General features: G+C 37.5%; 1 long non-coding RNA gene across 2 annotated transcripts; it reads right to left on the bottom strand.

Moving 5' to 3' along the window:
- Positions 1-36307: 36307 nt before the first annotated feature.
- On the bottom strand, positions 36308-42906 carry LOC131494937 (uncharacterized). Of its 2 annotated transcripts, none has more exons than XR_009253661.1 (3): positions 42521-42906; positions 41632-41725; positions 36308-36443 (listed from the first exon to the last, which is right to left on the bottom strand). It is a non-coding gene; the product is annotated as an uncharacterized LOC131494937 (long non-coding RNA). The 2 variants fall into 2 exon arrangements; XR_009253662.1 differs by lacking the exon at positions 36308-36443 and adding an exon at positions 39271-39339.
- Positions 42907-72089: the final 29183 nt, after the last annotated feature.

The raw sequence follows: 72089 nt of genomic DNA, 5'->3' as shown, positions 1-72089 counted from the left end.
TGAAGGTTAGCATTTTATATTTTACCAATGTCAGTGGGAAAGTGATATCCCATAATTGTTTTAATTCTCATTTTACTATTATTATTGAATCTGAACTCTTTCCTAAACCGTGAATTTCCTTTTCAGCATTGTTGCCTATGTTTTCCTGTCTTTCATTCCTATACATCCTAAAGCTTCTTTGTAGATTATAGGTACAAGTCCATCTGTTACATAGATTTAAATGTTTTTTCCAGTGATCACTGTTTTAATTTTGTTTTTGTTAATCATGTGTTTTGCCATACAAAAAAATACCATTTACTTAATGCAGTCAAATATGGCTTATCTTTACCTTTACAGCCTCTAAGCTTCCTGTTTGGCTTCAAAGGTTTCCTTGATCCTAAACTGTTATATCTTATTTTTAAAGGGAGCTTATTCAGAGGTAAGATCTCTTTCTCTCTTCTCTATTTGAGAAGCTCTACAGTAAATGAACAAGTCAATAGTACTTTGATTTCTCTGTTACTATTTGAATATTTATAGATGTTCTCAATGTGCTAAGAACTGTGGTGGATAAAAGGGCAAATCAGATAAAACAACAAAGCTTCAGAGAACTTAGAGTTAAGGAGGTATACGGAAAATATAAAATAAGATGGGAAGTGACAAGTACCACAAGAGAGAAAGAAATAAATCACTGTCCTCCCAGAAAGAACCTCTCCCTCTCTCTCGTCTCAGCAACCTGGTTGGTTGTGACAGGAACAATCAATTGTAATTTGCTGTGAAATATTCCCTCAGCTGTGGGAAAAGTCACTTTATAATCTAAAGCTCTTATTACAAATCTATTGCATGATATGATTATATTTTTTATTCATTTGAATATTATTAAGCCTGTATATTCATAAGCTTTCTCTCTTATACACACACACCATGATCATTCCCAAGTTATTTATATACATCCTTATAGTTTTTACCACTGAATACCTTAAGGAGTTAAAAGGTGACTATTTTATGTGGAATGTATTTGTATTAAAAATATACACAGAGGGGGGCCCGGATGGCTCAGTCGGTTGAGCTTCCGACTTTGGCTCAGGTCACGATCTCAGGGTTCGTGGGTTCGAGCCCTGCGTCGGGCTCTCTGCTGACAGCTCAGAGCCTATAGCCTGTTTCAGATTCTGTGTGTCCCTCTCTCTCTCTGCCCCTCCTCCACTCGTGCTCTCTCTCTCTCTCTCTCTCAAAAATAAATAAACATAAAAAAATATATACACAGAGATTACAGCCACAAAAGTTTGCTAAAGTTTACTAAACAACACAAGCCTACATTTATAACATGAAGATCTGTTAGTTGTTTTACCGTTATCACATGCCACATTCTCTATATACATTATTTTATTCATTCCTCAGAGGAGACCTATGAGAGGTTTTGCTACCTCCATGTAGTGTTATAAAACTGAAGTCAAGAGGAACCTGTTCATGGACACTTAGCACGTAAGTGGGGCAGCTAGACCTGGGATTCTGACCCAAACCATTGACATTGTGTCCTGTGCTTTCAACTACATCCGTGTACAGTTGGTCGTGAGCTGCCCAAACCATGGTACGTGCGGGAGATCACTGCGGGCTTGTTCACCCTTCGCTCATCCTTTATTCTCTCTTTCGGAAAAGAACTGAACTAAATTTAAAACAGAGAACTATTAAATCACGCTTGCCTGTGTCTTGTAGTTACCTAGCACTTCTTGTTGTCCATTTGATCTTCAAAATAATGCCAGGGAAGATGTAACACTCATTTATCTTACCATCTTCTAGACAAATGAGCCCTATTATTTAGCCTTTGCAATAGTATGTTTCCTCTAGCTTAAAATCAGAACAATATCCACTTCACAGGGGTATAATGTAAAATACCGATCACAGATGAGTGCCAGTAAATTTTGAGTCTCTTCTTGTTTCTCCGTCTTATTTGTCTGCCACATAAGCATTATGCATGTCTTTCTCTTCTCAGAAATCCTTGTGTATTTTTCTGCGGTGTATTGTTCACAGTGACTACCAGCGCTGACCGCTCTTAGGTAGAAGATGAATGTCTAGGGTGAAATTAGGTCGAATCTAGAAAAATACATGGTACTGTTCGCAAGTCTTCATTTGCAAAATTTGGTTCAGTGGGTAAGCAATGAGAGGGATAATGTTTGCACTTACCCCTCCTGGAATATGCTCCGTTGAGGTAGAAGGAATGAACGGCTGCTTCGTGCCAGAAATCTCACTCTTAAAGTTCCTGTTCTCACTTAAAAGAAATCAAGTGTCCTTACTTCCCTGATGAAAGCAAATGCTGTCTCTGTGAAGCAAAACTATTATTTGAAATTTCAACGTGAATTTGATTATTTGGCTCCATAGTACGTACGAGAGAAGGACCTTGAGCAAACATACACAAGGTGGTTAGCTTTTAAGGATGACCAAGGCCAAACTCCAATGTTATGACAAGATTTTCTTCTCTGGGATAAAAGTGAAGATACCCTAAATTGGGAGAAAGGGGAGGATACGAAAATGGGGCGCCACCACACCTCAAACCTCTGCCAGCTGCCCGACTGTATGTGCAGCTCGATCTCGGTACTTTCACCGGGTAGAACTCTCTTATGCTGTTTTCTAGATTGTTTCATGTTTAATAGACAACCGACCAATGATTTGCCAGTCACTTTCATCACCCTCAGTAATGATAGGCTACTTATTTATTTAGGAAACACTTATTTAGCAGCTTTTATGTAGCAAAAACCGAGAGAATAGAAATGAGTCATTCTTTCCAGGTTGCTTAGAGCTTCTGGAAAAGAAACGCTGCATTTCTGCCTTTGGCAGGAGTGGTGGCAGTGGGATATTGGAGCACTCCAAAAACAATCCAGGAAGCAACACTGAACTATTTTGGAATAGCAGATAAAGTCTTACAATTCTTGACATCTATTCTTCAGGGTACTAAGCAGCTAGAATTCATAGGGGAAGCTCTCCAACTAAAACGGTAAACAATTAAGTGCGTGCCTTTTTCTGCATCTGCAAGGAAACGATTGTTGCAGGTAGATTATCACCAATTTCAAGACAGTTGCCCCAGAAAACATTTGTCTACTGTCGAAGGAGCTGCTGCTGTGGTCAGAAGCCATGTTAAAAACTACTCGTGTCCAAATATAGATAATTGAAAAAAATGCAGGTTTAATTTCATTTGAAAGTTGTGTTTATTTTGACACTGCGAGCATCCCTATCGCCATGGAATTGAGTGATTGAAGGAAACGGCTCCTAAATGACATTTTGCTGAAATTTTTCTAAAGGGATTTTTATCCCCAGTGAATTTTCCTGCCAGGTGTGATACACGTTTATTTGGAACAGATGTTCTGTGGCCTGCTCTTCTTAAATGTCACAGTTACTCTGGGCATCCTTGCCTAAAATCACTTTTTTCCCCCCCTCTGGCCTGGGCCTCCCTTATGGGAAGTGGTAGAGAATGGGGTTCAAACCTGTGTTTAGAAAGATCCCGAAGCCGTTTCACTTCTGTCTAGTAGATTTTCCAGATGATAACAATTGCCTCTTTCATTGCTCTTGGTAAGACCAGTTCTAGGTTCTTTCTGTTCTCTCTAATGTGGGGTAATGCATCATTTCCAAGGTCATTGTGAGCATCAGGTGATGGAAACACACACACACACACACACACACACACACACACACACACCAAATACACACATGTGCTAATTTGGAGCCTACCATATACTAACACCGAATACATGGGAAATTTTCAAATATCTCCTGGAATACAATTTGGGTTGTCTGGCAGGTTTTTTTTTTTTTTTTTTTAAGTGATGGCCCTTCTATTCTAAGGATATTGGAAGGCATCTGAGGAGCCAGTTAGCTGGTTCATTACCACTTCTCATTATACAGGGAGGAACATCTCCCCAAGACACATAGAGAGTTCTGTAGATAAGGAATATCTTAGTGTACCTGTTTCTGAGAGCTTGCTCAGTATTAACAGACTTTTGAGCTGTAATTTGGTGGGGGGAAGATTCCATATCTGTAACTGTATTGAGGAAAACATTTCTTAAAAAGGAAGAATGTCATGAATGATTTGTGTCACCCATAGTACATTCTTTCACCCTGGTGAGAGTTTGTAAAAGCTTTCTGAATCGCCTATACTTGTTCAAAAACTTGCATTACTAGCTTTGTGCTTACATACTCTCAAATAGCTTATAATCCTTGAGAATCAAGTTTTATTAAGTTTTTATGTAAATTCCAGTTAATGTACGGTGTAATGTTACTTTCAGGTCTGCAATATAGTGATTCAACACTTCCATACACCTCCCTGTGCTCATCACAACAAGCGCACTCCTTCATCCCCATCAACTATTTCCCGCATCCCCCCACCCGCTTCCTTCTGGTCACCATCAGTGTGTTCTCTAGTTAAGAGTCTATTTCTTCATTTGGCCCTCTTTTTGTGTGTGTGTGTGTGCCTTTGCTCATTTGTTTTGTTTCTTAAATTACGTATATCGGTGAAATCATAAGGTATTTGTCTTTCTCTGACTTATTTTGCTTAGCATAATATTCTCTAGCTCCAACCATGTTGTTGAAATGGCAAGATTTTATCTTTTTAAATTTTTTTTAATGTTTATTAATTTTTGAGAGAGAGAGAGACAGCATGAACGGGGGAGGGTCAGAGAGAGGGAGACACAGAATCTGAAACAGGCTCCAGGCTCTGAGCTGTCAGCACAGAGCCCGATGCGGGGCTCAAACTCACGGACCCTGAGATCACGACCTGAGCCGAAGTCGGATGCTTAACCGACTGAGCCACCCAGGTGCCCCAAGATTTTGTTATCTTTTTATAGCTGAGTAATATTCTGTTGCATGTATGTGCCACATCCTCTTTATCCTTCATCCGTTGATGGACATTTTGGCTGTTTCCAGGATTTTGTTATTACAGATAATGCTGCTGTGAACTTTGGGGTGCATGTGTCTCTTTGAATTAGTATTTTTGTAGAGAATCAAGTATAAAAAATGACCTTGAGTTAGTCTTTACACAGTTTTTGATAAATAGGTTTCTGAAGCTTTACCAAAACTGCTAATTAGTATGATATTGGTGAGATACCAGTTAAGAAAGAGAGATTTTCATTTGGGCTAACTTATGCATGTTAAAAAGAGTATAAATGACTATTTGTCATTATTAATATATTGCAAAATTATATTATTCTACTTAGATATGATTTTTTTGAAAAATGTTTGATGTTTATTTATTTTCGAGAGAGAGAGACAGAGTGAGTGAGGGAGAGGGACAGAGAGAGGGAGACACAGAATCCAAAGCAGGCTCCAGGCTCTGAGCCATCAGCACAGAGCCCGACACGGGGCTCAAATCCACGAGCCATGAGATCATGACATGAGCCAAAGTTGGACACTGAACCAATTGAGCCACCCAGGCACCCCTCGATAGGATTAAAATTTGATATTTATGGCAAATGAAATTATTTTGTAACCTTATCACAAGCCGTATTTCTATAATTCAAAGAACACCGAACTCAGTTTTGCCTGCCCAGGGTCAAAAGATAGAACAAAAATGTCAGTATTACTAAAATTTACATTACATTTTATTAAAATCAGTTCAGTAGTATTTTAATTCAGCCAGTGTGGGATGAAGATTGTTCCGTTGCTAGGAAACTCACTGTTTCATACTCCATCCTAAATGATGACTGAGGAAATAGTGCCAGTTGATTCTTCTCTGTCTCAGTCTCATGTAGAGGTAATTTAATTCCCAATAAACTGTCAGCTTGACTTGGGGACATGGCTTCATCTTCAAAGCAGAAAGGTTAATTCTTGGTGCCAAAAGTTCTTGTTGACCAGTCTGGATTGTGAAATCTCAAGAGATGATTAAAATATTCTCTGTATTGAGTATCTTCATATACTGAATAAAAGCCATCTACATGTTAGCTATGGATTAATTCTACAGGCACAGTTTGTTCAGATGCTACTTGTTGGGAGCAAGAACTTTGGAGTCAAATACTAACTCCTTAACCAGCTCTCTGACCTTCAGACAGTTCAGAGACCTCTGTCTCCTCATTCATAAAATGTGGATAACAATAAAGCCTACTACGGAGAATTGTGAAGAATATATGAGGTCATCCTTGTAAAGTACTTAGAATAGTACATAAAACTGAAATTTCAGATATGATGATTACCGTGGAGTTTATTTTAGAGCTCATTCATGTTTCTAGTTCCTACAAATCCAGACCGCTGGTAAATGGTACCTGAAAATAAGATGTGCATGTGCGGTGGTGACGGGGTAAGGAGCTCAATTCTGTGATCCCAGTTAACACAGAGCGTCCTAGAATATTCTAATTTTTGATAATAATTCTTTAGATTTTTATTTTAAATCTGGCCAGGTAGCTTGCTACATTAGGAAATCTAAATTATTTCTTAAACTTCAAATGAGTCAGTACCAGTGTATGAGATGTTTTTCTTGAAGACTCCCATGTCCAAGTCCATAGTTCTGAATAGTACTGAAATCTCTAGCAGTTGCCCTGATTTTCAGACGGACATAGGTACAAGTATTTGTGTCACTGTAGGTGTCTCTTTGCCCTTCAATTACCTTTAACTGTATAGAGTTCAGAACACAGATATCTCCCCCTTTCCTAATATTTCCCTACCAGTAGCTGAGTAGTTTTTCTGAAAGTTTATTGAATAATAAAGGTCAAGTTGAAACACTACTGGAAGCAGAGGAAATGAAACTGAAGAGAAACAGGGAGAACACTTAATTTATCGTATCGCAGTCGATAAATTCTGCAAGAGGTCGGGTGGTTAAATTAACGTTTTCTTCTCTCTCTTGCCTGTGCAATAAAATAGAATTACATACTGTATCTTTGTATAGGTTTTAGCACTTAATATATTAAACAGACTCACTAGCCTGTCTCTTTGGGCAAACAAAATGCATCTCCTCCAGGTTTGGATATCTCTAAGTACTGAAGAGCACGGGTGATCTGGTCTTGGAATCAGTTAAATAGCTCACTGATACCGTTGGTCTTTAGAGGAAACCATCCCTTCAAGTGAGACTGCCCCATCATTTTTTATCTAAAAGTTTCTCTCTGAAAAAAAAAAAGTTTTCATTCTTATATATATAGAAAGCTAATTGGATATTATCTGCAAACTGAATAATAAAAATGCTGAAAATAAATAATGACCAGACTTCTACGAATTTTTAAAATTCCTCTTTGCATCAAAAGCATCTAGTATTTTGCCACTAAACTGTCAGATCTAAAAGGGAAACTCTTTACCATTACAAACAGGAATCTTTATATTTTACTAATGGGTAACAAAAATAGTTTATGTTGAAAAGATTCTGTTTTTTGATCTTTTGGAGGCTCAAACCCACAACACTCAATAAAGAGTGTCATTTGGGCACTTCTGAAAGATGAAGGAAGTAAAAGATATTTGCTTCCTTTATGCAGGAGAGCAATGGCTGCCCTTAGGTCTCCTTTCTGCTACCCTTGCATTTTCAGAACATCATCTGGACTAGTTAGGCAGAATGATTTTTATTTTCTTTGAGTAGACAGATCTTTTTCCATTCTTGAGTAGTTTTGGTGGCACACATGTACACAGTTCTTCCTTGGAAACAGCTGTGTTAAGTATTGACAGAAAGGCAAGAGAATTACACTGAACGTTATGCAAATGTTAGAATTGAGCAAATGTGTTAAAAATAAGACCTGAAAGTAGACATGGGGGTAAGCTTCTTGACATTGGTCTTGGAAACAATTTTTTAATTTGACACCAAAAGCAAAAAAAAAAAAAAATATATATAGAAAAGAAAAAGAAAAAGAAAAAAAGTCCAAAACAAACAAATAGGATTACATCACACTCTAACTTTTGTATAGCAAAGAAATCTATCAGCAAAATGAAAAGGCAACCTATGGAATGAGATAAAATATTTGCAAATATCAATATTCAGGGACTAATACAAATCAATAACAAGAAACCCACAGATAATTCAATTAAAAATGGACAAAAGACCTGAGTAGAATTTTTTTTTCCAAAGAAGACATACATTGGCTAATAGATCCATAAAAAGGGGCTCAGCGTCACTAATAATTAGGGAAATGCAAATCAAAACCACAATACCACCTCATACCTGTTAAGCTGCTGATTATCAGATAAAGATGAGAGAGCAAATGCTTGTTGGTTAACCAGCATTTACTGGAAGAGGGAACCATTTTACACTGTGGGAATGTAAAATGGCATAATATATTACATGATACATTACACTGTGGAAAAACACTATGGAAATTTCTCAAAAACTTAAAAATACAACTACCGTATAATCCAGCAGTCCTACTTGTGGATTTATATCTGAAGGAAAGGATTTCACTATTTTGAATACATATCTGTATTTCCATTTTCATTGCAGTACTATTCACAATAGCCAAGGTATAGAAACAACTTAAGTATCCACTGATGGATGAATGGATAGAGAAAATGTGATACACACACACACACACACACACACACACACACACACACACACACAGAGTGGGATATTATCCAGCCTTAAAAGAAGAAAATGATGCCATTTGGGACAACATGGATTAACTCAGAGGACATTATGCTGAGTGAAATAAATCAGAGAAAGTTAAATACTGTCTGATCTCATCTACACGGAAAATCTAAAAAAGCTGAACTCATAAAAACAGAGGCTAGAATGTTGGTTACCAGGAGCTGGAGAGTGGGGGAAATGAAGAGGTGTCAGTCAAAGTACAAAAGCTTCCAGTTACCAGAGAAAGTGGTTCTGTAGTTTTTTTTGTTTTTTTTTTTTTTAATTTTCTTTAACGTTAATTTATTTTTGAGACAGAGAGAGACAGAGCGTGAACGGGGCAGGGTCAGAGAGAAGGAGACACAGAATCTGAAACAGGCTCCAGGCTCTGAGCTGTCAGCACAGAGCCCGACGCGGGGCTCGAACTCAAGGACCCTGAAATCATGACCTGAGCTGAAGTCGGATGCTTAACCGACTGAGCCACCCAGGCGCCCCAGTAGTTCTATGGTTCTAATGTGCAACATGGCGACTGTTGCCGGTAAAACTATTGTTTAATTGAAATTTGTGAAGAGTGTGAAGCTTAAGTGTTCTCACCCTTAAAAAAGTTAAATATGTGATGAAATAGATGGTATCTATTCAGTGGTATCAATTCAGTGGTATCTTTTCACAGTGTATATGTAAATCAAATAATCATGTCTTACACTGTAAATATATAAAAATCTCGTTTGTCGTAATACCTCAGTAAGGCTGAAAAAAAATCCTGCAGCAATCTGTTTAAATAAAAATTTATGCTGAGAACTTTATGTTCAGATTTTTTTCTGTAGTTTTATATTATTTTAGGTTTGTCTCTTAAGCCAGGGGGAAATGATGGCTAATTGTAATTCTGACTAAAGGTTCATTCAGGGCAAAGCTGTTAATAGTAAAAAAGCATATTTACACTGAAGAGCATATTACACTTAAAAGCATATTTACACTTCATGTTTCTTTTTCTTAATGTTTATTTATTATTTATTTTTAAGAGAGAGACAGAGACAGAGACAAAGACAGTGAGCAAGTCTTCCCAAGTAGCAGAGGGATAGAGGGAGAGAAAGAACCCCGACTCACAGCACAGAACCCGACATGGGGCTCGATATCCTGACCCACAAGATCATGATCTGACCTGCAATCAAGTCGGATGCCTAACTGACTGAGCTACCCAGGTGCCCCAAATAGAGATTATTTCAATCTGGTATGAGTATAGGGTGCTGTGGAGCTGTTGATGGTGGCAGGACATAAGGTTGGAAAAGAAGTAAGACCAAGGTAAAGGGCCTTGAATTTCTAGGGAGGCAACGTATATGTTTCGTTAGAAGCAATACGTAGCCAAAAACATTTTCTGAGTAGGATAGACATCAAGTTTAATTTTAGGTCTCCTACTCAAGTGGTGCCAAGGAAAGTGGAGTGGAATGGGAAAAAAGAAGTTGCAACTGTCCAGGACACAGACGCCAAGAGTTTTTGTTTCTGTTTTTATCTAACCTTTTATGTTTTTTTCTTTTTTTTTCCCCTGAAGAACTCTACACTAATAGAAAACTTGGCCTTCTTTTTGTTTTGTTTTGCTTTTTGTCTTTCTGAGATCTTATAAACTTTGAGAGTAAATTAAGTTTACCTGTCCTACATATCTCTGTGATGAATTACCAAAATCCAAAGTCCTAATGTTGGATGAAGAAAATAAGGGAGAAAAACAGAAAAAAAGAAAAAGGAGAGAAAGAAAAATAGAGAGGCAGGGGGGCAGAATGAAAAGGAAAGAGGAAAAGCAGAAGAAAGGGAAAAGAAGATGGATGGCTTAAAAGGAAGATTGTAGAGGGGTGCCTGGGTGGCTCAGTCAGTTAAGCATGTGACTCTTGATGTGGGCTCAAGTCATGATCTCACAGTTCATGAGACTGAGCCCTGCATCAGATTCTGCACGGACAGTGTGGAATCTGCTTGGAATTCTCTCTCTCCTCCCCTTCCCCCTCCCCCCTCCCCCCACTCTCTCTCTCTTTTTCAAAATAAATATTAAAAAAAAGGAAGATGAGAGAGAAATGAAGTGAAAGTAAAAAGAGATTTGAAAATGATGAATCCTGATCCCTAGCATCTCCATAATGTCCATATTTCATCATCAAAAATAATTCCTGGGGTGCCTGAGTGGCCCAGACAATTGAGTGTTAGACTTTAGCTCAGGTCATGATCTCTTGGTCCTGAGTTCAAGCCTCACATCAGACTCCCTGCTGTCAATGCAGAGCCTGCTTTGCATCCTCTGTTTCCCCCTCTCTCTCTGCCCCTCCTCGGCTTGTTCGCTCTCTCTCTCTCTCAAAAATAAACAGAAAAAAACTAATTCCTTTCGATGAAAACATTTTCCGCTCTTAAGATAGGATTGTTCCATATAAGATAAATGCCACAGCCCATGGACTTATCTTTAGGTATAGTGGGTTCAGCTTTTTTTCCTTAACAACAGCAACAGTAGTAAAACTACCCCCTTCCCTGTCCCCCCCCCCAATAATATTTTAAGTGGGGGCCTCTCTATGTACAGTAGGTGAAAGTTCAAACTCTGTTTGAAGCAAGGATGAAAAGCGTAGAATTCCTTCCTATTGATTTCCATCTCATTTTTCACAGTAGCCCTTGAAATAATTTTAGAAACCTGGGCTCTGAAAAGTATTATTACAAACCTCTTGCTTAACATGGATGATTCGATTATCTAGTTTTAGGAGTGTGACTTTAGGCACAGATGAGGCAGAATGTGAAGACTGACCAACTGATAGAACTTCACTGGCAGAGCGGAAAGGTGAATGGTTCAGAAAGGTGGCTTCAAGAAAATAAGGGCTTTCTGTTTACTTATATTTGTTTTATCACTTTGCACTTTTGCAGAGGTTGGCTCTGGGTTTGTACTCAGGAAAGGAGCAAACAGCTATTGAATGTCTTAGCCTCAGACCTGGAACAATGATCTAGCCTTAGCTTTTATTTTTATCACCTGAAAACGAGATATCTTGCACTTTTAGTCACCCTTGTCAAAAAATTTCCCCCTTAAAATATCTGAAGATAAATATCGGCAAGACCGGTGAAGACCAGCACAAATAAAATGATTATATTTAAATTTCATTGTTTTAAGTTTATTTTAACAGAGGAAGAGAGTAAAAGTGGGGTAGGGGCAGAGAGAGAGAGAGAGGAAGAGAGAGAATCCCAACAGACTCCATGCTCTCAATGAGGAGTCCCATGCAGGGTTCGAACTCACAAACCATGAGATTGTGACCTGAACAGAAGTTGAGAGTCAGACACATAACCGACTGAGACACCCAGGTGCCCCTAAAATGATTATATTTAAAGTGGTAAACAATCTTTTATACCTCTGTTCAGTTACTAAATGATACCTATCTAGATGCATATTTTTTGTAATTTAGTCAGTTTTTTTTTATCATGCAGCAGATTTTCTCTTAAAGCAAATAAACACCTTTGATGGTGAGCCAGAGCAACAAACTACTGAGACAGCACAGCAGAGTTTTGATTTCTATCTTTGTTGTTCTTGATCTTTTATTTAACAAAATCACATGCTGACATTCGATGTAAAATTAATTTTTAACTGGTTTGTTCTTCCAGGAGTTTTCTTTTCTCTTTCCCCCCCTCACTCTGTAAAATTTTGTTTCCTGAAATGTAAAGTGTCATGGTGCCATGGTTTATTTTAATTTCCATATTCCATGGTGTATTTTTGGGAAACTCAAATGTTCATTGTAGATTGTTAAATAACATCTGGCTTTGATGCACGGATCATAGTACATTTTCTCAGGAGTCTTAACTATATAGAAGGATAAAATATCTGTGAAGCCTAAGTCCCTTCCTGATATCAACTTAGGCACCTAGAAAAGAGACTTTTCATCTGCCTGGACCATTTGAGTTGGAGGTGATAGAAATTTAAATAAAAAATGGCTAGAGAGTGAGGAAGAGAGACAGGAAATGAAGGTGTTGACTGACCTGTGAAGCAAAAAGCCCGGAAGTAGATGTTGCTTCCCATCCTCAATAGATCCAAATGGTCCAAATGGTTGTGTTACAACACACTTTTTCCATCTTTCAGCTCGGTTTTTCTCATTAGGTTTGTTCTCCGTCAATCTCGTCCTTTGGCGAATGGAGAACCAGGAACAGGTTCATTTGTATACTACCAGTTCAGCAGATGTAACGGGATGACAGTGTGTCTTTTGTAAAAGATCCACAAATGGTCTTGGGATTTATCTTCTTCGTTCATATGCCAGTTCCTTAATTACTACAGTTAGCAGGACCTGCTTGTCCACTTTTAGAGTTGGGTGTCCAATGAGCTTTAGCATGAAACTCATGGAGTACTAGTTGGGTGGCTATTTTTTCCAAGAAATTTGGGGTGCTCTTGCTAGAGGTGGGGAGGTGTTGTTGGGCAGGCAAAAATAACATGTGCCTTTTGTGGCCACCTCAACAGTGTAATGCTCATGCTGTGTAATTCCCTTGTCATTGTCCAAGGAAATGGAATGGGTAGATACTAGGTATCTGTGCATGTCTCAATGGTGAATTACCTCTATTACAATTAGCCCATAGCAAACACTGGCCCAGAGCTACCAGTTGGATAGAAAAAAAGCCCATGTTCCCTTAAATTCCAACTTTAATCAAGCCACATGTGCCACCAAAAGTGACAAGATACGTGAGCTATCTGAAAGCCCTATATGGAAACAGACTTATGATCAAGACTTTAGGGGATCTGATTTTTTGGTGACCCTGAGATACCGTTCTCACCCTGATATCTGCAGATTGACATAGCTTTTGAAATATGGCATTTGAAAGCCTACTGGGTGACACTTTAGAAGTCTTTGAATCCATTCTGTGTTCTTGATATTTGTATGCTGTGTTGTTAATGACTGGTTGCCTGTATACGTTTGTTTCCTATTTTCTCTTCTGTAGATGGCGCAAGTGATAATATGTGTCGTCTCCAGTCTATTCCAAGACTGTGATTCTGATAGTTTTACTCTCTGGGAATGACTTAAGGGGGAACGAGGAGAAATGATCTCAATTTAATTACAAAAACTACTTTAACAGTTTGATTTATATCCAAGTGTGAAACTTACATACTTCAGTTGAAGCACAGAATATAAGAAATCATGCAGTAAAATGGATCTTTATATCAGGGAACAAAAGGAGGACAGAAGAGTAGAAAGATATAAAATTATGATTTAAATAAGATCTTGAAGACACATTTTTGCTCCCTTTCTTTGTCTTTGTGTCATTATTTTATTAATCAAATCTTAATATATTTATTCATAATGTTTGGTGTTCTTGAATTAGCTTGCATTAGTGATACTTGATTTATAAAATAAGAATAGTTATTTTAAAATAATATTTGAAAATTATATATATATAATTTTCCATATATTCCATATATATATATATGGAATATATATATATATATATATATATATATATATATATATATATATATATATGTATGTTATGGGCTGGGATTATGGTTTAAAAAATTGCAACTGCTAGAAATATAAATAATGACCAGTTAGCAATTGATTAAAAATCTACAGGAGCGCCTGGGTGGCTCAGTTGGTTGAGCATTCAACTCTTGATTTTGGCTGAGGTCATGGTCCCAGGGCCATGGGATCGAGCCCCACATCAGCTCATGCTGAGCATGGAGCCTGCTTAGGATTCTTTCTGTCTCTCTCTCTCAAATAATATATATATTTTAATGTACATAATTTTATCCTTAAAGTCTATGACATAATTAAATACATAAAATATATATTTATATATTAAACATACAAAATATTTATATATATGTTTATATATGTATAAAATATTTATATCCTTAAATAAGGATATAAATATTTTATCCTTAAAGTCTATGACATAATTAAATATATAAAATATATATTTATATATTAAACATATAAAATATTTATATATATGTTTATATATTTATAAAATATTCATATGTTTAATAGACAAAATATGTTATGTATTTAATATACTAAGTATAATATATTAAATATATAAACATATAAATATTTATATATTTAATATATAAAATGTATTTATGATTACCTCAAATAGGAGAAACAATTTTTTAAATGTTTATTTATTTTCAAGACAGAGAGAGACAAAGCATGAGCTGGGAAGGGACAGAGAGAAGAAGACACATAATCCAAAGCAGGCTCCAGGCTCTAGGCTCTGAGCTGTCAGCACAAAAAAGCCTGACGCGGGGCTCAAACTCACAAGCTATGAGATCATGACATGAGCTGAAGTCAGATGCTCACCTGACGGAACCACCAAGGCACCCCAGGAAAATTAGTATTCTTTTTGTATCTTACCTGAATTTTGACTCAGTATTGGAAAAAATACCCACCATAAGATTATATTATTACGAGATGGCTTATCTTTTCACTTCTGTCTTTGGCAAAAGAAGTAGGAGTGGTTAGTGAACTTTTCAGGTGATTTCATCAACCTTAGCAAAAGCAATTAGTAAATGCAAAGCTTGGCAGTTCAGAGGTTCAAATTCTGAGAACCCTTTAGAAAAATACTGTTGATTTTAGACTATTTCAAAGAGCACTCATATGTACTGAAAATGGACATTTCAAATGCCCCCCCCCATTGTATTATGTACAGTCTCCATGGCAGCTAAATCTTTTAACTTTCTAGAAGGTAGCTATTTGTCAAAATCAGTTTCTCATACTTAAATATCTAGTTTCCCTGGTGAAATCTTAAGAAGAAAGCATGACCTACCTTTCTCCTGAATTCTTTTCTATATGCTTGGTATATGGTATAGTGTTGTGGGTTCAATGGGCATTTAGCACATCTTGAATGACAGAAGGAAAGAATAAAGAATAAATAAAAGATTGTTCCAATTATTTTTTATACTCTTCTTGTTCCCAGTTATTTATTGGGATTCCATCTACTTAAGGCATTCCTTAGAGGGGCCCTTCTCTCATTACAGAACAACTGTGAATATGTTCCCAGAGCTATTTGAATTTCTCTACAGATGCTCTCTTCTGGCATCTGTAAATGCCAGCTCATAAGCCATTTTCATCCACTAGTATCAAAGTTGGCAACTTTCTTATATCCCCAAATTACTACTATTTATTCAGTCAACAAATGATTGTTTAACCTCCATATATGCAGGAGAACATGGGTGGCTATGGTACTGTGTATAGTGAATAACCAAAGTTGTGGACAAATAATTACTATTCTGAGAAATGGTTTTATAAGATAAATGCAGGAAAATGTGATGAACAGCAGGTTATGTCTGTTTAGCAAACTGCCATTTTGATTTGCCTTGTGACTTCTCATCTACATTGTTCTGATCTCTGTTGGACTCTAACTCACACATAGATGCTGTCCTATACAAGCTCCCTGTTCACCACCTACTCTTTTGCTGCCCCTCAGCTGATAACCCATTTTAGGGGACCGTGTTAACATGTTCTAGACTCAAGAGCTGCTTTAGTGAACTCTCGCACAAGTAGACACCACTACTTCTTTGAGGGTGGGACTAACCACCACTTGATAGCCAAGAAATACTTAAAATTGTTTGTTAAAAACATTTTTTCAGGTATTTTGGTAATACTCTAAAACAGATAATACAGATAGAGGATCAATAGAATGTATTCTTTTTTTTTTTTTAACGTTTATTTATTTTTGAGACAGAGAGAGACAGAGTATGAACGGGGGAGGGTCAGAGTGAGGGAGACACAGAATCTGAAACAGGCTCCAGGCTCTGAGCTGTCAGCACAGAGCCTGACGCGGGGCTCGAACTCACGGACCGTGAAATCATGACCTGAGCCAAAGTCGGCCGCTTAACCAACTGAGCCACCCAGGCACCCCAATAGAATGTATTCTATAGGAGTTACTTTCATTCTGGAAGCTACAGTCATTGCTGTGTCTTTGGACAAGATACTTGTTCTAGAATCTGATGATTTGTATTTACATTAAGCCAATTGTTTATTGTGCTTTAATTTGATAAATTTACCTGTGTTTAGATGTTTAGATGTTTGTACTCTCTTTAAACTATTAAATAATTCATGAGGAAATTGTTAGTCTTTAGGTGATACAGCTGCTAAGAATTTTAGTACAGATGACATTGTCCACTTTTTTTTTTTTTTAGAGCCCTTGGGTTTGTATGCCCTCTCTGCAGTAGCATAGTCTCCCATTAACTGACGAAACCTGTTTTATAAAATTAGCAATACTAGTCCACTGTCGTATTTTACACAGCACTTAAAACCTCAAGTGCTGGGGTGCCTGGGTGGCTTAGCTAGTTAACAATCTGACTCCTGATTTAGGCTCAGGTCATGATCTCACAGTTCCTGGGATTGAGCCCTGCATCAGGTTCTGTACTGACAGTGCAACGTGGATCCTGCTTGGGATTCTTTCTCTCACTTTCTGCCCCCACTCACGTGTGTGTGTGTGTGTGTGTGTGTGTGTGTGTGTGTGTGCATACTCTCTCTCTCTCAAAATACAAAAATTAAAAAAAAAAAACTGCTAACATTTCTGCCAGGTTATACTCAGCAATATGGTCTCATTGTGGATGGTGTGTTATTAAATATGCAAGTTTTCTACCTATCAAATTGTGAAGTAATCTCTGATGAAGAGAGAAGTATTAATAATTGGAAGGTGGTTTTGCACGTAAAATGGTATATGTAGTCTTTTTAGAAGGTGAAGAAGGGACAGTAAAATATCCTCCAGACTAAAAAGGCACTTTGAGACTGAAACCAAAGCAAGCCACTCCATACCATTTACACAGGATTTTATTCAGGGTAACTTACAAACAGGGGGATTGGGTAGAAAAATGATCCAGGTCCTATGCAGCTTTTCTCCATCAAGTCTGGACCTTAAGACACAACTCTTACAGAGCCACGGGCAGAGGTCAATAGTAGTTATCTAACGTGATACCTTCTGCGTGTCAGTTTAGGGGAGATGACCACACGCCCTCCGACATTCCGGTCGGGGCATACGTTAACTTCCAAATGGCTTGGAACACATAGCTCCAAGTGCAGCCATTGTGTGGGCATGAACAAAATGGAGGGCCAAAGATGGAGTCTTTGGAGACCCCAAAGCCTTGGGAGAATACCTACAAATCTCCAACCTTAATCCTGTCCACTGGAGGTGCTGTTATGCCATGTGATGAGCTCTTAGAATATGTCCTTGTGAAAGCAGATGTTTTAACAAATGAATCTTACTGTAATTTTAAATCTTTATATGAAGAGGATGGGTGGGTGCCAGAATGCTATAATCCATCTATACCAGCTACAAGATTTTGAGCTATTCCCAAGCTCTTATTCATGATTTTCTGAGAGCAGGTAATGGGTCTCCAGCATCGTATATTTGAGTACAGCATGTCTCAAATCCAGTCTGGTCTATGATAGAGAACAATTTTATTTACAAAAGCAACACATTCACATAAATCAGTGGTGGATTTATGTAAATATTTAATAGGGCCACTGACTCCTATTGTAGAGAAAAAGGACTTGCTGACTGTATATTTGGAGGGTAAATAAAGACGAATTCTATAAAGCATAAGAACTGTTTAGAATTTCTATCTGTTACTAATTTGCTGATTCGTGGGTAAGTCTTTCTATACATCTTACACTGAGTTTGCCTTTACGTCTCTAAATCATCTTTGCATAAACCACAGAATTTCATTTTAATTCAGTTTCTGTTAACGTGGCACATTGTGTGATGCCTAAGCACAGTGGAAATGATACACTGCAAACAGACCAGGAAATAATTTAAACGCTGCCTCTCTGAGATGCTGAGCTGAAGACAATCATTTTTATGTTTGTAACCTAGTTTTCATTTAATTTCCTATCAACTTTATTGAAAGTATAATTTGTGAGTATCCAATGAAAGGGCTCTTATTTATGTTTAATGTAGTCAAAGGATAATTACTGAGAACCTATTACGTGTAGATACCAAGTTAGACGACGTAGGAAAACAAAGATGAAATACTAAGTGTCCTGCCCCAGGAATATAAGATGAAAACAGGAACAATTACAGTATGTTATAACTCTAAAAATGTATTGGGAAATCTAGAAAGGGCCTTCTCTTAGGAGAAAAAAAAATGACTCATTGAATCCCTACCTTCGTGCCAGTCACTTTTCTCATTATTTTTTATATGCACATTTATTTAAGTTTCCCTTAAACCCCTCTGTTAAGCACGTAGCACACTCATATGGGGCCTATATTATTTATAAATCAAGAAAATTTTCCATTTTTTTCCTAAGTTCTAACATTCTGCATAGGTAAAATACTCTCATGTTACTCTTCCCATTACTAGCTTGAGTATTGTGTCAGGAAAAATTAACAATGGTGTCCCAGAGAGGACAGTGTTCCTTCCTGGGGACAAGTGTGTGGTTTCTTAAACATTCTAGGAAATAAGCTGGGATCGACTGCATACTTGTGATGATGCTGCATAACAGGGGAGATAGGGCCCTGCACAAAGGGAGCTTGGGCCCTTTTACTCAATATCAAACCACATGCAAAGAAGTTTTCATACTACTCGGTTGTTCAACTCATCTTCTATTTATCTCAGTGTTCAAAGAAATTCCCAGTTGGAAAATGGGAATGAAGTTAATTTGCCCAATCTTATTAAGTCATCAGTCTGTGCTAGAAACAAAACAAAACAGCAAAACAAAACAAGGGTGAGGAAAAGTTACTTTGTTTTCTTTTTCTGAGAACTTCCTCTTCTCCAAAAGTTCACAGGGCTGGTGATTGAGGCAAGAGAAACGTGCGGGAGCATAGATTGGTCTTAGAATCATTTCCAGAGCTTTGTCCCAATGACCTATTCTAATTTGTTCTTTTTCAACAAATGAGATTGGGAATAACAAAGTTTTTATGCTAAGAAAAAAAATCTTTCCATGCGTCAGTGGATAGAAGTCAAGCCCACAGTTTGAAGGACCAGTGTTCAACTGTTAGCTTCCTGAAAATGTTAAATTTTCAATCTTTTTTTTTTTTTTTTAAGTTACAGAGAGAGAAAGAGAGAGGGAGAGAGAGAGAGAGAGAGACAGACAGAGAGAGAGAGAGAGAGAGAGAGAGAGAGAGAGAGAGAGACAGGCCCAAGCAGGCTTCATGCTTGCAGCACAGAGCCTGACACGGGGCTCGAACCCATGAACTATGAGTTCATGGCCTGAGCCAAAGTCCAGTGTCAGAGGCTCAAATGACTGAGCCACCCAGATACCCCAGATTTTCAATTGTTTTAACTCATTTGAATATCAATGAAGATGATAAGACAATGTCCTTTGGAGCACAAATGAACCTTTTCTAGAAAACACTCCGAGGAAGATGGTGGGTAGGAGGACGCTGGGCTCACCGTGTGTCCTACTGATCACTTAGATTCCACCTACACCTGCCTGAAGAACCCAGAACACTTCCAGAAGACCAGCAGAACGGAGTCTCCGGAGCCAAGCGCAGACGACAGGCCCACGGAAGAGGGTAGGAAGGGCAGAGAGGCGGTGCGTGCTCCACGGACTGGCGGGAGGGAGCCAGGGCGGAGGGCTGGCCCGCCGGCCAAACAGAGCCCCTGAGTCTGGGTCGCAAAAGTGGAGGGGACGGATGGAGTGTGTTTGGACAGCGAGCGGGACTTAGCATCTGGGAGGTCATAAGTTAACAGCTCTGCTCGGAAAGCGGGAAGGCTGGAGGACAATGGGAGGGAGAGCTGCTGAGCCCCCGGATGACAGAGCTCAGTTTGGACGGGAAACAAAGGTGCTCGCCAGCGCCATCTCCCCCGCCCATTCCCCAGCCAAAATCCTAAAGGGAACCGGTTCCTGCCAGGGAACTTGTTTGCTCCTCGCAAACACCCAACGCTGTGCTTCTGCGGAGCCACCCCTCTGGCAGCGGGTCTGACTCCCTCCCGCTGCCACAGGGCCCCTCCTGAAGTGGATCACCTAAGGAGAAGGGAGCTAAGCCTGCCCCTCCTGCCCCCGTGCACCTTGCCTACCCACCCCAGCTAATACGCCGGATCCCCAGCACCACAAGCCTGGCAGTGTGCAAGTAGCCCAGACGGACCACGCCACCCCACAGTGAATCCCGCCCCTAGGAGAGGGGAAGAGAAGGCACACACCAGTCTGACTGTGGCCCCAGCAGTGGGCTGGGGGCAGACATCAGGTCTGACTGCGGCCCCGCCCACCAACTCCAGTTATACACCACAGCACGGGGGAAGTGCCCTGCAGGTCCTCACCACTCCAGGGACCATCCAAAATGACGAAACGGAAGATTTCCCCTCAAAAGACTCTCCAGGAAATAACAAAGCTAATGAACTGATCAAAAAGGATTTAAATAATGTAACAGAAAGTGAATTTAGAATAATATTCATAAAATTAATCGCTGGGCTTGAAAACAGTATAGAGGACAGCAGAGAATCTCTTGCTACAGAGATCAAGGGACTAAGGAACAGTCAGGAGGAGCTGAAAAACGCTTTAAATGAGATGCAAAATAAAATGGAAACGACCACGGCTCGGATTGAAGAGGCAGAGGAGAGAATAGGTGAACTAGAAGATAAAGTTATGGAAAAAGAGGAAGCTGAGAGAAAGAGAGATAAAAAAAATCCAGGAGTATGAGGGGAAAATTAGAGAACTAAGTGATACACTAAAAAGAAATAATCTACACATAATTGGTATCCCAGAGGAGGAAGAGAGAGGGAAAGGTGCTGAAGGGGTACTTGAAGAAATTATAGCTGAGAAGTTCCCTGAACTGGGGAAGGAAAAAGGCATTGAAATCCAAGAGGCACAGAGAACTCCCTTCAGACGTAACTTGAATCGATCTTCTGCACGACATATCATAGTGAAACTGGCAAAATACAAGGATAAAGAGAAAATTCTGAAAGCAGCAAGGGATAAACGTGCCCTCACATATAAAGGGAGACCTATAAGACTCGTGACTGATCTCTCTTTTGAAACTTGGCAGGCCAGAAAGGATTGGCACGAGATCTTCAATGTGTTGAACAGAAAAAATATGCAGCCGAGAATCCTTTATCCAGCAAGTCTGTCATTTAGAATAGAAGGAGAGATAAAGGTCTTCCCAAACAAACAAAAGCTGAAGGAATTTGTCACCACTAAACCAGCCCTACAAGAGATCCTAAGGGGGATCCTGTGAGACAAAGTACCAGAGACATCGCTACAAGCATAAAATATACAGGCATCACAATGACTCTAAACCCGTATCTTTCTATAATAACACTGAATGTAAATGGACTAAATGCGCCAACCAAAAGACATAGGGTATCAGAATGGATAAAAAAACAAGACCCATCTATTTGCTGTCTACAAGAGACTCATTTTAGATCTGAGGACACCTTTAGATTGAGAGTGAGGGGATGGAGAACTATTTATCATGCTACTGGAAGCCAAAAGAAAGCTGGAGTAGCCATACTTATATCAGACAAACTAGACTTTAAATTAAAGGCTGTAACAAGAGATGAAGAAGGGCATTATATAATAATTACAGGGTCTATCCATCAGGAAGAGCTAACAATTATAAATGTCTATGCGCTGAATACCGGAGCCCCCAAATATATAGAAAACACTCAAATTTTGTATGTTTTTTAGACCTTCCACAAATTATATCTCGCCACCATTTTGGTGGCTGTGGAGAATTTTACTGTTTTCACAAATGAAAAACTGAATGGATTTTACCTAGACTTAATGCCTTTTGTGAAAATGTATGATTTACTTTCTGAGAAGAGTTAAAACACTGAAATTTGGTTTTGATTCTACTCTGTTTATATGAGGAATGAGCATATGGTCAGAAATAGGTTTGAATCTCAGCTCTGTCACTTTGAATCTCAGCTCTCTGTGACTTTGGACAAATATTTACCATGTCTCCACCATACTTCCAATATCTGTCAAATGAGAATCAGCCTAACCCACAAGCTGGTTTTGAGAATAAAACTAATATAGAATGTATGTAGCATACTATTAGACATGCAAGAAAAGGCTCAATATTAGTTTTTCCCCCCTCTTTTTTGAGAGAGGAATGTGGTTGGGCATATAGGTCATTACGTGGGTTATAGTAGTAGGAATAAGAAAGAATATGGGAAAAGTTTTCTCCCTGACTTGAACTTGTAGGTAATAGTGAGCATGTGAATACTAAGTTAGTCTGAAAAGGTGAATTGAGTTTTGCTATTTTTAGGGGGAAATTTTGGTGAAAGTAGTTTACACCATGTAGCAATCACTAAGTACAAAGGATTCCCTAAGGGGCTCATCTTCCCAGATCTGCTTTCACCATTATTCTGGTCTTTTACCTGAATTTTTTTTTTTCTCCCAAATGGGGCTGAGTTTCCTAATACCTTCAATCTGTTTGGAAAAATTTCCCATGACTCCTATCCCTTACGTTTGTGATAAAATTTAGGTATTCGGGGTCATTAGGTTTGAATACTAAACCAGAAGATAAATAACAAACTAAGAGAAGGTTACTGCAAAAATTAGTAACAACTATCCCAAGTGTAGAAATAAGGTTACTTTGTATACATTTTCTTTTGAGCACTGCTTTATATCTTACTTGATTCTCCAGTGATTAGTAATTACAGCTCCAGTAAGTGCCATGTCAGCTGGAAACAGTTCTTAGGCTTATTGAGTTTGAAAGGTATACTCCAGCTGCATGTTAATATATGATCTCTTAGTAAAGTGTATAAAAAGAGAGATAAATACTGATCAAAAACATCTGGCAGTGCTTAAAAGGTCCTATCTACTCAGCATCATTTGATATTGGGCGAGAAAGTGCTAATCAAAATGAATTTATGTGTATTCATCAGTGTATATAGGTGCTGCATTTTAGTTCAGTCTAAATTAAAAGATATTTTTTTAAACTTAAACAGTAAATCTCCTCTGAGTAGACTTGCACTGTTTTTTGTCCACTGGTTTCCCAGGGTTTCAGTTCAGTTCCTTGTAACTATAGTATGCGAAATGCCAAAATGCCTAAAGATATTATATATATATGTATGCGTGTGTGTATATACACGTGTATATACACACACGCATACATATACACACATTATGATTTATATAAGCTTTTTTAGACTCTGAATATCAAGGAGAGTTACATGTCAAAGTTATTAAAACTTTTAAGTTCGCTAATACGCTTTTACATCATGTATTAATATCCTTCAGACTTTAACTGTAGCTGATGATGAAAAGTATAGATGTGGTCCTAACATTCATAGCTAGATAATGAATGCCTGAAACATGCCTTTTGTTTAGTTTCAATAGCTATTGCTATTTTACTTTTTTTTCTTTGCCTTTGGAGTTTCACATGATGACCACATAAGAACTGTATCTTTATGTTTTATAATACTGCTGTTAAAAGTCTCACTTATGTTCAATACTCCTTACATGAGTATTATGGAACAAATTTCTCTTAAAAGTGAGTACTAGGAAAAAGTTGTGTGTGGGGTTTTTTTTGGTATTATTATTATTTTGCCTAAAGAAGAAGTATACTTCCTGTAAATAGAAGTGCGAGAGGTATGTTTCCCTTTTTGCATTAGCTGCCAAATTAAATGTATGCTTCCATACATTTAGCCTAGGGTTTCTAGTACAACAGTTTCTTGTTTCTGAATTTTTATTCTCTTCTCAAATCTTCCCCAGCCCAGATATTACTAATGGTACTCCTATTCTTTTTTTCTTCTTACTTTAATGTTTTTACTGAATATGGGTCTTTATTATAAGTGGTCTCTAGAGATAGAAATGGTGTAAATAATAAATTAAGGGCGTGTGTTCTTTCTCCATTGCTGGTTCCCAGCACGGCATGCTACAGCTCCATTGCTTAAAGTCGTATTTCAGAGTATCTGTAAAATATCTATTCCATTCACATGCTCACTTTAATAATTTTGCTTAAATCCAATGGTACACGAGACTCTGTGGAGATGGTCATGATTCAGTTGTGTCAAGGCATTCTTTTCACCAGGACAAGATTTTTGATGTAAGCCTTTTAAAGTACACATGATGAGGAAATTCAAGCCTCCCATTCACCTGCCTTTTCTAGTTCATAATGACAGAAGGTCGCCCTATATTAAGGAGATTTTCGTGAAGCAGCATTTTTAACATCCATGTTATCTGAGGTAGGTCTAGACTTCGGCCCTCAGAGAACATGCAGAATTTAAAGGGTAAAATAAAGAGCATTTATAGAAGAGTAAAAATAAAAATAAAAAACAGAATTTGAGCTAATTTTGAGTGAGAATGATTGAGCTACTGACTGACCTGGGCTCTCCTGACTAAAAATGGAATAAATATGGGCAAGCAATTTCAGCTCTTAGTGCACAGGCACCTTATAAATCAACTGGGAAAATAGCACAGGCTTATATTTTAGGCCCTCAAGTAAAATGATTTTTAGCTGGCAAGGATCTGATAATAGGCCCAAAGAAAGGCCTTGCAAGTAAAGTCCTAAAATATATGAAAGTTGTACTGCTCTATTATTTTACTTCTCTTCTGAAAATGTACCTGGAATCTTGGCAAGGGAACTAAAGTCTCTGTTTAAATGAGGTCAAATGAACATTTTTGATGTGGATAAATTTTCAAAACTATTATTGAGAACTAATGTCTCAGTAGCTGAAATAGCAAGAAGTATTTCATTAAGCCCTGCATTGTTTTAATGCCCATATTTAAATAGCTAGATGTATGATTTTGGTTCTTGGCGCTGGAGCCAGTATTTTGGGACCCACTTGAAGGTCGCCATAAGAGCCAGTCCTTATGGTCAAGGTGCGCTGACTTGCAATTGTGGTGTAGTGTGAAACCAGAGATGTTTACTGCCTCATTGTAGATTAAAAGGCAAGACTTGAATATATTTATATGATGGGGCTGCAGGATCAAAGCAAATAAGGTTAAAAGAAGATGTGAGGCATACTTTACAACAATACTTACCTTTTTTTTTATTTTTTATTTTTTATTTTTTATTTTTTATTTTTGGGACAGAGAGAGACAGAGCATGAACGGGGGAGGGACAGAGAGAGAGGGAGACACAGAATTGGAAACAGGCTCCAGGCTCCGAGCCATCAGCCCAGAGCCTGACGCGGGGCTCGAACACACGGACCGCGAGATCGTGACCTGGCTGAAGTCTGACGCTTAACCGACTGCGCCACCCAGGCGCCCCGATACTTACCTTTTTATTAAAAAACTTTTTTTAACATTTATTCATTTTTCAGAGACAGAGTGTGAGTGGGGGAGGGGCAGAGAGAGGGAGACACAGAATCTGAAGCAGGCTTCAGGCTCTGAGCTGTCAGCACAGAGCCCAACGCAGGGCTTGAACTCACGGACCCTGAGATCATGACCTGAGCTGAAGTCGGACGCCTAACCAACCAAGCCACCCAGGCACCGCACAATAATACTTATTATTAATCTTACTATAATCACAAATAATATCACTCATATTTCCATTTCACTTTTATACACCAGTGACTTCCCATATTGTATAATCAACCCCAGTCTTTATCTTCCACACTCTCTCTCGCCTCTCCTGAGCAGAATTCAGTCTTTCACACAGCAGCTGCTAATTAGTGATTTCGAGCAATTCTAGGCTAGTATTGCGTGCTAACAGTGCTTGCTACGAATGTGAAGGTGTTCTCCTTACCTGCTAGGCTGCCATAGGCCACAAAATACAGAACCTGTGGAGGCCACAATTAGGATTTTGTGGTTTGTTTAGCAACCTGAAAATTCATTTTCTAAACATTAGATGTATGACTTGGTTTTCACAGATTAAGGGTATTTGGGGGGGGGCGTATTTTGACATAAATTTTGTAGGAAATAGTACCTTGATATTTGAATGTTTTTAATTTTCACTTGGGATTAATTATAGGAGAATAAAATGAAAAGTAGAAGGGTCAATCAATATTTGAGAAGAGCTGGGAGATACGTGAAGAATGTAGTGGGAAGTAATTGGTCATTCAAAGGAACCTGAGTATGAAGCAGTGCCATTAATGTGGAATAAGAGAAATAGGGTGTAGTTTGTGAACATTAAGAAGTCAGTAAATGACTGGAGTGATACAGGGAGTTTGTTAAAAAAAATAAAATTCCAGAGCCAGTAGCCCTAGTTAAGGTTGACCATCATGCAGCTGAGCATAATCACGTAATGAAATTCTGGCAATTTCTATTACAATGCACAGAAAACTGGATGCACAGGAAATGGGTGTCAATGGACATTTTGTTCTTGAAGAAGCAAGAAAGAGAAACCTGCAAAGGTTTTAAAAACCAGAGGATACTCTCTAAAAGATCACTGGGTTTACTTATTTTATTCTTTTTTAAAATTTTGACGAAATTTTGTTTTTTGTTTAATCTAAAAGATATCTTAGAATTTAGAAAGAATTGTGATGAAGCCCGAGGTTTGCACAATCTTAGTTTTTTGTGATATCATAATCTTGAAAATAGTTTCAGAGCATGGCTATTATAGTTGACAATACTGTTGTATATTTGAAAAAAAATTGCTAAGACAGTAGATCTTAGAAGTTCTCAGCATACACACAAAAAATGTAACCATGTGGTGAGGGATGTTAACTAGACTTCTGTACTGATCATTTTATAATATATATAAATATCAAATCATTGTTTTACGTTAGTAACTAATATAAAATTATATCATACTTCAATTTGTAAAAAAAAAAGTTTGATATTGTTATAATCATAGAAGATAACAGTAAGACAGTGCAAATAACCCCCAAAAGAGTATTTTAAGCAATAATTTAATAAGTGATTGGCTGTATCAAAGACAGTAGAAAATAGAAAACAATTATTCAGTAAGTGGTATTTAACAACTGGGTTTTATTATTTAAATTGTTTTCCAATGATACACATGCATACATTTAAAAAATTCAAATAGTTCTTTGGGAGTTTTTACTTTGAACAATTACCTGTTCCCCCACAGATTCCGTTTCCTAAGTGGTTATCCTTTTAAAATCTCGTAGCCCTTTCTTTGGTGTTTAACTTCAATTTCTGAATTCTTTCTTTTCCTTTATTTCTTTCAGGTTTGCATCTTATCTGTCAAGTCCCTCTTACTGCCCATGAGAAACATTATTTTTCGTGCTGCCTCCCACCCCAAACCACAAATGATGCCGCCACATCTTTCCCCCTCACCTCCTCGTCATGTTATCATAGAGAGTTCCTGCATGATTATAGTTATGTAAATATGATTCAGAACAGAATCATCATCACATTTTCTTTGTAACACATTGTTTGAGCTGAATATCTGACATTATTTTCATTTGTGCAGTTTTTTTTTAGTTTTTCATTTTTTTATATTTATTTGAGAGAACAGAGAGAGTATGAGCAGGGGAGAGGGGGAGAGGGAGAGAGAGAATCCTAAGCAGGCTCCACACTCATTATGTAGACCGACATGGGGCTGGATCCCACAACCTTGGGATCATGGCCTGAGCCAAAATCAAGAGTTGGCCGCTCAACCAACTGAGCCACTCAGGCGCCCCACATTTGTTCAATTTTTTTTTTTTTAAATGTTGCTTTATTTATTTTTGAGAGAGAAAGAGCACAAGTGGAGGAGGAGCAGAGAGGGAGAGAGAGACACAGAATCTGAAGCAGGCTCCAGGCTCTGAGCTGTCAGCAGAGCTTGACACAGGGCTTGAACTCATGAACTGTGAGATCTTGACCTGAACTAAAGTCGGACACTTAACCAACTGAGCCACCCAGGGGCTCCCATTTGCTCAGTTTTTTTAATGAACCTGAGACTACTTCATTCCTTACCTCTCTTCCTGTAGTATAAGGTCCTCTCAAAACATTCAGGCCTGACACATTCTCTTTTAATGTCCTCTACATTTTCTTCTGATCTAGACTGTGTTTGCTCTAGGCCTGTTATGCATTTCTCATTCTGGGCACTTCCTCTTTAGCATTTGTGTGATTTCTTCACTTTTCTGTCCTCTTTAATCCTTTGACTTCCTATATCCCACAGCTTTCTCATTCTTAGTTTCTCTTTCTGATGGATTGTCTCCAGTAATTTATGACCAACGGTGCATAGAACATAAATGTTTTTGAAGTCTTTCACATGTACATCTTTTTTTTTTTAATTTTTTTAATGTTTATTATTTTTGAGACAGAGACAGAGACCAAGCAGGGAAGGGGCAGAGAGAGAGGGAGGCACAGAATCGGGAGCAGGCTCCAGGCTCTGAGCCTTCAGCACAGAGCCCGATGTGGGGCTGGAACTCACAGACCATAAGATCATGACCTGAGCCGTAGTCGGCCGCCCAACTGACTGAGCCACCCAGGAGCCCCTTTTAAAAAATTTTTTAACATTTATTTATTATTGAGAGACAGAGAGATATAGAGCATGAGCATGGGAGGCACAGAGAGAGGAGGAGGCACAGAATCTGAAGCAGGCTCCAGGCTCTGAGCTGTCAGCACAGAGCCCGATGCAAGGCTCAAACTCACAAACTGTGAGATCATGACCTGAGCCAAAGTCAGACGCTCAACTGACTGAGCCACTCAGGCAGATGTACATCTTTGACCTCATGTTGAACAGATAATCTAGAATGATAAAGAATTCTCATTTGAAAATCATTGCCTCTTAGATTTTAAAGGTGTTTCTTGCTTTTCTTTCTGCTCCCAGTATTGCTTTTCAGAATTCTTGTTAAGTTCTAATTTCTAATTCATCCTTTGCATGTGCCCTCTTTATTAGGTAGATTTTTGGATCTTCTCTTTTATTTATGTTATGAAGTTTCGTAAAGCCTCTTGTCATCACCTTCTTCTTTTTTTTTTCATTTACAATGTTAGCATATGGGGAATTTGTTAAGTTGGACATTCATATATTTCAGGTGTGGGACAATTTCTTGAGCTATTTTTTTTAAGTTTTATTTATTTTTAGAGAGAGGGAGAGCGAGCGCATGAGCAGGGGAGGGGCAGAGAGAGAGAGAGAGAGAATCTCAAGCAGGTTCCACGCTGTCAGTGCAGAGGCCAATGTGAGGCTCAAACTCACAAAACATGAGATCATGACCTGAGCCAAAACCAAGAGTCATATGCTCAACCAACTGAGCCACCCAGGAGCCCCTCTTGGGCTATTTGTATTAGTTTTTTTAGAGCTTCCACAACAAAATTCCACAGACTGGGCAGATTGAACATTAGCATTTATGTTTTTACAATTCCAGAGGTTGGAAGTCTAAGATCAAGGTGCAGAGGTGTTGGTTTCTTCTAAGGCTGTTCTCCTTGGTTTGCAGATGGTTATCTTCTTCCAGTGTCTTTAAATGGTCCTTCTTCTGTGTGTATCTGTGTCCTAATCTCTTCTTCTTAAAAAGACATTAGTCCCATTGGATTACGGTCCACCTATAAGAACCCATTTTACCTTAATAATCTCCAATAACTTTGTATTCTGAGGTACTAGGGCCTAGGATTTGAACATATGAATGGGGGCGGGGGGGTGGGACACAATTCAGTTCATTATACTCTGTCTCTGACATTTTCTTTTCTTCTGTTTTTTGGTTGGCTTTCTTTGGAGTTCCTATTTTTAAATGATGTAACTTTTGGACTGATTCTCTAATATCCACCAATTTCCATTATCCAACAATTTCTTTTAGTTACATTTACCAAGAGATTTTAAGTTTATCTTTCCTCCCTTATTTTTGTTTTTTCCTACTTATCATGTCTGCAGTTTCCACATTCATTCACTCTCTTATTTTAAGATGTACTATCTTTTCTTTTTATTTTTCTTGCCTCATCTGTGTTTCTTTAAAGTTGCTGTGATTCTGCCTCTTCTTTAAATCTAGAGTTTTCCCATCTAATGCCTCCTGATCCTTGATTATGAATTCAAGTTTAAGAATGAATCACTGAGGGGCTTGTTAACAATGATGTTCTCTGTAGGATTATTTGGTATGATGCCTTGATTAAGCGACTTCTTAAGCTCAGTATTTTTGAGGCTGGGTCTCCCAGCTAGTTGGATTCATCAGAGGAATTTTTGTAGTTGTTTCCTTCCTGGAGAGTTTAACACAGTGTGCCAAAATTCTGGGAACTCTATGGAAGAAGTAGGCTAGGATTTTGCTACTTGATATGGAGAAAAACCCTGAACCTGGGTAATGGTAATTTTTATGTGTCAACTTGGCTGGACCATGGGGTCCCTAGATATTTGCTTAGACAGTATTTAAGTATACCTGTGTGGAGGTTTCTGGATGTGATTAACATTTGAACTGGTAGACCTGAGGAAAGAAGACTACCCTCCCTAATGTGTGCAGACCTCATCCAATCAGTCTGAAGCCTAAACAGAACAAAAGATGGAGAACTTATGCTTATTCTCTGGCTATTTGCCTGACTCGCTGAAACTATATCTGACTGCAGACCTTGAGAATTTTCTGCCTTTATAATTTCATGAGACAATATCTCATAATAAATCTCATGTATGTGCATATATTCATCTTTTTGGTTCCATTTCTCCGGAGAACCCAGATTCTTAAGACTCCCATGTTTTTATCAGGGTGGTATCTGTCACCAGTCTGGCCGCATGAGCCGCAGTATAGATTTCTTCGGATTCATTCTTGCCAAAGAGAAAATGCTATCTCAGGGGAACAGTTACCCGTGGTATCTGAAATTCTAATTATTTCTTAAATAGAGCTTTTAACTTTTTTTCTTGGTTTATGTCTCTGTCGTAACCACTGCTTGGTACTGAATCCTGCTGCCATTCCTAAACTTTTCTTGGGCTTTTAAGAATAAAGTGAGGGTTACTTCTTGAGTTTGCCAATTGCATATCTGGGTTTCAGCTTTCCAAATCTCTCATTTTAATTAGCTAATTTGATATGCTTTCTGGATTCCAAACTTCTGTTTTGTCCTTGCCTTTCCTTATCAAAGATTTATACTATTTTTATCCCTTTGTTGTCATTTTGGAAGGATATCAGAAGGGATATGAGGATCTGTACTCAATGTAGCATTGTTAGCTGAACTGCAATTAGAATTTTATGAAAAGGATCATCACCTCATCCTATATAATGAAATAAGTTTCAAGCAAATTATAGAGTTAAAATTAGCAAATAATTACATTGAGTAAAATTGTAATGTTTACTATGTCTCTGGATGTGGAAGCAATTTTAATACCAAAAATAATTACAGAACTCAGAAATGTATTATATAAATGTAAGCCTGTCATGTGAAAATACTCTAAAAATCAAATTTTAAAAATTGACAAAATGTTAATATAGGTTTATACAAATTATGATATAAATATTAAAACCTAGATGGATAATGAGTAAAGCGTGAGACCTGGCTGTTGACAGAAGTAAAATTATAATTGATTATATCCTTATAAATATAAATGGTATATTTATAATTAAGATATAATTTTAAACCAAATTTAAATCAAGCCTTATAAATTAAAAGCAAAAATAAATTTTTAAGTCTATTAAATTATCAAAGACTTTTAAAAATTTCAGCACTGAATGATGTTGAAGACAGAGTATGACAGAGCCTCATATATTATTGGTGGGAAGCTAAATTTCTGTTTCCTTTTTTGAAAGCAATCTGGAAATAAGTATCAAAATTATTAAGAAAAATTAATTTTTACATGTCACATTCCTGGAAATTTCCTCCTAAAGAAAATTCTAAAAGAGTAAGAGAGATTGTAACAAATATATTTTTAATAATGAAAAAATGTAAACAACTCAAATATCCAATCAAGCAGAGATAGTTGGACTTCAGAAGATTATTAAGCATCATTAAAAATAATCTGTCCTAGAAGTGCCTCTTGTTCTTATGATGGTTAAGCCTGGTGTGAGGGGAAAATCTACAAATTTATAAGTAACATGAAATTAAATGCAAAGCAAGCACCAAGGTACATGTTGGGAAGGAGAAACACAGAGTTGGGCAGGGTGAGTGGACAGGAGTTCTAATAATAAATTATCCTATTAATAAATAAAGAAATTGGAAATCATGGAATCCATACTATGTAGAGATGGATTCATAAACAGTAGAGTACGGATAATCTGAAGGAATAGGGAGGTGACAGTGGACTGGAGATGATCAGGTAAAGGAACAGATGGCATGAAGGAGTAGGAGGGAAGGACAGTGCAGCACATTTCGGAGATCAGATCAAGGAGCTGCAACAATTAGGAATGCTAAGGCATTAAGTGGTATGTTCATTTATTAAACAACTATAGTGACTCTGAAACCTAACAGACTCATACTCCACAGAGAGTGCAAGAGTGTGAGAATGAGCTTGAGAACTAGTCCTCCTTCTAGGGATGAGGATGGAGAAAATGGGGTAGTGTGTAATTCTCAGCCTAATTGTGTGTCCTACAGGACCCTAGAAGCATTGAACAGCAGTGACAACTGAGTTAGATGTGAAAACAATTTTATTCTCCAGACGGATTTTTCCTGAGTTTAAGGATTTGTATATCATCTTAAAGAATCAAAATACACGTCACTTTAGCCATTTCTTTAAGTAGTTATTAGAAATTCAGGTGTACGCATTTACTCAGGTTTTCTTCTGGGTAGATAATTTTGGTTTCCCTTTGTTGATCATTTTTCCTGCTATGTTTAGAAGAGATGAAATAACATGTTTTGTGATACTGAGTAGAAAACAAAACAAAATACCAAAAATGAGTTTTCTTTTTAGTTCAGTGACCACAGCCTGGATTGACAGTGGAAAAACCAGATTATAGGCTTTTAACCTTATATCTTCTAATCTTTAAGATCCCCATGTTTTATAACTTACACCATTATGTTCTTTCACAATAAAATACTTCCACACAGTAGCATGCTAAAAAGTGTGCCTTTGAGTTGGTGAAAAACTGTAATTATATATTGTTGAATGGATTTGTAGGAGAGGGGCAGTTTGAATTGATCATGTGTGTATTGATAATCCTTAGAGCAGAAAAGAATGGAGATTCTGCTATATTCTCTTTCTCAGTAGTATCTTGGATTCTCGAAAAGTGATAGAAGTTTTCTTGATTTGCATATTTTAAACTAAAGTCCTATGTTTTAAAGTCAATTATAAGTTTATTATAATATCCTTTATTAACTTTGGTGCATAGATTGGACAATATGAATACAAGTTCACAGTATCTTTAATTTCCTCTTTGGTATCTTGACTATTTGAAAGGGGATTATTTTACAGTTTCATGAAATTTTATTTTAAAACTGGCATGCAAGCTTTTATTTGGGTATTGTTTAGGGACTGCCCTTAAGCTAAAACTTTCCTTGTTCATTCAATATCCAGTCAGATAGCAATCATAATTTCCTTTGAAATGAAAAGGGTAGAGAAGAATTACACAAATATAAGCTTTCATCTATTTAAAAATATCATGTCATTTTGCCTTGATTGGTTTCTGTTCCTGAAGAAAAATTCCAGCTCATTTACTGTTATAGCTTTTACTCTCTTTTGAGGGACTATATCTTGATTCTGTAATCACTCTCTTAATTATCAAACTCATTATGAAGGACACATGCATATCATAATCATCTTTTATTTATTACCTTCTCTCTATAAAGTAAAAACAGATGTTTATTTTTCCTTTGTCAGAGTAATTGCCAAATTTACCTACATCTCTAAGGTAAAACTCACTCTAAATATATCTGTTTATTCATTCACCTTCTGATTCGGTAAATATTGGTTGGGCACCAATTGTGGTGAAGTGCTGGGGATACAAATAAGATCATTCACACACACACGTGCACACACACACACACACAAAGTTCATACCAAAGTACACAGAGTCTAGGAGTGGAAATAAACTTGAACACAATCATATTTAATAAAACATACTGTCTGTAACAGTAGAGGTAGGTTTAAGACATAGTGGCAGCACAAATGAGGGAAATGATTGCCTGAGCCTACAGCAATCAAGAAATCTTGGTAGAGGGCATAATGATTAATCTGAGGCTTCAAAGATGAGTAGAAATTCTCGAGAAAGGCAATTGGTCTGGGTAGGAAGAAAGAGCAAGACATTCCAGGTAGAGTCAAAATTTGTGCATAGATGTGGAACTACAAGGTATGGAATGATTGAGTACTCTAAGTATTACAAAATTCCGGATTATGGTTTGTGGGAAAGGGAATTACGAGTAATACATTGGTTAGAAAGAAGGAAGTCATATAGTGAGGCCCACATTTTGAACATTTGGAGTTACTCTACAGGTGATAAACACTAATTGCAGGGCATTATGCATATTTGTGATTTAGTCTGTAAGAAGAATTGAAGAGGAGAATTTTAAGGTAATACCAGCTAGAGAGTTATTTCAGTAAAACCAGGGAAGAGCAAACAAGGCTCTAAGCTACAAAGATAGCACTGGGTGTGGAGGAAGTGATGGATGTGAAAGAAGTGAGGCTGGAAAAAATTTTTAATGTAGTTATTGAATTAAATATGCAAGGGAGAGAAGGAAAAAGTCTGGGTTGACTCATTCTCTTGTTTGTATCTGGGTGGCAGGCAGAGTTAAGGAAGAGAAGTGCTAAGATCATTGAGTTTAAGAAAGAATTGCCAGCAAATATAGACATAGACATAGACAAAGAAGTTTCTCAGGATCATGTCAGCATTAATACTGGAGCAGTCAGGAGTGCCTATGTAGCTCAGTAGGCTGAGTGTGTGGCTCTTTATATCAGCTCAGGTTGCGATCTCATGGGGGTGAGATTGAACCCCACATTGGGCTCTGTGCTGGATGTGGAGGCTGCTTAAGATTCTCCTCTCTCTCTCTCTCTCCCTGCCCCATGCATGTGTGCACACTCTCTCACAAATACATAAACTTAAGAAAATTGGAGAAGCCAACTGTATGCCAAATGTGAAAGTAGCAATGACTAAAGTATAGTTGAAGAAGACTTAGGTAGTGGTTAAACAGGAGGGTGATGGGTAGTAGAGTCAGATGACATAGGCTTGGAGCATAAGCTTTTACCAAGTGTTCAGCAAAGTCTGGGCTGCTTATGTCTTCCTCGCCCCTGTAAAGTTTTATGCAGATGTTAGAAGAAAATCTCTAAATGTTAAAATAACTTTTTCGTGTTGAAGGTTTTGCTTGTTGAGGCTGGCCTTTAAGATTCTTCACAATATTAAGATGTAGTGATTCTTTGAAAATATAGGACAGCAATAGGTCACTATGGTAGTGGCTGCAAAATCCCTGTGACTGTAATGTAAACAACACCGGCTGGATCTGAATTTTATAATCCCAGCTATCAAAAAAGAAAGAAGGAAAGAAAAGAAAGAGAGAAAACTATAACTTTGCATAATGCATTGTGTTCAACGAGTTCAAAATTATACTTCCAAACATCTTCATCTGTTACGTTTAATGTTAAAATAATATCAGGGACTATCACATGACTAAGCTGTCTTTATTTTTTTATCATAATACATTTTGACTGCTGATAAACTCTCAAAAAAAATGGGTGGAAAGGAGTTGTGAAAGCAAAGGGCCTGGAGTAATTTGTTGAGATGATCTTCCCCAAAGTTTTACTTCACTAGTTGAGATATTCAAAAATTGATTTTATTTGGAAATCAGAAATTATCTATCTAGAAATCAAATAGTCTGTGAGAATCATTGATACTATTAATAAAGAAATATTTTTAGGGCACCTGGGTGGCTCAGTTGGTTAAGCAACGTGCTCTTGATTTCAGCTCAGGTCAGGATCTCTCATTTTGTGAGTTCAAACCACATGTTAGGCTTGGCACTAAGTGGTGTGGAGCCTGCTTGGGATTGTCTGTCTCCCTCTCTTTGCCCCTCCCCTGCTGGTGCTCTCTCTCTCAAAATCATACTAACTTTAAAAAAAAGAAAGAACAGTAAAAAAGAAAAAAGATGCATTTCATTTTTTTTTACCATTTTATTTTTATTTTTTAAAGTTTTTATTTTAATTCCAATTAGTTAACATACAGTAGATTCAGGTGTACTTCAAATATAGTGATTCTGAAGCACTTTAGTTGAAATGTTACCCAGTCAGTTTGTTACTGAAGCTGTAATTCTGGGCAGGGAGCTTACAAAGAGAGGAGAATATCATTGCTTGGCTATTATATGAAGCATGTCTGAATTCATTGGGTAGCAAATCTTGTATTTCAATTTTCTATCTGGAAAAGAAAGAAATGTTCGAAGATTCTCATAATAACTCTTTTTCTCTCTACCATAATCTAAATTATTAAAAGTTGACAGGGCACATTTTCCAGGTAATTTCCAGTTTTCAACTTTTGTTACCAGGTTCTGAGAAAATTGGCTAATAATGATAATAATAATGTCTTTAGCAAAGACAGGTTAGAACTAAAACTTGTCTTATTTGATTATTTCTCAGAAATAAGTTTAAAATTCAGGTAAAAAACTTTTAATTATGAAAGCCTCAAAAGTATTTATTCTCAGCATTAAAATGTTTTATCTGCACTGTTTCCCCCAAGTAGCTATAAAATTACTAACATGAGAGAATAACACAGAAAGAGACAAGAAAAATAAAGACCTTATCATTTTTAACAGTTAGATTCTGGATTTTTTTTTTTTTTTTTGCAAGAGAGGAAGATTTAATAGTTAATAGCAACTTAGTTCTTCTTGATTCTCTAGCCAAAACTCTTGTAGTCTTCTTTGCCTTCTCCTTCTCTTATCCCACCCATTTGGTTGAGCCTACCTTCAAAATACATCTGCAATCCCAGGGGCACCTGGGTGGCTCAGTCTGTTAAGGGTCCAACTCTCTCACTGTTCATGGGATCAAGCCCCATGCAGAGCTCTGTGCTGACAGCATGAAACTGCTTGGGATTCTCTTTCTCCCTTTCTCTGCCCCTGCCCCTTCCCAAATAAATAAATATGCATATCCAGAATTCCATAATTTCTCAATTACCTTTTCTGCTAATATCAAGTCAAATCCACATTATCTTTTGTATTAGTTTACCAATAAGTCTTATTGCTTCTTCCTTGAATATATTCAACACAGCAGGAATGATAGACATATACATTTATATTGTTTTGGTAGTATCAGTGTGTGTGTGTGTGTGTGTATTTTGTAGTGTCAGTCAGATCATGACACCATCTGTCTTCTCAAGCCCTCCCATTGCTCTCCTTCGTCACTTATGAGGCCAGGGGTTCTCAAACTGTTGTGAGCATCAGAATTAACTGGAGGGCTGGTTTTAAGGCAGATAACTGAACCCTACCCCCTGGAGGTTCTGATTTTTGTAGGTTTGAAGTGGGACTTAGAAATTTGTATTTCAAACAAATTCCCAGGTGATGAATGTTTTTCCACGCTGATGTTTCTGCTGCTAATCCAGGGGCTACTTTTTGCAATTTGTAAGACCCCTATAAGGTCTTACATGATTGATACTATTACCTCTAATATTACTGCCTACTTGATTGTCCATAGCACGTTAGGCTATAACCGCATCTCCAATCACAAACCTGCCTCAGGGCTTTTGCCATTACTTTTTCCATGCCTGGAATACTTCTCCAGTTACCCACATGGCTAATTTTCACATACCCTTCAGGTCTTTACTCAAATATCTCAAGAAAGCCTTCCCTGGGCACCCCATGTAAATACTCAAATCGCTTCCCACCCCACAATCCTCCTGACATTTCCTATTTCTGCTTTAATTTTTCTCTTTGGCACTTGTTATTTTCTGACATACTAATTTACTTACTTACCTTGTGTATGTTCCACCTCCCTGAGTATTTTTCATTGCTGTTTCCCCAATGCCTAACATATTGCTTGGCATATAGTAGGCACTCAATCTATGTATGTTGATTAAATAACAAATGAGAAAGTCAAGAGAACACATGAGACAAGGAGAATGGGCACATTCCGTTGATATTGTCTTTGTGGAAATATAGGAAATAATATGACTTGCTATTGCTTGCTAAACAACTTGACTTGTTTTCTAGAACTGGTGACGATGTTAGTATTCTACAAAGCTAACATAGCTAAACTAGTTAATCTTGTAAATATAGAGGCTTATTAGGCAGTTTATCAGCTCAGAAAAAGAATGAATATGTATTTGCTGATTATTTAATGTATCCTAGGTACAATGCTAAGTGCTTTATCTGTATGATTTCATCCATTCCACATAACTGCCCCACAAAAAATTATTTATTAATGTTTTATAGATGAAGAAATAATGTAAGCAACTTTCTCAAGACTATACAATCAACCAGTGGCCCTCAAGTACTCAGAAAAAGTTCTGCCTCTCCATAAAGCTTACTATACTGTACTTCAGCCTGAGAATATAAGTGTATTTTTGATAGCACCAACATCACTGGTGGGGGTTATGGAATGGGATAGGTAGGGTTCAGAAATGATATTTCATGTTTATTTTAAAAGGACCTGCCATGTATATATTAGGGAATAGAAGACTCAATAATATCACATGTCTTTAAGTATTTGAAAGGATTTCATGTGGGAGATGAAAAATAAATGTGTTCAGCTGCAGAATGAAAAAATTAATAACAAAAGGTAGCTATTATAGAATAGAAAATAGGGGAGCCTGGGTGGCTCAGTTGGTTGAGCATCCAACTCTTGATTTCAGCTCAGGTCATGATCTCAGGGTCATGAGATTGAGCCCTGCATCTGGTTTCACTCTGGGTGTGAATCGTGCTTAAAATTTCTCTCTCTCTCTCTCTCTCTCTCTCTCTCTCTCTCTCTCTCCCTCCCTCCCTCCCTCCCTCCCTCCCTCCCTCCCTCTTCCTTCCTCACATTCTCTCTAACACACACACACACACACACACACACACACACACACGTGCGCACGCATGCAAAATAGAAAATGATTAGTCTTTTCAAAGACTATTTTGGTCATTGGTCATTTGGTAACAAAACAAGTGGCTATGTTATATACTGAGATTGAGCCACCCTCCCCTGGAAGTGTTGAAACAAAAACTAGATAAGAAAAGTACAAAGACATTTTAGATCCACTTCATTTATCGGAGGAAGGAGGATTAATAATAATAGTTGTAAAATCTTCTCCAGCTCAGATGGTCTTTGAGTCAACTCTTTGGGTTCTGTGAATAAAGTGACTCATCTATTCAACCAACACACTCAATTCAGCGTAAATTAAATTAATGTGTTTTTTTATTGAATTGCTACTGTTCACTTAACCTCCTAATTCACAAAGAAACAAATAAAACAAGACAACAAAAAAAGCCAAAGCCACCAGACAAAAATGCCCTCAAGTTGCTTTCTCCTTTTGCTCACCGTATGCCTACATCTATATTCTTACATATTCTTTTTCCTGTCTTATCTCCATGTAAGGATTGTCCCTCCTTGTATCTCTAAAGCAAATATGCTACTGTTGTTCTAGATCTGACCTCTCCTACCTTCTCTAATGGATCTTTTCTCCAGTCTGCATCTTCATCTTCTCCCTCTTTGTTTAGTTCTTCCCTTTAGCACATACATGTTTGAGTCCTTCCCAATTCAATTACTTCAAAATCACATGTCTTCTCTTGCATTTCTGTAAATATTTCCTTTTTGATTTTTTAAGGTCAAGGTGTTGGAAGAATTCTAGACTCTCTCCATACCTCCTTCACTCCAATTGTACTCACAAATCTGCTGAAATGTGGTTTCCACCCTTATCACTTTTCAAAGGAAGGCTACCTATGACCTGGGGTAATCTTGTTTGATCCTATTTCAAAGCCCCCCAAGATCACCCACACAGTCGGCAATTCACTAGAAAGACTCACAGGGCTAAGAATATACTTGGGCTCACTGAAAACATTTACTACAATGATAGAGTACGGTTCTACAGACAACAGTAAGAGGAAAAGACAAGTATAGTTTGGAAGAATCCATTCTGAGGTTTCTGATGTTTTCACCTTCTCAGGAGAAGTCACAAAGAGCACACAGTCTCCCGTAGTGATAGTTCAGCCACATGTGTGTAGTGTTTATGCCTAGGGAAGCCTATCTGAGACTCAGAGTTTAAGGGTTTTATTGAGGGCTGGTTATGTAGACATTCTCTGCCTAGCAACTACCAAAATTCCAGAATCCTGCTAAGAAAGCTGATGTTCACCATCAACACACTGTATGAGTAGTTTCAACAGAGCAAAACCACCTCATCAGAGGATGATTCAGAAGCCAAGTTCTCAGATGCTAGCAAAGAGCCAACCTTACAAGCAGGGTTTTGTCTGGCCTGCTATGTTACCTCTTTCCTGAACACTTTCCATAACACCAAATATTCTTCATTCCCTGATGAATCCTGTATCACTCTCTGTGTCTCAGCTATGATCTTTGGCTAAACTTACACGTCCACATGCCCGCTAAGCATTACCATTAAAATGTCCCACAAGTACCTCAAATGCAACTTGTGCGTATCTAAATTTTGTATCTTTGTACTTAGCTCTTTCAAATGTTCCCCCAGTACTCCCTGCCTCAGTGAATGACCCCAACATCTGGCCAGTTTGGATAGCAAAAAGGCTGGAAGACATCCTCGATTGTTCCATCTCCCTCATCCAGTACAACTAAGTTGATCTGTCAATCACATGGGTTCTCTGTCTTCTGTTTCCATATAATCTGACCTCTTCCCTTTATGTTCATGCCTCTGCCTTCATTTATGTTCTGTATTCTCCTGTGTCATCATTTGTTACCTAATGTTACCTAATTACCTCTAGCAATCCTCTAAATGTTCTGCCTGACTCCAGAGCAGACCCCTGCAAGTTCATTCTCATTACCAGTCAGACCTCCAGCATGTTATTTAGCCTTTCTGAATCTCGTATTCCATATACGTAAAGTGGGAATACTAATAGTCCTGTTCTCATAAGATTGTTGTGCAGAGTAATTGAGATAGTAAGTGTAAAATGCTTAGCACATAGTAAATGTTAATAAACATGAGCATTAAATGTTAATGTTGTTACCGTGATATTCTAAAATGTATTTAAAGGGACGAAATGATCTTGTTACACCACTGAGTATTACCAGTGGCTTAAAAAGACCTTCAGGATGCAGTCAGAAATTCCTTACCCTGGCACCTTTTCTGTCATAATTTGACACTCGAGTTCTCAGCTGCAGTCCCAGTGAGCCACTTACGAAGCTCCAAGTAGGTCAGACTTCCCCCTTTCTCTCTCTTAAGACTTTCTAAATCCTGGTCCTTTCCTGAAATTCTTACCCTATTCATCTCCTCGCCCTGCCTTTTTTTTTTTTAATCTCAACTCCCTCATCCAAAAAAATCAAACTTCAAACATTAAGTGATTAGGAAGTTTTTCTTCTGTTCTCCCCAGTCTGTGTTATGTGCCTTTTATATGTATTCCCACTGCAAACTATGACTACTTCTGGATATACATATTACACATTATTATAATTACCTGCTCAATTATTTATCTTCACAGTTAAACCTGAGGCTTTTGAAAACAGGAACTGTATTTGATTCATCATTGTGTCTTTCCCTTAGTCCGGGACCTGGTATGAGGAAAATGTTTGATAAGTACTTTCTGAACCAACGAAATCAAGTGAAGGGGATATAACCGTAGGAATAGCTTCAAAGTTTAGCAGCAGATACAGTAGCTCATATTAGAAGAATCTAAAATATAAATGAAATGTGTTTTATACACAATGTAACTTTACTTATCTAAATAGCTGAATTTTGGGTTTAGTCCTTTAGAAAATTCAAATAGGCTAGCTAACTCAAATGAAGAAAACCATTTTCTTGAGCGAGATTTTGCTGAATAGCCTAAAATGGTGAGTTTTTTCTATTTTCTGCCCCAACCACTAAACCCTGTTTGAATACTACCATTCTCATGGGCACAAACCATCTTACCCCTGCCAGAAGCAGTAAAGATAGAATTTGCCTCAATACCTGTCCCAGAACTGGTCTGGTTTTCTCCCAGGCCTTTTAAGGTGACAATAGTAACCCCAAGAATGATTTCGCAGAGGAGGAAGAGTCATCTGGCGAACGAGGGAGTGAATTATCCCTAGACCTGTTATCATTCAAGGGTGGAGAGAAAGATGGGAAGACACAAGAGCACTTCTGAAAGTTTGACCTAGAGTCCAAGAATTTCGGAAATATCTGACTTTGCATTGTCTGACTTTGCATTTTAGCATAAACAGAAAATGAATAGAGATGATCTTTGAATAAACTGGCTTATATGCAACAAACGTTATTTTATAATCCATCAAACAGATCAGGCCACTTAAAAAATGACTCAAAAATCTCTCAAGAGTCATAATTTCAACCCAGCTTGGTCATCCCAATACCTGTGTTCTCTGCTGCACTGCGCTCCAGCGCCCCTAGTGGCCAAATGTAGCAGGTCGTGTGATACACCTTTCAAGATGTGGTCCTCAATCCCCAAGCTGCTAGGAGTGTTGGCTGCATTAGGCTCAGGGCTATCCCTTTCTGTAAATTGTCCTCCAATAAAGGAAGCTGCCTGGCCCTTGGTAGCCCCTGGCTGGGCGTAGCCTTTCTGCACTGAGTGGTCAAGGAGTTTATATACAAAGACCTGGCCCCTTGTTTCAATTTAGGACAACTCCAAATGTTGAGTCTCAGCTCAGAGTGAACTGACTGAAGCTTTTGTAGCACAATTTGGGGAATTTCTTCTGCATAATAATGTTTTCCTCACTTGTAACTCTTGTTCCCTGGAGTGTACTTTCACTTCACTGACCAAAGACAGGTTACTTTCTTTATGTAATACAATATCCCAGAGATCTAAATTCCATGGAGAACACTTAGGGAAATAATAGAATGGAAATTTCTGCAGTATTTACTGGTAGCTATTCCATCTTTATCTAGCAGATCAGATAATAAAGATGAGTAAGTAATTGAACCTAAATGACTTGTACTTTGGAATGTACAATGATGAGAAAACAACTTAATCTTTTGTGAATAAAACATAATAGGTAACAATTCTAAGGAAAGAAGTTTAGTAAAGCTGATTTGTTTAAGTTGCTAATATGTAATACATGGAGTTTTTATTACATTTTTGCTGTATTGTTAAGCTACTCTTTTGATGACAGTTATTAAAAATCACAATCACTATTGAATTTTTATTATTTGTTTTCCCTCCTAGACACCATTAATCATGTTATGTTTTCCTTGGCTTATCTTGTTCTTCCTAATGTATTCATGAAATTTTATATTAATCATAGACAGCAGAGACTTTGAGAACTGAAGGAGTTCTTGAAATCCATTGTCCCCAAACATCTCACTTTGTGAATGAGAAAGAGAGTTTTGGAGAGATTATGAAGCCTGACATGACATGAAGCCTGTCTGCCTTCTTTCCCCCTTCCCATTATGAACCAACTACACTGGCTACTGGAAACTGCCAAGCATCTTCTCTCCTCGTTGCACTCTCTCTATCTGGAATGCTGAGCTCACAGAAGCTGTTACTGGCTACTTAACCAAAAAGCCACTTAGTCATTTGCTATTTCGTGAAACCTGTTTTAATTCTGAGATTGCTTTTATGTATGTGTTGATTTGCTTCCTTACTATCTGTTCTTCACTTCACCTCCCCCCGCCCCATTATATAAGCTCCATGAGAATCCTCCTAACCTAGCCATGTGTCTGACATAAGATAGGGGAACAAATATTTGTGGAACAAATGAATGAATGGATGTAATTGATTAGCCCACCAGCCCCATCCCTGGGTAGAGTAAGAGCTGAACACTAACCCAAATCTCTTAATTCTCAGTTCATTGTTTTGATTTCTACAACATGTTACATAGAATTCACTCTAATTTATGTAACTTTTATGCACAAGTCACTCTGCTAGTCATTGTGGGGAATTCAGACATTAAGATACTGTCTCTGCCATGTCTATTGACATTTATTTTATTCATTGAAATTCTTTTTTTGCTTTTCAGCTCATCTGAATCTGTCCTGTATACTTCACCCTTCAGGTGATTTATCCCTGATTCTTCTTTTATTTCCCTTCATTTCACTTTATTAATGAAAAATACGATTTTATCTTTATACAACATATACTCTCTTGCCTTCATAAAAGTACTCTAAGGTCTTATACTGCAGGTGCTTGATGCTGACTAATTAAGTGTGGAGTGTTGAGTTTACCTACAGATGGCCATATCATTACTGCTCTTATTTTCCTTACTATTGTTTTAGCTAACTTCTTATATGGAAAAGGCTGTACTTAAACTGACCATCTACAATAGGAATAGGCGATTATAACAAAACTTCCATATGTTACAAAACTCAAAAGCTACAAGGCAGAAATTTAATCAATTCTCAGCCCAGGTTCATAAACGACAAACATAAATGTTAAAGTGGCAAAAATATAGAGCACTGTATCTCCTAGTTCATTGTTCTCACTCAACAAATTAAACCTACCAATGTGAAAATGCCAAATGCCCATTGAACCATTTCCAAGTTAATAACATTCTGTATGAATCCATTTGGATTTTTCCCCCAATCTGGCACATTTAATATCATTTCAAACCCCGTTGGTTTGATTATAAATGAAATGCAGTGGCATTTCCAGGGTGCAGACTCCACAAAATGGATCCAATTACCAAATTTGCAAAAAGTGTTTCAGCATGAAATAACTTGACTTTGCCCACCATGATATCACAAATGGATTTAAAATGAGGGAGATGATTTTTGTGTGTGAGAGCGCATGCATCTTTCCTTTGCTTTCAAGTTATTTGTTCTAGGATTTTGCCGCCAGAACTGTGTCAAATGGCCATGGATGTGAAGTATAAAAAGGGGCTAATCATGTCTTATACATATGAAATTCTCAGACTGTAAACAATTTACTTTGATAAGTATTTCCAAGTTATGTTCTGTGTAACACTACTTCTATAAAGTCTTTGTAGATACTTAATGAGATGAGTTTTGATTTTTGGAGTAATAAGGAGATGTTGCACACATTTCTCTCTTGAAAATCTGCTCTGAACTTTAGCATACTAAGGACTTTGGGGATTCCTACAGGTAAGAACCCCTTGCTGAGATAGCTCTTCCTAAGATATTTTTTGACTATTATTATTTTTTCAATCGTCTTTTAGTCTAAGTCCTAGAAACAGAGAATAGAAAAGTGGTTATCAGGAGCTTGGAAGTGGGGGAGATAGGGGGAGGTTGATAGAAGTGTACAAACTTTTACCTATAAGGTGAATAAAGTCTCATCTAATGCATAACATGGTGACTACAGTTGATAATACTGTATATTATAGTTGAAATTTGCTAAGAGAATAGAACTTAAATGTTCTTAACAAAAAGAAAAGGTAAATTTGTGAGTGTTAACTCGATCAGAGGGAGTCCTTTTCACAAGGTATACATATATCAAATCATCACGTATTATACTTTAAATATATTGCAATTTTATTTGCCAATTATAATAAATCTGGGGAAAAATCACTTTTTATTTCTCATGAATCAAATACAATCAAGAAAATAGAAAGCACTGTAAGCATTTCAAATGGAGGTAGTATATCACAAAGAAATTCCTGCACAAGGGGTAGACAAGCTAATAAGTCTCACATGGTACAGTAAGGCAATCCAGAAGTTAGAAATGCCAGAAAGCTACTATGACCTCTAGGTGGGTGGCATCATGGGAGTCAGGACCTGGGGTCACCAGATAAAATCCAGAAGCTGGGTTGACATGCCTGTAGAGCTGGGATCATGAAATGACTGTTTGTCAAATGAAAGCCAGCAAATACAGAAAAGTACCAGTTGTTGCTGGAAATGCTACTCTCCTGAGCTCAAAGTCTAAAAGTATTCTGGCTTTCCATTTCTAACACTTTCCAGTCCTTACCAGATCTTCCATTGGTACATCACAGCCAGAAACCTGTTGGCAGACATGTCTGGGAAATACAGTTCTTTGTGTTGCAGAGTAGATTATAAGAAGGATGAAGGGAATCTAAAAGAAAACAGGTGAGGGACTAGCATGAGGTATTTTGGATTCCAGCTGGAAAATGCTGACTCAGGTTGTTCTAATTATTAGTTGGTAATGTAAACAATTTCCCATTAAGATGTTTAAGAATTATAATTCTATTAAGTAAATTTCACGAGCAAGTAAATTTCATCACCATGAGCAACAATTTTCTAATTTTGAGGCTACATATTTACATTTATGTATATTAGGGTTCTCCAGAGAAACAAAGCTCATTGGATATAACTATCAATCCGTATCTCTAGCTACCTCCTTCTCTATTTTTCTCTTTCTTTCAACTCTCTCTCTCTCTCTCTCTCTCTCTCTCTCTCTCTCTCTCTCTCATATCTCTATCTATCCATCCATCTATTGAGAAAATGAGATTTATTATTCAAGGAACTGGCTCATGCTGTTAGGAGGCTGAGGAATCCCACTACCAGTTGTGGTCTGCAAGCCAGAGATCCAGGAAAGCCTGTGGTGTACTTTCAGCACTGGAGAGCTGGAGAGCTGTTGGTGTAGATTCCAGTCTGAATCTGAAAGGCTGAAAATCAAACGTTCAAAAGGCAGGAGAAGATTGATGTTCCTTCCAACTCAAATAGGCAAAGAATAAATTCAACCTCCTCTGCTTTTTTTTTTTTTTTTTTTTTTCCCTCTGTTCAGGCCCTGAATGAATTAGGTAATTTCCACCCACATTGGAGAGGGCCATTAGCTCTGTTCACTTAACCAATTAAATGCTCATGTCTTTTGGAAACACTCTCACAGACACACCCAGAGAGAATGTTTGACCAGGTATCTGGGCATCCTATGGCTGACACATAAAATTAACCACCATGGTGTCATGTTGGTTTGAAAATATGGGAACGGTTAATGAGTACCCTTGAAGTTAAGATAAAACTTACAGGAATCAACCAAAAAAGAATACTGTGTATTTATGTGCTATTTTGGAAAACTTCCTGGCTAACCAAAATAGGAAGTTTATCTTTTAAGTTGCCAATTCATGGCACTCAATATGGAGAGTAATGCTTGTTTTGCAGTGGTTGTTTACATGTGTGCCTCTCTAAATGCTTGTCCAGCACATGCAGTTCCTCTCTTGGATCCAAATTATAGCCAGATGGACAGTTATGTCTACCTGGTTCAAGTATGTCTGATTTATAATACCTGAAATTGCATGATAATTTAGACTAATGGTAGCAACACAGAGAATTAGATGAGGGAACCTGAACAATATTATTGATAAATTATGTACAGATTTACTTAACAAGCAACTTAGACACTTGGAGCCATTAGCAATATGGAGGCCATCTGTGCGATGTTTTTTGCATTCCAATCTCTTCTCACCAGAGATTTGTAAACGTCTCTCCTCTTTCCTTAGTCCCAGGTATCTTATCCTTCAGTGCCATCTAGCCATTGACGTTTACTGAAAACTTACTATATGCCAGGCTCAATACACTCCCGAGCTTTTATATTTTTAATTCTTTTTAAAAACCCTTGAGGTAAGAATTATTATCCCTTGTTCACAGATAAAATAAGGCTCAAAGCAGTTGTCTCACAGCACAATAATAAAAGATCTTGTATTTGAACGCATCCCCTTTTAGACTATGTTAAGTGTTAAATCACTGTCAGGGCTCTCAAAAATCCTCTCCATACTCCTCATATGTTATTAACTCTTGATTTACTCATTGGAAAAGCAATTTTTAAGCACCCACTCTATGCCAGTCTTGCTTAATGTACAATGACCTCGCAGTTCACGAATTTGAGCCCCGTGTCGGGCTCTGTGCTGACAGCTTGAAGCCTGGATCCTGCTTAAGATTCTGTGTCCCCCTCTCTCTGCCTTCCCCCCTGCTCACACTCTGTCTCTGTTTTCTCTCAAAAATAAATACACATTTTTTTTTAATTTTTAAAAAAATGTTTTACTATTATTTGAGGCAGGGGAGGGGCATTTTTAGGTTAACGGCAAAATTGCAGGGAAGATACAAAGATTTTGTAGATTTCCCACTACTTCTACAGATGCCTATACATGCAGATAGCCTCCCCCATTATCAGCATTCCCCAACATAGTGGTATGTTTGTTAAAATAGATGAATCTACATTGGTATATCATGTAGGTATCATGTATCATGATTGGTATATCATTAATTAAGGTTCATTCTGTTATACGTTCTGTGGGTTTGGACAAACGTATAATGACATGTATCCATCATAATAGTGTCATAGAAAGTACTTTCGCTGCCCCAAAATGTCACCATATGCCACCTATTCTCTCTCCCCCATTATCTCCAACGCTTTGAATTTTGCACGTTACAATATCCAGTGCTGTATTCTTTTTCCTTTTTAGACCATTTCTTTTGTTGCATTAACACGTTATACTTAAATGTATACTTTCGATGACCATATGTTCCCCTCCCAAACCTCGAGCAGCCAACTGAACGCCCGATCGCTCAACAACGGAGCTTAGATTTCCCAATCCTCTGTGAGGTTTTAAGTTTCAAAGCTTCAGGATAAGTCGTCACTAGTCGCATGTTTCTTGTTCAGATATTTTTGACCAGCATGGCTAGATTGGCTATATAATAGTGGCCCATGGTGATCATTCAAGTCTCATAGTCAGTAGTGCTTAAGCTGATGATTTAATCTTTCAAATATCACTGACTTCCACTGTCTGCATTGATTGTGTCCTTCAATGAGATGTATCCATCCTAGGCATTTTCTACATGTCATCTGATTTAATACTTCTAGCAATAATCTGATGTAGATATTATTGAAAAATTTTATTTTCACATTTATGTTTGAGAGACAGAGTGAGGCAGAGCGTGAGCAGGGGAGGGGCAGAGAGAGAAGGAAACACAGAATCTGAAGCAGGCTCCAGGCTTGGAGCTGTTAGCACAGAGTCTGATGCAGGACTCAAACTCATGAACCATGAGATCATGACCTGAGCCAAAATCTGACGCTCAACTGACTGAGCCACCCAGGCTCCTGATGCAGACAGATATTATTATCATTTCCATCTCATAATGATGACAAAAGGGAAGTAAACTCATTGCTAGTATGTAATTAAGTGTCATTTGCTCGGTTTAAAAGCCTTGCCATCAACCTTAAGTCCTTTCTTTCTCTCATATGTCCAATACAATGGCAGATCCCAGTGTTGCTACTTTCAAAATCAATCAAAATCCTAATAGTTCTCATCATCTTCATGCCTACCTCTGTGTTCCAGAATTCTATTACCTCTTTCCTGGATTCTGAAAGTAGTCTCCTAATGAGTATTTTTGCTTCAGCCCACTTCCCTCACCTCTCATCTGAAACTGTACCATTAATTCCCTATCAGTTCCAGCTTTTCACTCTACATTACAAAAATAATCTCTTTAAAAAAATTTCTTTACATGTTTTACTTATTTTTGAGAGAGGGAGAGAGAAAAAGAGACAGAGTGTGAGCAGGCGAGGGGCAGAGAGAGTGGGAGACACAGAATCTGAAGCATGATCCAGGCTCTGATCTGTCAGCACAGAGTCCTATGTGGGGCCTGAACTCACGAACCACAAGATCATGACCTGAGTCAAAGTTGGACATGTAACTGACTGAGCCACCCAGGAGCCCCGACAAAAGTAATCTCTAATAAATATAAGTCAGACCATGCCATTTCTCTATTCAGACTCTGCAACGCTTCAATGACTCTCTCTCTCGCTCAAAGTGAGAGCCGAAGGCCTCACATGATTTGTCTCTATGTCATTGTACGGCTTCCATTTCTTCCTACCACTCTACACTGGCCTCCTAGCAACTCCCTGAATTCACCAAGCTAATCAGAGCTTTTGAACTTGTTCTTTTTGCCTCTTATGAACTTGTCTGCAATGCTATGTAATAATTTGTTGGTCATGATTACTTTGGGCAGTGGGAGTTAGTAGAAGCAGATTTTAGTCTTAATTTATATAATGATAAGTTGAAAAGTAGGATATTTAGTGGTGATAAAAATTTTTTTATGTATTTTACATGTTTACAGTATAGGAAAACTATAAAATAATTATATGTGACACTAGTGGTCACATAAACATATGGAAATTTCTACCAATGCGTAAGAGCCATCCCCCCCGCAAAATTGAAAATACATGAACATCACAAAGATGGTGTGTGTCTTATTAAATCACTTAATGAACTATGCATGTAATGTATGATTGAAATGCACATGACAGTGGTTGTTAACTTTGACTACATAGAATCACCTAGGAAGAGTTTAAAAATCCCAGTACCTAGACTCTACCCCAGATAAATTATATATGCATCTGTGAGAGTGAGCCTGAAGTACCAGTTTTCACTGATGGTTGAATCCTATACTCAACCAAGGTTAAAAGCCACTGATATGAGAGGAAAAAGCTAGAGATGTGATGAGCGAGGATGGAAAGGAGAAACATAACTAGAGCATAAATGATGATTCGGATTTAACGTTGACAAGATAAAAAAAAAAAAAAAAACAGGAGGGAAAGAGATTATAAGGCAAAAAACAAAAGATTTGTTTTGGGCCTCCTGGGATGACCCATTTGATTACAGGGCATAGCTTGTGTAAGGGAGACCTGGAGATCTAGTGACTATAAAACACTTTGAATGCCAAAATAAGGAGCCCCCAAACCAACCTATGGATAACTAAGGAGTAATTTAATTACACTGACTTCTAGGGGGTAGTGTAGGATGATGTAAGAGGAGAAAATGCATGCATCCTAGAGATGAAATAGGAATTGACTGCAATTTTCCTAATAGGGGAGAGCAAAGGTTTGAATGAGAGCGGAGAGAATCAAAATAACTGATTGTGCAGTAACTACCTAAGATGAAAATATCAAATCTCCACTTTACTCCCAGCTAGGTAGATACTGTTTAAGAACAACTTGCAGATAAATAGCTCATTTGCAAGGTAAGGTCTCTGCATCTCAGTCTTAAAAGCTACATGGGCCCACTTAGAGTCGACATCATAGCATGTCACCTAGGGAAATGAAGATTTTGCAATTAAACAGTGGGTAGTCCAACCAGTTAATTCAGGACAAGAACTCCACAGAGGAAGTACCACAGAGAAGGTACACTTGCTTGCTAAGTACTTCTAATTTGTTCTTGGAAAACTTCATCAAAACAGCCCTCAGCTTTTAATGTAAGGATTTTCTCGCCTTGAAATTAGAATGGATATATATCTATTAAGAGTGATGTATTGATTGTGAAAGCAGAGGAGGAAGTAACATATAAAGTACAGGGAATCTTGGAGGTACATGAAAATGCTCATGAGAATTTATTTAAAAAAATCTTTATTACCTGTCAGACTGAGTACTGATGTCCTGTTACTATATATATATATATATATATATATATATATATATATATATATATTAAATTTCAGAAGATATTGGTGGTTTGTTGTTATTGAAGTCTTGAGACTCTCCCAGATTAGATAGAGAAGCGAATATATATAATGTTTGTAATGTATTGCAGAGCATGGAATGAGAAAGTAAATTACAGTCAGTGGCTGTATAGTTACTTTACATACATTTCCGTAGAGTGCTCCAAAAAACAAAACTGTAAAGAAGCCGGATTATTCCCACTTTACAGATGAAGAAATGAAGTTTAAGAAAAGCGATATTATATGGTCAAGTGCACAAGAAGTGCCCCAACTGCATTTAAACTCAAGGGTATCAAAGACTAGATCTCCGTTGGACTGACTTCTCACTATTTATTTTTATTTTTTTTTAATGTTTATTTATTTTTGACAGAGAGAGAGAGAGAGAGAGACAGAGCGAGCATGAGCAGGGGAGGGGAAGAGAGAGAGGGAGACACAGAATCGAAAGCAGACTCCAGGCTCTGAGCTGTCAGCACAGAGCCTGATGCGGGGCGCGAACTCACAGACCGTGAGATCATGACCTGAGCCTAAGTCAGACGCTCAACCGACTGAGCCACCCAGGTGCCCCGACTTCTCACTGTTAATATTTAAATATTAAAAGCATCCTCCTTTGAATCTCAGAGGCAAAATAGAAGAAACTGCAATTCTTTTACGTATCAATTAGATCTTGATATGACCCAATGTGGAACTTTCATGTTGTCATCGCAAATGGGTCTTTTAGGTTTTAAGTGATATATAATACATAAAAAGAAACAAGGGTTATCAGAAGTGATATCAGATATCAGAAGTGAGGCGGTGATCCATTCCTATCCCTCCTGTTTCTTCATAATAACTACATAATGCAGTTTATTAGATTATATCTCCATAACATACCATGGAAGAAATAAGTGGAATAATATCTCGGTAATTTATAGGGATGGTAGTAGAATAGGATGTTTTTCCCTTAATGGATAAATTGGAACCATGCAACCTTGTTCTTAACAGAGGCTTGGAAACAATGTTTCAGATGGCTTGAATAAGCTTCATGTTTCAGTGTATTACTCTTCACTAAATACAAATAATAATTGTTTTATTACTCTAAAGAAATCTAAACCAACACGGTGACATGGCTAACTCCATTATTAAAATATCGCTATAAGAAGTACACCAGATTTAGGAAACACATAGACGTAAATGTCGATACATTTACACAAATATATTTACATATATATGCCAATAAACTGGTATTTTGAAAGTAAAATTATTAAAAGAAGATGGTATTCCTTTTCACTCTTGTGATGAAAGCACATAGGAACAGAAGGATGAGAAGTAGGGTTTCGGGTGCTGTTCTGAGATATACTTGCTGTCTGACCTTGAGCAATAATTGACTTTGCCATGCCTCAGTTTACTAATCTGAACAAACAGGGGTTTAGACTTTATACTCCTTACCTTTCTACCTAGGCCTATAAATCTGTGCAATTTTCCCTGGTAGTATGAACATTGTCCCTTTTCCCAAGCTCTTACCAGCATTAGGAATAAGCTGGTGTTCCAGCTGGCTGCCACAGAGGCTTGGGCAGTAAATGGAAAGAATCATAAAAGAGGATTAATTTTCAAGTCTGGATTTTCATCCTGGCATTCACTCTAGACATACTTATATGAATAGAATGAAACTACAGAGTTCAAATATGGCCTAAGATGTTTGGATCACAGCCACTGACTATGTTTACAAGTACAGTTACTTAGGCCTTTAAAAATGTCATCTTATTAAAGAAAAAACTATCATAAGTAGATTTTATAGTTAATTTAATTAGTTTTAATGGTAAAACATCTGATAAAATTGCCGAATGATGGTATAAACAGGAGTAAACTTATCTGTTCCCGTATATATTTCGCCTTAGTATAAAGCCATGGAGATTTCTCAGCCAAATGCATAATTACTTACAATGGGCAGTCCCCCAATTTTTGTTATTTTATGTTTTAGCAGACCAATCTTTGGACTGTGGTTAATGAAGACCTCCATTACTACCACTTTTATTCATTTATTCATGGCATCGACTCTTATATGAACAGATAAATTGAGCAGGTTACACATTTACGATTTTCCTATCATTATGGTGCCGTGAAAAGCTATTCCCCAAATGCTTTGCCCTGATATTACAATCCATATGTTAATTAGATCATATAATTAATATATTTTAAACATATAGTGGGCAAACACAGGAAAGGTGCAAGACTCTGTAATCACATCTAGGTGCTTAAGTTGGAGGCAATTTTTTGAAATAAGATACTTTTTTTTCTTTAAGTATATTATGCTAGCAGAAATTCAAAAGCTTAAAAATACAATCTGTTCATAAGATTGCAGGGAGATTGTCATTCTCAAACATTGCTGGTGTGAGTTCCAGATGTTTCAATATTAATGGGGAGAAATTTAGAAATATCTAACAAAATTACCTATGCATTTACTTTTCAACTCAGCAAATCATACTTCAAGTGTCTACCTTGAAGATACTCTTCCCAAAACAAAAGTCTGTATGTATAAAGTTTTCATCGTGGCATTTGTTATAGCAAAATATTGGAAACAACCCAAATGTCTATCAGTAGGAGGATGAATCATCTACACAATGTGTAGATGGAATATCAACACAAATGGTTTCTATGTAACTGAAAAAAATTAAGAACTAGTCACAAATTACTTATAGCTAGTAAGTGAAAAAAGATGTTACAGGACTCTTTGTATAGTATGCTGCCCTTAATGTAAGAAAGGATCTGTCTGGATTTTTCTCTTACATTGCCTCCCTATTTCTCTGTGTCCTTTTTGCTCATTTTTGCAAAGTGGAATTCCAGGATGGGTTACAAGAAAAAAGGTCAATCAGAAATGAATAAAGAAATCACCTCTAGGGATGGTCCAAATGGAAGGAGGGAATTGGGATGGAAGCAATAATTTACTATACAATCTATTGTTTAAATAAAGATATAAAGCTGTAGAAAAAAAAACCCAAACTGAAAAAAAAAATCAGAAACTGATAAGCTTATTCACATGACAAATTGATATTATATGCATATAGAGAAAAATATTCAAGTCACTTAGGTAATAATCTGACTACATATACAAAGTAGAATATATTTTAAGGTTAAAAAGGGAATCAAAGAAATGTTGAACTTCTAACTACGTTTATTTTTCATAGAATTTAGTATTGTAACTTAAAAACCATGTTGTATTTATTGTAAGTTGAATAAAATAAGTAAATGTGTTAGTACTGTAAGAACTGAAAAATTTCAGTTTAAAAGGAAAAAAACAATCATATTGAAGTAACATAAGAGGGAAGTATTTTAACATATAAACTTCCTTTCAAATTTTTATTCTGAAAAGGATAAAATCCTAGTTTGTTAATTCAAGTGAAAGCTAGGTAGATTTTCATTGTACTATTCTTTTCACTTTTCTGTGTATTTAAAAAAAAAAGTGTTTGGAAGAAGTAAAAAGCAGGAAATGTCTAAAGATAACATTCATAACATTCTTGATTTGGACATGTCCTGGCCAGGCCACAGATTGGCATAAACCTAGTATCTTAGGTAAATAATTTTTTTAATAAGTTTTTAAAATAATGAACTGTTCTACAAGAATAATGTGTCTTTTATGAAAGAAAAATGGTAGATATGTATTTTATAAACTTACACAACAGGGTGCTCAGAAATTGTATGCATTTATACCAAGAGAGAATGTTAAAATAAGCCAAACATTTTTAAGATCTATCCAGGTAAATCCATATAATTTGAATAACGTGTTTTTCCTTGCTCTTTCCAATGATTTGGAATGTATAAATTTTCCTAAACAATGTCAGTGCCATATTTCATTTGATACGTTTAATTTGCAGGAATCATATATACCTCAAGCTAATGCATATTGGCACAGATATCCAGTTGAAAATAATATTCTGTGTTTTGTAAATTGACGTATATTGAATGCTCCTATATTAAATATAGTAACAGTAAATACAACTTTTTTTGGAGTAAGATCTAAATAAATAATATCCACTAGATATCAGAAAGTTAAAATATTATTTTATTTTTGTGTTAACAATTTTATTTTGGTAAAGTTGATTTATTTATTTTGGGAGAGGAAGAGAGAGTGAAGGAGAGACAGAGAGGGAGGGGGACAGAGAATCCCAAGGCGGCTCCATGCTGTCAGCGAGGAACCCGAAGGGGGCCTGGAACTCAAGAGCTGTGAGATCATGACCTGAGTCCAGATGGAGACTTGTACACTCGACTGACTGAACCACCCAGGCACGCACCCCTAGGTTATTATATTCTGATTCACAATATCAATCTGAATCGAACTATTTATTTAACTGGTGGTGGAGGCCATCATTGAAGATTTAGTGTTACATCACTGGAACACCTCTTGTAAATCTGGCAATGTAATACTTTGCTTCTGTTTTTTTTGTTTTGTTTTGTTTTGTTTTTTTTGTCTGTTGGGAGACAATTCTCCACAGGCCTCTCACTTTTCTGCATGTCTTGCAAGCAAGTAATTAACTGCCCTTTGTTACCAAACTATCTTTTCATGGATTTGGGGGTAGCTAACAGCCTTTGATAGATAGAAATACCGTCTCTCTCCCAAGCAAAAGCAAGCATGTTTACTATGCAGTAGAATAAAGAGAATATCTTCCAGAGCAATGGGCAGAGGCTTACTGCCCATTCAAAGACACCTGAGTTCCCTAAACTCAGAGTTCCTCTGCGGTGCTAAAGCCACTACATGGGCAGGCATTCACATGGCCTCATTCACGCTGCCCCTGTGGGACTTAGCAAAAGGAGATTACCCAAGTGTACTGTTCTTGCTTGTTGCTTCACCATGGATAATCAAGTCCTTTTTTGTTGTTGTTGTTATTTTTCCTGACCCAAGTATCTTGTGTCGGTCAGTTTTCAATATCCGTGAAACTGGCAGCATCATTGAAACTTGCTAACTTGCAAATACAGCAGAATCTCAGATCCTTTCTGGTTCCTGAAATGTCCCGAAGTCTAAATGAAAAGTATCAGTATAATAAAATATATAGAGGCATTGGTAATTTCTTGAACTGTTTATCTTTATAAATATGTTTATATATAATATATAAATTACATATATTTATTATATAAATATATATTATTACATATATATTACATATATTACATACATACATACATACATAGATTACATACATACAAAAAATATCCCTAAGCCAAAACTTTTGAACATTTTGATTAAAACTGCTAAGAATTTTAGGGGTACTTGGGTGGCTCATTCAGTTAAGTGTCTAACTGTTGATTTTGACTGAGGTCAGGATCTCATGGTTCGTGGGATCGAGTCCCATATCGGGCTCCTTGCCGATAGCATGGAGCCTACTTGGGATTCTCTCTCTCTCCCTCTCTCTCTGCCCCTCCACCACTCATACCCTCTCAAAAAAATAAACTCCTAAGAATTTTACATTGAAAAAAATTGAGATGTAATTACATTTCTAAATGCTGTAATGGCCTCGACAGTCACCATAGAAAGCTCTAGAAGAAATAATGTTTAATATAATTAAATCAGTTTAAATATTCTTTTACTGTAAAGTAAGTTATGTTTACTAAGTTAGCAATAGTGTTGATTAAAAAAATTTATATTTTGTAATACATTCTACAAGTGATTTTGTGAGCATCATTTATTCATGAAATCATTTAAAGAAATGTCAATACTTTAAATCTCTTCCAGAAAGACTAAACAGTTTGTGAGAGTGCAGGGATTCATGTTGTTAAGCCTAAAGAAAAAGAACTTGGTTTTAAGAAAAAAAATTAGAAATCTTCAGGAGCACCTGGGTGGCTCAGCAGGTTAAGCATCCAACTCTTAATTTCGGCTCAGGACATGATCTCACAGTTCATGAGATCGAACCCTATGTTGGGCTCTGTACTAACAGTACAGAGGCTTCTTGGGATTCTCTCTCTCTCCTTCTCTCTCGGCCCCCTCCCACTTATGCTGTATTTCTCAAAATAAACGTTAAAAAGAAACCCTCAGATTACTTATAACGTTTCATAAAATAAAATTAATAGTGTTATAATCTGGGCTGATATAAATGTACCCACAATATAGATCCATTCTAATATTGCAGCAGGTACCAACATTATGTTAGTTTTTGAAAGATCAGGCTAGGAAATTTATTCCAAAATGATTCCAAACTAGATAATGGAGAGCGACCAGCATTGCGTCATCCATCCACTTCTTTTATCTTGTACAGTAAAAATCCTATTGTAAGTAGATACTACCAGGACTGAGAGGTGTTTTCTTAGGCATTTAGTATAAATTAATTACTTTTTTTAGATTTATAGTAAAATCCTCTGCACTCATGTATGTCTGTATCCATAGCCTCATCCTGCTTATATATTTTCCTATACAGCATTGGATGAATTTCCAAAATGTAGTCCCATTTCCTGCCACAGCCCTAGTTTAGGCTTTCACCCTCCTTTGTCTGGCTTTCCACTATCAATCTCTATGCCATTTTAAGAATCTTCTATGCCTTTTGGACAATTATGAAAAATTGTGAAAAAAAACACTGATTTTTTAGATAAATCATAGTACTAATGGCACTTTTCTTCTTTAAAGAGTTATTTCAAATATTGTAGCTTGAGTGAGGTGGTCTTTCTTTCCAGTTTCTCCCTGGCCATTGAAAACTTTCTTAATGTATCCTCTTAAGTGCCATATGTTCTGTGTGCATTTCCCCTTCCTGTGTACAGAAGCATTTGCTCTGTCAGCAATGTCCCCCTTGGATTTGAGTCATAGTCTCTTCCATGCTTCACACTGTGAATCTCCACAAGCATTTTCAAGTTGGTCTTGGGACCATCAGAGAGTGGAACCTGGATACCAACATTTTGGTAATGGTGGGTTCATCTAGAAATGCAGTGAGGCTGTTGTTGGGGTCAAGGGCATTTTCTCTGATATTTTTTCAAAACAGTGTAAAGGCATATTTTTTCAGTATCAGTGAAAGTAACAATTTTTAATATCCAAAGCAACTCATGTAGATCTTCTAAAGCAGGGCCTTAATCCTATCTATACAGGTCTCCTGGTAGCTAAGTAGGAGGACGACATTGAACATGAGGACACTAAAGGAGATACACACCAAGAGCAAATTTGATGAAACTACTCTAAGATCAAATCCCTGCTGCTCAACCATCCCCCAAAACTTTCCCAAATTCTTTGGCAAATATCTAGAGTGTTCTCTGAAGAGAACTCTCATTTCCAAGTATGTTGCCAATTTAGAAAGAATCAACACTTAGAATGTTTGTACTGTGTTCCAAGCAGTATTCTTAACTTACATGAACTTATTTCATTTTCACAACGTATCTATGAGACAATATTAGTTACTACCTAACTGGTAAAGAAGCTGAACCATAGAGGAAGCTGTCCAAGTTCACAAAAGAAGTGGCAGAGAAGAGATGTGAACCCAGACAGTCAGATCTAGAGTCAACATCTTAATCTTCAAACTATTCTACTAACAGGTAGAATAAACATTGCTATAAACACTGTCAGGGCCAGGGGCAAGAGTCTTGTGAAACTTGAGCACAATGAAATGGAAAATAATGCAAAGATAACTTAGCATCACTTCTGTAGAATATTCCTTTGCATATGTGAACCTTAATTAATATAAGCAATTCTGTATCAGTGGACACACAGTTTGGGCACTTGCACAGATAATCTATCAGATAAATTGCTGGATGAATGGGTATGAACATTTAAGACTTCAGTATACATTGATAAATTACCTTCCCTTAAAAAATGAACCAATTTACACATTATAAACAATAAAGCCAGAGTCCGTCTTCCCACACATTGTCAAGAATAGGCATCATTAACCTTCATTCTTTGTCAACATGATATGTGAATAATTATTTCTAATTGTTTTTATATTTTAAAAACTATGAGGTTTATTAATTATCTATCATTGTGTAACAAATTGTCCCCAAACTTAGTAGCTTAGAACAACAAGTATTTATCATCCCATCATTTCTGTAGAAACAGGTAGAAGAAAACAGGTGCAGCTTAGCTGGGAGGCTCTGGCTCAGGGTCTTAGGCAGGCTGTCATTGTCATCTCAAGGCTCAAATCGGGGACAGTCCCCTTCCAAGCTCACTCACATGGTTGCTGGCAAGTCTTGTTTCTCTGTTACATGGGCTTCTCCACAGCTGCCCAATTGTCCACACGATAGGGCAGCATGTGATGGGACAGGATGAAAGCCAGAGAGAAAGAGAAAGCCAGTCTTTTTGTAACCTAATTACAGAAGCCACACCCGTCATTTCTGCCAATCTCTGCTTGTTAGAAACTAGTCACTGGGTCCAGCCCACACTTACAGGGAGGATAGTACACAAGAATGAGTAAGGATCTTTCAGAGCTGCCTCAGGAGCTGTGTATTCTATGAGGGTGGAGAGCAACTTTTTCCTGCGTATTTGACTCAATATATATTATGTGTTCCATAAAAAGCCTTTAAAACATTTGTATCTTCAACTTTCTCTTTTATGCTGTGAAAATTTATTGCCTTACCCATTCTTAGAATGCTTTCTAAAAATTAAAACCTAGCAAGATTTCTTACATTATTTTGATGGATTATTTTCATGTTGGAATACTTTACCCATTTGAATAATTTGGATGGTATAAAGAACGAAGTAGGGATTTTATTTATTTCATCAAATATGCAGGTGTCAGAAAATATTGATTAAATAATTCAACTTCCCTTGCCTTGGTTTTAGAGGCACAATGGCAGCATTTTATCCCATTCTGCTAAAAATAAAAAAGTTGCCCCTCAAATTCTTGTGTTTACTTGTTATAATGAAATAGTTATAACAGATAAGAACAAAGCTTGCTTTGTACAGATTGTCTAACTCTACATGTTACCAAATCATTATTTTAAACATTAAAGGACAATTTTATTGTTGATGTCTTCATGTATCCTATGGCTTAAACTCTTAAAGAATTAGTTACCTGATGCATATGGTTATAAGCTTTATACCCACTAAGTGAAACAGTGTTTTCAAACCAGCAATCACTCAATTTTGGCTCTGTGAAGAAACATTCTATAGTCAAAATGAGAAATGAAGGTTTTCTTAAGAAAAACAAAATTATGTATATGTCTAGATTCCTACCCCTACTCACCTGAGATGTAGGACTATTGAGGAGGTGATCTCTCAGTTTCTTGACTGCTATCAATTGCCAATTACATACTTGCTAAATGCAAAATTAATCTTTCAGTTTCTCAAAACCCTTATCTATACAGCAACTTCTCTTTTAGCTGAAAACCGTTTAATAGAATGGTTTCATTTTGTCAGTAAGAACATGATGGGGTTAATGATGGCTAATAATAATAGGTTTCGTAATTTCTTGGCAAGTCCTGGGTATATCGCCCCTCTCTGAGATGGGAAGGTACTCATTACCTATTGTGTTGTCCTTAGTTTCTTCTAAAAATTTAAGACTTAAAGAGTTCTGTTTGCTACTCCATTAAATTAGTTGACCTGTATGATTCTTATTGTTATTATACTTGTTATACTTGCTTTCTGATTGTGAATACTTAGGTCAGTTCAACTGTTTGCCACCCCTTTGACATCAAAGTACGTTTTGTAATTTCTGTATGCTCTACAGGACTTAACACAGTGTCTTGCACAAGATAGTGAATTTTTTAAGTTCATTTATTTATTTTGAGAGAGAGAGAGAGACAGAGAGAGAGAGACAGAGAGAGAGAGAGCACGCATGTAAGCGGGGGGGGGGGGGGGACAGAGAGAGAGAGAGAGAATCCCAAGCAGCTGCGGCCTGACACAGGGCTCGATCTCACAAACCCTGAGTTCATGACCTGAGCCAAGATAAAGAGTCAGAAGGTTAACCGACTGATCCGCTCAGGTGCCCCTGAAAAATATTTTTTGAATTATGTATATCATAATGTATTAGTTGCTGCATATTGTTTGGGACCAGTAAAAAATTTTTTTTCATCCTAAGCATACATGATGTTTAATCTATTATTATTTTTTTTTGCTTAATTCATTTTAATTCCATTTTATCTACAGACACGTTGTTAGAATAAATGGGAATTTAAACTTTAATTGGAATGAGACAGTAATCAGGGCACCTGGTGGCTCAGTCAGTTAAGCATCTGACTTTGGCTCAGGTCATGATCTCACGGTTCACGTGTTTGAGCCCCATGTCAGGCTCTGCTGACAGTTCAGATCCTGAAGCCTGCTTTGGATTCTGTGTCTCTCTCTGTCTCTGCCCCTTCCCCATTCATTCTCTCTGTCTCAAAAATAAAAGACATTAAAAAAAAAAAAAGAGAGACAGTAATATCTCTGTACTGAAAACCTCAATGCTTTGCTGGTTGTAGATATTCCTTGACTAGTATGATTATGCCAGGTGGCTAGAGGCTATACTATAATAAGTTCGCCACACATGAGTTCCTTGACTATGAAACTGTCATCTCTCTTCATACATTTCCTCTCCAACAAAGTAAGGTTATGATACCCATTAAACTAATGTTTAAAGAATGGCTTCATTGGTAGCGATATTGATCAAGCGCTTGAAATTTATTAGGGATGCAAATAAACTCAAGGTCATAAAGTTCCAGTAAAATGTAATGTTAACTTCCAAAATTGTGTCCTTCTCTCAAATTTTGTGACCACATCCAGAGCGTAGCAGTATAATCTTTGATCATGTGGGCACTTGGAGAAATTAGGCATACAATGTTCACTCACCGTAAAAATTTAGACAATGAAGCTAAATAAAAGGATAATTTAAGTAAACTATAATTTGGCCAGTTATAGACAGATAAGTTTCATGTTTCCGTCTAGATGTCTTTATTTGCATATAATATGAATATATCATATACACATGCACTTTTCACTTAATGTGTCATGAACATTATTTTCTGTCAACCATGTATCATGATCACCAATTTATATAACTAAGTATACCTCTTAGAAATAGAATTCAGTGACTTCATAAAAATGAATTATAGCATCTTTATCAATCCCTGATTTTTGACAATTTAGACTCTTTCCAAATATTTGCTATTATAAAAAATCTTGCATTGAAGATTCATGTGCCAAGGTCTACACACACACACACACACACACACACACACACACAATTATAATATTCCTGATGCATAATATTACTGTATTTCTTTTAACTACTATTTGTTTGTATTCTGATGTATCCCCTTTTCCTGAATGCACAATTTCATTTTCACTTCACATTACCACTAGAGTGATCTTTTTACAATGCCATTTACATACTGTCACCTCAGTTTCATAATTTTCAATGGCTTCCCGTTGTCAACTTGCATGTTTAGAAGATCAAAGCACAATTCTAGCCTTTGCACCCTGCCTGCTCCCAATTAGGGTCTGTTGATTTTTACCTGCAGGATTAGCTGTTCTCCAAATTCCCAGAACAAATCCTGGTGATTTTATGCTGGAAAGCATGTATTCCTCAATAAATGCTATTAAAATTCAGAACCTTCTTCCAATAACAAAAGTAAAAAGATGTAGATAGGTTTAGTATGAAACAGAAGTTTGAATCTCACATAGCCATAAATTCAAACTCTTTTCAAATAGACATGATTTGGCTGATGTGAGCATTTCACGAAATAAGGGACAGCAAACAGTTTTGATAACGAAAGTGGTACCCAGAGGAAGGATTTAATATTATCTTTTAGATCTAAAGGCAGAAACTAAGGTGCAGAAGAATAGACTCACTTTTCATACTGCTTAGCTATGCAGTCTCTTTCTATGGAAAGCAGCAAATATTGATTATAGGTTAAAGGCAATTAAAATAATGGACCTGTAGCTGGTAGCCATGCCAGATAGTTCTTGGCACTGAAAACATTTACCACATAAGCAATGACTGTCAAATTTAATGAGCAAACACATTTCCAGGAAAAAGCGTTTAATATTCATTTGCCAAGCACAGGCTGTATTCAATTTGTGGGTTAACACTTAAAAACAAAGGCAAAAAGCAGAAAATGTTGATTTTAAAAGAAAAGGGCGAGGACATTTAAAACCCATTTAAAATTAAAATTTTTTTTCATAGACTCCCTAAAGCCGATGAAATCTTGTCTCAGTAGAAGATGCAGCTCATGTATGCTGTCTAAGACTATCCTGCAGACCCTCCTTTTAGGTCACGGAAGCTTTGCCAGTTTGGCCAAGACTAAAAGGAGAAAAAGGAAAAAGAAACTCTTGTTGCCAGGACTTAGGCTTATAGGATATGGATTATTATCCAATGAGGATAAAATCTCTCATCACCACCACCACCTGGAAAATAAGCTGAAGGTAGAGAGAGACAGGAGAGAGAGAGAGAGAGAAAGAGAAAGGGAGAGAAAGAATGGTCTCAAGCTCCACAACTCAAAAGAGAAGCCATTGCCAGGCCAGTAATTCCTGGTTAAAAACAATTAGCTGACATTAGGAATTTAGCAAACTATATCTATAGTGAAAATTCTTTTTTTTTTTTTTTAAATTTTTTTTTCAACGCTTTTTTATTTATTTTTGGGACAGAGAGAGACAGAGCATGAACAGGGGAGGGGCAGAGAGAGAGGGAGACACAGAATCGGAAACAGGCTCCAGGCTCCGAGCCATCAGCCCAGAGCCTGACGCGGGGCTCGAACTCACGGACCGCGAGATCGTGACCTGGCTGAAGTCGGACGCTTAACTGACTGCGCCACCCAGGCGCCCCGTGAAAATTCTTTTTAAAATATGTGCTAGAAACACTTCAGACTAAGAAGTCAATTTTGTACAGTTACAAGAAATTCTATTCCTGTAATGGACAGAACATCATGGCATAAACAGAATTAAAATCCTAACTAATATTTTTGACTACTAGCTCACAGGAAGCATTATATATTTGTGCTTTTTAATCCTCAGAGAGTAAACGTTATGTTCACTCATTCCTCACATCCAGTTAAGCACAGAATGTTGATTTTACTCCTGCGATACTGCTAGATCTTTCCCCTTTCATTCCTTCTACCGTGTTTCCAAACCAGGCCTCCACAATCTCTCATTCAGAATATTAAAATACCTTCTTAGCTGAATTCCTTGTCTCCAATCTTCGGCACCTCCAACCCATTTTCTACACTGCAGCTAAAAAATCTTCCTTAAACTTTGTCCCTTTTGTATAATACTCCTGCTTAAAATTCACTGTTGGCACCTTTCCACCTTCTGGAGGAAGGCTCACATCTATGCTGTGGCATGTGGGAACTTGCCTTCCCAGCCCCTGACCACTTTGCCAGCCTTGATTCCCACCTCCATCCCGGACTGGCCGCCTATATGTCATCCCTGTCACGTTTATCTGCTGTTCCCTCCAAACCTCACTTCTTTCTCCCGTGAACCCTTGTGTATCTCATGCTTTATGACAGCATTTATTTACCTCTACGTTTTTCCTGGCTAGTCCCACATTATCGTTCAGACTAACCTCAGGTTTCTTTTCCACTAAGAATCCTTCCCTAATGATTTCTAGCTTGGATTTGTTATTTCGTTTAGAAAGTCCCATAACTATCCTGTCCAATTGTTCATAACGCTTAGCACAAGTATCATAATAGTTTCACCTGAGGTCGTGGACATAACTGAATGATCAGGAATGAGGAAGGCACTGAACATTCAAATACGTTTGAAAAGTACTCACAAAGGGAATGTTCCAGATGAAGGCAATCTCTGTCTGCATTACAACCTGCCCTAAGCAATGCCTTGGTGACAAACATAATGGTATAGGTGGCAGATTTTGAGGCTTGAGGACAAGTTAATGGATTAAGAATCAAGACAGGGAAATATACTGAACAATATAAAACCAGGAGAATAACATAAAGAACTCACCCAATTGTGAATTTCAAAATGAGGTTAAACTGGAAGAAAGGTCCAACACCTCTGGCTTTGGTGAAAAAGAGGTTTGTCTTTGCCCACTTGCGTAATCTGCACAACTGTCTTTCATGCATCACTCTTGGAAAAAAAATAGGCTGTATTTTTCACTAAGCATTTTAATGAAGTGGGCCACTTGTTATTCATACTTCTATTGATTTTCCAAAAGTAATAGGGTCTTCATCAAATAGTTTCAGCGATAAATATCTGACAAAATAGAAGTGCTGTAGGAAATGAGAAATCGTTAATAAGCACCTTGCTTATACTAGCTAATGAAAGCACTATCAGGACTGAAATATTGCCAAACAATGAATCCCACCTAACTGTTAATGGGAAGGTTAATAGCACAATCATAAAAATAGTTTTGGAAAGTAATTCAGGGCTCTGCATTCCCAGAGCTCTCCATAATTTGGTACAAACTACCACCCTTATTTGGTTTCTCAGTCTGCTCCCTACCTATTTTTTTTTCCAGCTACATCTATTAACTCTTGCAGAAACAGCACTGTGTTGTCCTGTATTGATGCCTTTGTTTCCATAGTTGTTTACATATAGGATGCCATTTCCATCTACCCATACATCTACAAACATTGCATGTATTCAAGGTCCAGTTTAAATCGTCTTTCATAGGTCATTTCTTGGCCAGTCTTAAATGAAATTCCGTTCCAAACTACAGAAGAACTTATTTTTTCATTAGTATGCTGTATTAACCATAACCAAGCAAAATGAGATTAAGTCTTTCATGTGCTAGTAATCCATATCTAAAGACAAGTTCAAATAGATAGTTTAAGAATATTTTAGCAATCAGGAGGAGTCAAGATGGTGAAGAAGTAGGGGGACCTGAAGTTCCCTCATCCTTCAAACACAGCAGTATTGAGGCCAGAAGAATTGAATTCAGGAATCTGGGCTACTGAGTGACAGAAACATCTCCAGGGGCCCATGGCGACAACTTGTTGTGCCATAGGTACATGATTGTGAATTGGGAGAGATAAAATGGGCGGCATAGGGACAGAGGAGAGGGATCTCCTTCAGTGGAGAGACAAAAGGACGAGAAAGACAGTCTATGGAATTATAGGACTGTATTTGGACAAGAGAGAAACCATGAACCGGGGTATGGAAAAAACAGAGAAAGAACCAATTTCTAACACAATTCAGGGCTGCAGGTCTCTCTCTGGACTGGGGCCTGCCACCCTGTACACGCACCTGATGGGGATGGGGAGCCAGCCCCGGACTTTGCAGCAAGCTCAGAGGTGCAGTCAAAGAAAGCAGTCCCCTCCGTTGAGTGCTGTGGGAGGAAGACATATATCTGCTCCAAGAACAAAAGATCCTGTAGGTACCTGCCAGCCAGAAGCCCTTTGTTGGCTGGCTAGTGGAGTGGCACTACCCTAGAACTGGGGCATATGGATTGTGATCCTTGGAGACATCAGGGATTGAATCCCAGCCAAGTGCCTGGGAGGTATGGGAGATTATGGAGCAGGTCAAACTGGCCCACTTGAACCCGTGTGGAACTGTGAGGATGGCCTGAACAGAGAGAGTGGTCTGGGACATCTGGTCCAGGGAGGAGAGGCTGGAGTGTCACCATTTTTCTCCCCACCACCGACAAGGTGGGGCTTCAGGGAACAGACTGCAGGCCCATAGTGGAGGCAGGACCTGCCTATACCAAACCACGCCCCTCCATGCCTGGTAACTGTGATTGATACTGACTTAACCAAACAGCCCCTCCTCCAGACCAGCACAGTCACCAGTTGCAAGACACCATCAGATATCGATCCAGTGATTTTACATTTTCTTTCTCTTATTTCTTCCCTTCTCTATTCTAGTTGTTGGTTTGTTTAAGCAGACATTTGTGATCTATTCTTTTTAAACCTCCTCTGTATCTCCTCCTTTATTTTCCTCTCTCTCTCTCTCTCTCTCTCTCTCTCTCTCTCTGGATTAAGCCTATAGTTTCTCTGATCCTCTGCCTGATCAATTCTTTTTTCTTTTCTTTTTCCTGTCCCCTGTCATTTCTCTCTTTGCAAAGCATAAGACTTCTTTCACCACCACCACCTTCTTTTTAAATCTTTCCAGGGCACCTGGTGTAAGGTCCAAACCACCACTATAAGTAGGGAGATAAAGCAGCCCGAGTCACAACAACAGAGAGCAGGAAACACATTCCAAAAATACATCCTGAAGGTCCATGCCCTGGACAATGTATGACCCCTTTTTAATATAGTAGTGCTCGCAGGTGCAGGACACATAACAAGCTATTAAGGTGCATAAAGGACAGAAAACTAGCCAAAATGATGAAACAGAAGACTTCTCAAAGAGATTATAGGAAGAAATGACAGCTACAGAACAGCTCAAAACAGATATAAACAATATATCTGATCAAGAATTTAAATTAATAGCTGGGCTTGAAAAAAGCATAGAACACAGAGAATCTATTGCTGCAGAGATCAAGGAACTAAGAAATATTCGTGACAAATTAAGAAATATTGTAAATGACAGGCAAAATAAACTAGATGCAGTGACAACAAGGATGGAGGAAATAGGAGAATAAGTGAAATAGAAGATAAAATGAAACTGAAAAAAGATCAGAAAATACTAGATCACGAGGGGAGAATTAGAGAACTAAGTAATTCAATGAAACAATAATATCTGTATCATAGCAGTTCTGGAAGAAGAGAGAAAGGGGCAGAAGGTTTACTTGGACAGGTTATAGCTGAGAACTTCCCTAATCTGGGGAAGGAAGCAGACATCCAAATCCAAGAGACATAGAGAATTCCCTTCAGATTCAACAAGAATAGGTCTTCAACACAGCATATCATACTGAAACTGGCAAAATACAAAGATAAATAGAGAATTCTGTAAGCAGCTAGGGACAAACAGAACTACAAGGGTAGATACATAAGGACAGTAGCAGACCTGTCTACAGAAAGTAGGCAGGTCAAAGCAGTGTTAGGGAATCTTCAATATGCTGAATAGGAGAAATAGGCAGCCAAGAATCCTTTATCCAGAAAGGCTGTCACTCAGAATAGAAGGAGAGATAAAAATTTCCCAGACAAAAACTGAAGGAGTTCATGACCACTAAGCCAGCCCTGCAAGAGATCCTAAGGGAGACTCTGTGAGCAGAATGCTTCAAAGACTACAAAGGAGCAGAGACATCACCACAGCATTAAACCTACAGATAACACAATGACACTAAATCCATATCTTTCAATAATAACTTTGTGTAAATGGACTAACTGCCCCAATCAGAAGACATAGGGTATCAGAATGGGTAAAAAACCAAGATCCATCTACATGCTGTCTACAAGAGACTCATTTTAGATCTGAGGAGAGCTTCAGCTTGAAAGTGAGAAGATAGAGAACTATCTATCATACTACTGGAAGTCAAAAGAAAGCTGGAGTAGCCATACATACATTAGACAAACTAGATTTTAAACTAAAGGTTTAATAAGAGATGAAGAAGGGATCATAATTACGGGGTCTATCCATCAAGAGAGCTAGCAATTGTAAATGTTTATGCTCCCAACTTGAAAGCCCCCAAATATATAAATCAGTTAATCACAAACATAAGCAATCTTATTGATAATAATACAGTAATTGCAGGGGACTTTAATACTACACATACAACAATGGAAAGACCATCTAGGCAAAAAATCAGTAAAGAAACAATGGCCCTGAATGATACACTGGAACAGATGGACTTGACAGATATATTCAGAACTTTTCATCCCAAAGCAGCAGAGTACACATTCTTCTTAAGTACGCATGGAACATTCTCCAAGATAGACCACATACTGGGTCACAAAACAGCCCTCTATAATTATAAAAGGATTGAGATCATACCATGCATATTTTCAGATTACAACACTATGAAACTTGAAGTCATCCACAAGAAAAAATTTCAAAAGCCTCCAAATGCATGGAGGTTAAAGAACATCCTATTAAAGAATGAATGGGCCAACCAGGGAATTAAATAAGAAATTAAAAAAAAAAAAAATATATATATATATATATATATGAAAGCAAATGAAAATGAAAACATGACAGTCCAAACCCTTTGGGATAAAGCAAAGGCAGTCATAATAGGAAAACACACTGCAATCCAGGCCTATCCCAAGAAGCAAGAAAAACATCAAATACAAAATCTACCTCACACCTAAAGGAACTAGAAGCAGAACAGTAAAGAAAGCCCAAAGCCAGCAGAAGAATATAAATAATAAAGATTAGAGCAGAAATAAACAATACAGAATACAAAAAAAAATAAAACAGTAGAACCGATCAATGAATCTAAGAGCTGGGTTTTTTTTTTTTTTTTAAAGAATAAACAAAATAGGGGCGCCTGGGTGGCGCAGTCGGTTACGCGTCCGACTTCAGCCAGGTCACGATCTCGCGGTCCGTGAGTTCGAGCCCCGCGTCAGGCTCTGGGCTGATGGCTCGGAGCCTGGAGCCTGTTTCCGATTCTGTGTCTCCCTCTCTCTCTGCCCCTCCCCCGTTCATGCTCTGTCTCTCTCTGTCCCAAAAATAAATAAAAAACGTTGAAAAAAAAATTAAAAAAAAAAGAATAAACAAAATAGAAAACCTCTAGCCAGACTTCTCAAAAAGAGAGAGAACCCAAATAGATAAAATCACAAATGAAAGAGGAGAGATCACAACCAACACCACAGAAACACAAACAATTATTAGAAAATAGTATGAAAAATTATATGCCAACACACAAAAATTATATACCAAATAGAACCTGGAAGAAATGGACAAATTCCTAGGTACCCACACACTACCAAAACTCAAATGGGAAGAAATAGAAAATTTGAACAGATCCATAACCAGCGAAGAAATTGAATCAGTTATCAAAAATATCCCAACAAATAATAGTCTTGGGCCAGATGGCTTCCCAGGGAAATTCTACCAGACATTTAAAGCAGAGTTTATACCTATACTTCTCAAGCTCTTCCAAGAAATAGAAATGGAAGGAAAGCTTCTAGACTCATTCTATGAAGCTAGCATTACCTTGATTCCCAAACCAGACAGAGACCCCACCAAAAGGGAGAATTACAGGCCAATATCCCTGATGAACATGGATGCAAAAATTCTCAAAAAGATACTAGCAAATCGAATTCAACAGTATATTAAAAGAATTATTCACCATGATCAAGTGGGATTTATTCCTGGGCTGCAGGGCTGGCTCAATATTCACAAATCAGTCAGTGTGATACATCACAGTAATAGAAGAAAGGATAAGAACCATGTGATTCTGTCAATAGATACAAAAAAAGCTTTTGACAATACACAGCATCCTTTCTTAAAAAAAACTGCCAAGAAAGTCAGGATAGAAGGAACATACCTTAACATCATAAAAGCCATATAGGAAAAGCTCACAGCTAATGTTATCCTCAATGGGGAAAAAACAGAGCTTTCCCCCTGAGATCAGGAACATGACAGGGATGTCCACTCTCACCACTGTTGTTTAACATAGTATTGGAAGTCCTATCCTCAGCAATCAAACAACAAAATGAAATAAAAGGCATCCAAATTGGCATGGAGGAAGTCAAACATTCACTTTTCACAGGTGACATGATACTCTACATGGAAAACTCAAAAGACTCCACCAAAAAGCTGTTAAAACTGATAAATGAATTCAGCAAATTTGTAGATAAAAAATCAATGTACAGAAATTAGTTGCATTTCTATACACCAAAAATGAAGCAACAGAAAGAGAAACCAAGAAACTGATTCCATTTATAATTGCACCAAGAACCATAAAATACCTAGGAATAAACCTAACCCAAGATGTAAAAGATCTGTATGCTGAAAACTATAGAAAACTTATGAAAGATATTGAAGATGACACAAAGAAATGGAAAAACATTCCATGCTCATGGATTGGAAGAACAAATATTGTTAATATGTCAATACTACCCACCACAATCTACACATTCAATGCAATCCCAATCAAAATTGCATCAGTATTCTTCTCAGAGCTAGAACAAACAATCCTAAAAATTTAATGGAACTACAAAAGAACCCGAATAGCGAAAGTAATGTTTCAAAAGAAAACCAAAGCAACAGCCATTACAATCCTAGACTTTAACCTCTACAACAAAGCTGTAATCATCAAGACAGTATGGTATTGACAGACACACAGGCCAGTGGAATAGAATAGAGAACTCAGAAGTGGAACCACAAATGTATTGCCAACTAATATTTGAAAAAGCAGGAAAGAATATCCAATGGAAAAAAAAGTCTCTTTAGTGAATGGTGTTGGGAGAATTGGACAGCAACATGCAGAAGAATGAAATAGGACAAATATCTTACACCATACACAAAAATAAACAAAAAATGGATGAAAGACATAAATGTGAGACAGGAAACCGTCAAAACACTAGAGTAGAAAACAGGCAACAGCATCTTTGACCTCAACCGCAGCAACTTCTTACTTAACATGTCTCTGAAGGCAAGGGAAATAAAAGCAAAATTGAACTATTGGGACTTCATCAAAATAAAAAGCTTCTGCACTGCAAAGGAAACAGTGAGCAAAACTAAAAGGCAACCAATGGAATGGAAGAAGATATTTGAAAATTACATATTGGATAAAGGGTTGGTATCCAAAATCTATAAAGAATTTACCGAACTCAACACCCAAAAAACAAATAATCCAGGGAAGAAATGGGCAGAAGACATGAATAGACACTTCTCCAAAGAAGACATCCAGATGGCCAACCGACACGTGAAAAAATGCTCAACATCAC

The sequence above is a fragment of the Neofelis nebulosa genome, chromosome 14 (genome assembly GCF_028018385.1).
Source record: "Neofelis nebulosa isolate mNeoNeb1 chromosome 14, mNeoNeb1.pri, whole genome shotgun sequence".
NCBI classification, from domain to species: Eukaryota; Metazoa; Chordata; class Mammalia; order Carnivora; family Felidae; genus Neofelis; species Neofelis nebulosa.
Note: the sequence above shows the minus strand (reverse complement) of the source record. Positions and strands in the feature narration are given on the sequence as shown.